The sequence below is a fragment of the Ascaphus truei genome, unplaced genomic scaffold, assembly GCF_040206685.1.
Source record: "Ascaphus truei isolate aAscTru1 unplaced genomic scaffold, aAscTru1.hap1 HAP1_SCAFFOLD_1728, whole genome shotgun sequence".
NCBI lineage: Eukaryota > Metazoa > Chordata > Amphibia > Anura > Ascaphidae > Ascaphus > Ascaphus truei.
The window spans coordinates 1-68,371 of record NW_027454624.1 but is presented as its reverse complement, the minus strand read 5'-3'; the positions used below and the strand labels follow the sequence as shown (position 1 = coordinate 68,371).

At 45.3% G+C, this 68,371-nt stretch overlaps 1 long non-coding RNA gene across 3 annotated transcripts; it reads right to left on the bottom strand.

Moving 5' to 3' along the window:
• Positions 1 to 20,211: 20,211 nt before the first annotated feature.
• On the bottom strand, positions 20,212 to 51,247 carry LOC142476778 (uncharacterized). Of its 3 annotated transcripts, XR_012791976.1 has the most exons (15): positions 51,153 to 51,247; positions 50,660 to 51,055; positions 49,353 to 49,472; positions 47,100 to 47,203; positions 42,876 to 42,995; positions 41,760 to 41,855; positions 40,212 to 40,315; positions 38,986 to 39,105; positions 37,870 to 37,965; positions 36,322 to 36,425; positions 28,688 to 28,807; positions 27,604 to 27,701; positions 25,927 to 26,037; positions 22,505 to 22,614; positions 20,212 to 21,133 (listed from the first exon to the last, which is right to left on the bottom strand). It is a non-coding gene; the product is annotated as an uncharacterized LOC142476778 (long non-coding RNA). The 3 variants fall into 3 exon arrangements; XR_012791977.1 differs by lacking the exon at positions 50,660 to 51,055 and having other exon boundaries at positions 20,214 to 21,133; XR_012791975.1 differs by lacking the exons at positions 36,322 to 36,425; positions 37,870 to 37,965; positions 38,986 to 39,105; ... (5 more) ...; positions 50,660 to 51,055; positions 51,153 to 51,247 and adding an exon at positions 32,428 to 32,538 and having other exon boundaries at positions 20,225 to 21,133.
• Positions 51,248 to 68,371: the final 17,124 nt, after the last annotated feature.

Sequence of the window (68,371 nt, the reverse complement as noted above, 5' to 3'; positions counted from 1 at the left end):
CCCAAATGAGTCACATACCAAACCTTTTCGTATTCCCCTATATACCACCTGGGCCAAACCAAAATAGAAAAATAATCCTAAGTGACAACCCTAACTTTCAACCCTAACTTTCAACCCTAACTTTCAACCCTAACTCTTCTCTGATGTGTTAGTACCCAAATGAGTCACATACCTAAATTTTCGTATTCCCCTATAACCCTGGGCCAAACAAAAATAGAAAAATAATCCTAAGTGTCAACCTAACTTTCAACCCTAACTTTCAACCCTAACTTTCAACCCTAACTTTCAACCCTAACTCTTCTCTGATTGGTTAGTACCCAAATGAGTCACATACCTAAATTTTCGTATTCCCCTATAACCCTAACCCTAACCCTAACCCTAACCCAAAAATAGAAAATAATCCTAAGTGTCAACCCTAACTTTCAACCCTAACTTTCAACCCTAACTTTCAACCCTAACTTTCAACCCTAACTTTCAACCCTAACTCTTCTCTGATTGGTTAGTACCCAAATGAGTCACATACCTAAATTTTCGTATTCCCCTATAACCCTGGGCCAAACAAAAATAGAAAAATAATCCTAAGTGTCAACCCTAACTTTCAACCCTAACTTTCAACCTAACTTCAAACCCTAACTTTCAACCCTAACTCTTCTCTGATTGTTTAGTACCCAAATGAGTCACATACCTAAATTTTCGTATTCCCCTATAACCCTGGGCCAAACAAAAATAGAAAAATAATCCTAACTTTCAACCCTAACTTTCAACCCTAACTTTCAACCCTAACTTTCAACCCTAACTCTTCTCTGATTGGTTAGTACCCAAATGAGTCACATACCTAAATTTTCGTATTCCCCTATTACCCTGGGCCAAACAAAAATAGAAAAATAATCCTAACTTTCACCCTAACTTTCAACCCTAACTTTCAACCCTAACTTTCAACCCTAACTTTCAACCCTAACTCTTCTCTGATTGGTTAGTACCCAAATGAGTCACATACCTAAATTTTCGTATTCCCCTATAACCCTAACCCTAACCCTAACCCTAACCCTAACCCTAACCCTAACCCTAACCCTAACCCTAACCCTAACCCTAACCCTAACCCTAACCCTAACCCTAACCCTAACCCTAACCCTAACCCTAACCCTAACCCTAACCCTAACCCTAACCCTAACCCTAACCCTAACCCTAACCCTAACCCTAACCCTAACCCTAACCCTAACCCTAACCCTAACCCTAACCCTAACCCTAACCCTAACCCTAACCCTAACCCTAACCCTAACCCTTCTTTCTCCATCTCCCTTCTCTCTACATCTACCTTCTCTCTCTCCGTATCCCTTCTCTCTCTCCCTATCCCTTCTCTCTCTCCCTCTTCCTTCTCTCTCCCTATCCCTTGTCGCTCCCTCTCCCTTGTTTCTACCTCTCCCTTGTCTCTCCATTCTCTCTCCCTCTTCCTTCCCTCTCCCTCTTCCTTCTCTCCCCATCTTCCTTCTCCCTCCATCTTCCTTCTCTCTCCATCTTCCTTCTCTCTCCATCTTCCTTCTCTCTCCATCTTCCTTCTCTCTCCCTTTCCATTCCCTCTCCCTTTTCCTTTCCCCTCCCTTTTCCTTCTCTCTCCCTCTCCCTTCTCTCTCCCTCCTCTCTCCCTTGTCACCCCCTTCTATCTCCCTCTCCCTTCTCTCTCCCTATACCTTCTCTCTCCCTCTTACTTCTCTCTCCCTCTTACTTCTCTCTCCCTTTCCATGCTCTCTCCCTTTTCCTTATCTCTCCATTCTCTCCCTTTTCCTTTCCCCTCCCCTTTCCTTCGCTCTCCCTCTCCCTTCTCTCTCTCTCTCCACTCCCTTCTCTCTCTCTCTCCCCCTCCCTTCTCTCTCCCTCTCCCTTATAACTCCCTCGTCATTCCCTCTACCTCTCTCTCTCCCTCTCCCCTCTCTCTCTCTCCCTTTCCCTTCTCTCTCACCCTCTTCCTTCTCTCTGTCTCTCCCTCTCCCTTCTCTCTCTCTCCCTTCTCTCTCTCCTCTCTCCCTCTCCCTTCTCTCTCCCTCTCCATGCTCTCTCCCTTTTCCTTATCTCTCCATTCTCTCCCTTTTCCTTTCCCCTCCCCTTTCCTTCGCTCTCCCTCTCCCTTCTCTCTCTCTCCACTCCCTTCTCTCTCTCTCTCCCCCTCCCTTCTCTCTCCCTCTCCTTTATAACTCCCTCGTCATTCCCTCTACCTCTCTCTCTCCCTCTCCCTTCTCTCTCTCCCTTCTCTCTCTCTCCCTTTCCCTTCTCTCTCACCCTCTTCCTTCTCTCTGTCTCTCCCTCTCCCTTCTCTCTCTCTCCCTTCTCTCTCTCCTCTCTCCCTCTCCCTTCTCTCTCCCTTCTCTCTCCCTTTTCCTTGTCACTCCCTCATCACTCTCTCTCTCTCCCTCTCTCTCTCTCCCTTCTCTCTCTCTCCCCCTCCCTTCTCTCTCCCTCTCCCTTATAACTCCCTCGTCATTCCCTCTACCTCTCTCTCTCCCTCTCCCTTCTCTCTCTCTCCCTTTCCCTTCTCTCTCACCATCTTCCTTCTCTCTGTCTCTCCCTCTCCCTTCTCTCTCTCTCCCTTCTCTCTCTCCTCTCTCCCTCTCCCTTCTCTCTCCCTCTCCCTTCTCTCTCCCTCTCCATGCTCTCTCCCTTTTCCTTATCTCTCCATTCTCTCCCTTTTCCTTTCCCCTCCCCTTTCCTTCGCTCTCCCTCTCCCTTCTCTCTCTCTCCACTCCCTTCTCTCTCTCTCTCTCCCCCTCCCTTCTCTCTCCCTCTCCCTTATAACTCCCTCGTCATTCCCTCTACCTCTCTCTCTCCCTCTCCCTTCTCTCTCTCCCTTCTCTCTCTCTCCCTTTCCCTTCTCTCTCACCCTCTTCCTTCTCTCTGTCTCTCCCTCTCCCTTCTCTCTCTCTCCCTTCTCTCTCTCCTCTCTCCCTTCTCTCTCCCTTCTCTCTCCCTTTTCCTTGTCACTCCCTCATAACTCTCTCTCTCCCTCTCTCTCTCTCTCTCTCCCTTCTCTCTCTCTCCCTTCTCCATCTTCCTTCTTTCTCCATCTCCCTTCTCTCTACATCTACCTTCTCTCTCTCTGTATCCCTTCTCTCTCTCCGTATCCCTTCTCTCTCTCCCTATACCTTCTCTCTCTCCCTATCCCTTTTCTCTCTCCCTCTTCCTTCTCTCTCCCTATCCCTTGTCGCTCCCTCTGCCTTGTTTCTACCTCTCCCTTGTCTCTCCATTCTCTCTCCCTCTTCCTTCTCTCTCCCTCTTCCTTCTCTCTCCATCTTCCTTCTCTCTCCATCTTCCTTCTCTCTCCATCTTCCTTCTCTCTCCATCTTCCTTCTCTCTCCATCTTCCTTCTCTCTCCCTTTCCATTCTCTCTCCCTTTTCCTTTCCGCACCCTTTTCCTTCTCTCTCCCTCTCCCTTCTCTCTCCCTCCTCTCTCCCTTGTCATCCCCTCCTCTCTCCCTCTCCCTTCTCTCTCCCTATCCCTTCTCTCTCCCTTTCCTTGTCTCTCCCTCTCCCTTGTCTCTCCATTCTCTCTCCCTTTTCCTTCCCTCTCCCTTTCCTTCTCTCTCCCTTTTCCTTCTCTCTCCTTTTCCCTTCTCTCTCCCTTTTCTTTCTCTCTCCCTTTTCTCACTCCCTTCTCTATCCCTCTGCCTTTCTCTCCCTTCTTTCTCCCTATCCCTTCTCTCTCCCTCTTCCTTCTCTCCCTCTCTTCCGTCTCTCTCCCTTTCCATGCTATCTCCCTTTTCCTTATCTCTCCATTCTCTCCCTGTTCCTTTCCCCTACCCTTTCCTTCGCTCTCCCTCTCCCTTCTCTCTCTCTCCACTCCCTTCTCTCTCTCCCCCTCCCTTCTCTCTCCCTCTCCCTTATAACTCCCTCGTCATTCCCTCTCCCTCTCCCTACTCTCTCTCAACCATTCCTTTCTCTCTCACCCTCTTCCTTCTCTCTGTCTCTCCCTCTCTCTTCTCTCTCTCCCTTCTCTCTCCTCTCTCCCTCTCCCTTCTCTCTCACTCTCCCTTCTCTCTCCATTTTCCTTGTCACTCCCTCATCTCTCTCTCTCTCTCTCTCTCTCTCTCTCTCTCTCTCTCTCTCTCTCTCTCTCTCTCTCTCCCTTCTCCATCTTCCTTCTTCTCCATCTCCCTTCTCTCTCTCCCTCTTCCTTCTCTCTCTCCCTCTACCTTCTCTCTCTCCATATCCCTTCTCTCTCTCCCTCTTCCTTCTCTCTCTCCCTCTTCCTTCTCTCTTTCCCTCTTCCTTCTCTCTCCCTCTTCCTTCTCTCTCCATCTTCCTTCTCTCTCCATCTTCCTTCTCCCTCCCTCTTCCTTCTCTCTCCCTTTCCATTCTCTCTCCCTTTTAATTTCCCCTCCCTTTTCCTTCTCTCTCCCTCTCCCTTCTCTCTCCCTCCTCTCTCCCTTGTCACCCCCTTCTCTCTCCCTCTCCCTTCTCTCTCCCTATCCCTTCTCTCTCCCTTTCCTTGTCTCTCCCTCTCCCTTGTCTCTCCATTCTCTCTCCCTTTCCTTCTCTCTCCCTTTCCTTCTCTCTCCCTTTTCCTTCTCTCTCCTTTTCCCTTCTCTCTCCCTTTTCTTTCTCTCTCCCTTTTCTCACTCCCTTCTCTATCCCTCTGCCTTCTCTCTGCCTTCTCTCTCCCTATCCCTTCTCTCTCCCTCTTCCTTCTCTCTCCCTCTTACTTCTCTCTCCCTTTCCATGCTCTCTCCCTTTTCCTTATCTCCATTCTCTCCCTTTTCCTTGCCTCCCCTTTCCTTCGCTCTCCCTCTCCCTTCTCTCTTTCTCCACTCCCTTCTCTCTCTCTCTCTCTCTCCCCCTCCCTTCTCTCGCCCTCTCCCTTATAACTCCCTCGTCATTCCCTCTACCTCTCTCTCTCCCTCTCCCTTCTCTCTCTCTCCCTTTCCCTTCTCTCTCACCCTCTTCCTTCTCTCTGTCTCTCCCTCTCCCTTCTCTCTCTCTCCCTTTTCTCTCTCCTCTCTCCCTCTCCCTTCTCTCTCCCTCTCCCTTCTCTCTCCCTTTTCCTTGTCACTCCCTCATCACTCTCTTTCTCTCCCTTCTCTCTCTCTCTCCCTTTTCTCTCTCCCTCTTCCTTCGCTCTCCCTCCTCTCTCCCTTGTCACTCCCATCTCTCTCCCTCTCCCTTCTCTCTCCCTATCCCTTCTCTCTCCCTTTCCTTGTCTCTCCCTCTCCCTTGTCTCTCCATTCTCTCTCCCTCTTCCTTTTCTCTCCCTTTTCCTTCTATCTCCCTTTCCTTTTCTCTCCCTTTTCTCTCCCCTTTCTCTCCCCTTTCTCTCCCCTTTCTCTCCCTTTTCTCTCCCTTTTCTCTCCCTTTTCTCTCCCTTTTCTCTCCCTTTTGCTTTTCTCTCCCTTTTGCTTTTCTCTCCCTTTTCCTTTTCTCTCCCTTTTCCTTTTCTCTCCCTTTTCCTTTTCTCTCCCTTTTCCTTTTCTCTCCCTTTTCCTTTTCTCTCCCTTTTCCTTTTCTCTCCCTTTTCCTTTTCTCTCCCTCTCCCTTCTCTCTCCCTCTCCCTTCTCTGTCCCTCCTCTCACACTTGTCACTCCCTTCTCTCTCCCTCTCCCTTCTCTCTCCCTCTCCCTTCTCTCAAATTTTTTCTCTCTTACTGCCACTCTATCTCTTTCATTTCAACCCGTCTCTTGCTCTCACACACATTTCTTTCTTCCACTTCTCTCTCTCTCTTTCTTTCTCACACCGTCTCTTTCTCTCCCTGCTCTCTATTACTCTCCCTGACTAGCATCCCTGCTCCTTCTAAATCACCTGTATTTTACTCTCACAAATGTCCTTTCTTTCTCTCTCTCTCTCAAGGACTACCACTCTCCCCTCTCTCTCACAAACCCCTCTCTCACTCAGTCTAAGCATCGTTTATTTAGTCCATCAGTGAAAGAGGGTCCTCAACTGCATTGCTCTAAAGGGGATTGCATTATATTTTTTCACTTATCTTGGGTAAAATTTATTTGCAGTATGAAAATAGGTAAGTTCGTCTATCAAGATGCTGTTCACAAAGGACATACAAACAAGGAGGTAAGTAGTAGAGGTAAGTGAGTACACCTACACAATGCATTGCTTTTATCTCTCAGGATATAAAGCTTTGAGTTGATTTCTCTCCCTTTACACGAGTGTGCCCTTTTAGAGTCAGGCAGTGAACTCTTCGCTACTGTCCCATCTGCAGCGCTAGCTCGACTGTAAATTGGGGGAAGAAAGCATACCCCTTTACGGACGATAGACAGTAGTGCTTCTTCACTCCTAGCATACGGCAGAGGAGAAGCTCCGCTCTGTACAAAATGGATCTAGTCCTCAATGTCCAAGTACTTAGTAGTGAGGTAAAAGCTAGCTCTTTACCTCTAAGGGTGCCTCTCGCTAACATGCAACGAATGCAAGAGTTTTCAAATTTTTGAATGACTAACTGCATATAAATGCAACATGTCAATTGGATAGGGAATAGAATATATACAACAAAATAGAAAGGGCAGGCTCACAGACTGATTCCATGCCCTCCCTCACCTGCTCTTACCCTCCTTGACCCATGTTCACTATAACCCACCACCTCATCCACCTTCACCCACCCACCATTGCCCATTCACCAACACCTTCACTCACCCACACCTTCACTCATCCACTTTCAACCTACCTCACCTACATTCACCAACCTTTAACCCCACCTAAACACACCCTCCCTCTTCCACCTTAATCATCACCCTCCCTTACCCACGTTTACTCTACCTTACTGGCCTCAACCTTACCTACAAAGCCTCCTATACCCATATTAACCATCCCTCACCCACCTTCAACATCACCTTCCCAAACCCTCCTTCACCCAACCTCCCTCACCCACCTTCTACCCTCCATCATCCATATTAAAATTCACCTTCACCACCCTTACCTGCACACCCATACCCAGCCTCACCCTTGCCCACTCACCCATACCTTAACTGACCCACACTTTTTTCACCCACCTTCATCCTCACCCTCCCAAACACATTTACTCACCCTCCCTAATCCACCTACAACACCACCTACCCACTCTCTTCATCATCCACCTTCCCTCACAAACCTTCAACCTCCCTTACCCACACCCACCATACATCCCTAAACCTCCCTCACCCACCTACCCACAACCTCCCTCACCTGCTTACCCACTTACACTTTTTCTTACCACACTTTCAACCCCAAACCACACCCTCCCTAAATTATTCAGAACTTAACTCTCATTGGTCAAGTGTGACTAAATGAGTCACATAACTAAAAATGTTCTATTCTTTTTTAACCAAACACAAATACAAAAATAATCATAAGGGTCAACCCTAACTTTGAACACTAACCCTAACTATTCTCTGATTGGTTAGTACCCAAATGAGTCACATACCTAAATTTTCGTATTCCCCTATAACCCTGGGACAAACAAAAATAGAAAAATAATCCTAAGTGTCAACCCTAACTTTCAACCCTAACTTTCAACCCTAACTTTCAACCCTAACTTTCAACCCTAACTCTTCTCTGATTGGTTAGTACCCAAATGAGTCACATACCTAAATTTTCGTATTCCCCTATAACCCTGGGCCAAACAAAAATAGAAAAATAATCCTAAGTGTCAACCCTAACTTTCAACCCTAACTTTCAACCCTAACTTTCAACCCTAACTTTCAACCCTAACTCTTCTCTGATTGGTTAGTACCCAAATGAGTCACATACCTAAATTTTCGTATTCCCCTATAACCCTGGGCCAAACAAAAATAGAAAAATAATCCTAAGTGTCAACCCTAACTTTCAACCCTAACTTTCAACCCTAACTTTCAACCCTAACTTTCAACCCTAACTTTCAACCCTAACTTTCAACCCTAACTTTCAACCCTAACTTTCAACCCTAACTTTCAACCCTAACTCTTCTCTGATTGGTTAGTACCCAAATGAGTCACATACCTAAATTTTCGTATTCCCCTATAACCCTGGGCCAAACAAAAATAGAAAAATAATCCTAACTTTCAACCCTAACTTTCAACCCTAACTTTCAACCCTAACTTTCAACCCTAACTCTTCTCTGATTGGTTAGTACCCAAATGAGTCACATACCTAAATTTTCGTATTCCCCTATAACCCTGGGCCAAACAAAAATAGAAAAATAATCCTAAGTGTCAACCCTAACTTTCAACCCTAACTTTCAACCCTAACTTTCAACCCTAACTTTCAACCCTAACTTTCAACCCTAACTTTCAACCCTAACTTTCAACCCTAACTCTTCTCTGATTGGTTAGTACCCAAATGAGTCACATACCTAAATTTTCGTATTCCCCTATAACCCTAACCCTAACCCTAACCCTAACCCTAACCCTAACCCTAACCCTAACCCTGGGCCAAACAAAAATAGAAAAATAATCCTAAGTGTCAACCCTAACTTTCAACCCTAACTTTCAACCCTAACTTTCAACCCTAACTTTCAACCCTAACTTTCAACCCTAACTTTCAACCCTAACTCTTCTCTGATTGGTTAGTACCCAAATGAGTCACATACCTAAATTTTCGTATTCCCCTATTACCCTGGGCCAAACAAAAATAGAAAAATAATTCTAAGTGTCAACCCTAACTTTCAACCCTAACTTTCAACCCTAACTTTCAACCCTAACTTTCAACCCTAACTTTCAACCCTAACTTTCAACCCTAACTTTCAACCCTAACTCTTCTCTGATTGGTTAGTACCCAAATGAGTCACATACCTAAATTTTCGTATTCCCCTATAACCCTAACCCTAACCCTAACCCTAACCCTAACCCTAACCCTAACCCTAACCCTAACCCTAACCCTAACCCTAACCCTAACCCTAACCCTAATAACCCTAACCCTAATAACCCTAACCCTAACCCTAACCCTAACCCTAATAACCCTAACCCTAACCCTAACCCTAACCCTAACCCTAACCCTAACCCTAACCCTAACCCTAACCCTAACCCTAACCCTAAGTGTCAACCCTAACTTTCAACCCTAACTTTCAACCCTAACTTTCAACCCTAACTCTTCTCTGATTGGTTAGTACCCAAATGAGTCACATACCTAAATTTTCGTATTCCCCTATAACCCTGGGCCAAACAAAAATAGAAAAATAATCCTAAGTGTCAACCCTAACTTTCAACCCTAACTTTCAACCCTAACTTTCAACCCTAACTCTTCTCTGATTGGTTAGTACCCAAATGAGTCACATACCTAAATTTTCGTATTCCCCTATAACCCTGGGCCAAACAAAAATAGAAAAATAATCCTAAGTGTCAACCCTAACTTTCAACCCTAACTTTCAACCCTAACTTTCAACCCTAACTCTTCTCTGATTGGTTAGTACCCAAATGAGTCACATACCTAAATTTTCGTATTCCCCTATAACCCTGGGCCAAACAAAAATAGAAAAATAATCCTAAGTGTCAACCCTAACTTTCAACCCTAACTTTCAACCCTAACTTTCAACCCTAACTTTCAACCCTAACTCTTCTCTGATTGGTTAGTACCCAAATGAGTCACATACCTAAATTTTCGTATTCCCCTATAACCCTGGGCCAAACAAAAATAGAAAAATAATCCTAAGTGTCAACCCTAACTTTCAACCCTAACTTTCAACCCTAACTTTCAACCCTAACTCTTCTCTGATTGGTTAGTACCCAAATGAGTCACATACCTAAATTTTCGTATTCCCCTATAACCCTGGGCCAAACAAAAATAGAAAAATAATCCTAAGTGTCAACCCTAACTTTCAACCCTAACTTTCAACCCTAACTTTCAACCCTAACTTTCAACCCTAACTCTTCTCTGATTGGTTAGTACCCAAATGAGTCACATACCTAAATTTTCGTATTCCCCTATAACCCTAACCCTAACCCTAACCCTAACCCAAAAATAGAAAAATAATCCTAAGTGTCAACCCTAACTTTCAACCCTAACTTTCAACCCTAACTTTCAACCCTAACTTTCAACCCTAACTTTCAACCCTAACTCTTCTCTGATTGGTTAGTACCCAAATGAGTCACATACCTAAATTTTCGTATTCCCCTATAACCCTGGGCCAAACAAAAATAGAAAAATAATCCTAAGTGTCAACCCTAACTTTCAACCCTAACTTTCAACCCTAACTTTCAACCCTAACTTTCAACCCTAACTCTTCTCTGATTGGTTAGTACCCAAATGAGTCACATACCTAAATTTTCGTATTCCCCTATAACCCTAACCCTAACCCTAACCCTAACCCAAAAATAGAAAAATAATCCTAAGTGTCAACCCTAACTTTCAACCCTAACTTTCAACCCTAACTTTCAACCCTAACTTTCAACCCTAACTTTCAACCCTAACTCTTCTCTGATTGGTTAGTACCCAAATGAGTCACATACCTAAATTTTCGTATTCCCCTATAACCCTGGGCCAAACAAAAATAGAAAAATAATCCTAAGTGTCAACCCTAACTTTCAACCCTAACTTTCAACCCTAACTTTCAACCCTAACTTTCAACCCTAACTCTTCTCTGATTGTTTAGTACCCAAATGAGTCACATACCTAAATTTTCGTATTCCCCTATAACCCTGGGCCAAACAAAAATAGAAAAATAATCCTAAGTGTCAACCCTAACTTTCAACCCTAACTTTCAACCCTAACTTTCAACCCTAACTCTTCTCTGATTGGTTAGTACCCAAATGAGTCACATACCTAAATTTTCGTATTCCCCTATAACCCTGGGCCAAACAAAAATAGAAAAATAATCCTAAGTGTCAACCCTAACTTTCAACCCTAACTTTCAACCCTAACTTTCAACCCTAACTTTCAACCCTAACTCTTCTCTGATTGGTTAGTACCCAAATGAGTCACATACCTAAATTTTCGTATTCCCCTATAACCCTAACCCTAACCCTAACCCTAACCCAAAAATAGAAAAATAATCCTAAGTGTCAACCCTAACTTTCAACCCTAACTTTCAACCCTAACTTTCAACCCTAACTTTCAACCCTAACTTTCAACCCTAACTCTTCTCTGATTGGTTAGTACCCAAATGAGTCACATACCTAAATTTTCGTATTCCCCTATAACCCTGGGCCAAACAAAAATAGAAAAATAATCCTAAGTGTCAACCCTAACTTTCAACCCTAACTTTCAACCCTAACTTTCAACCCTAACTTTCAACCCTAACTCTTCTCTGATTGTTTAGTACCCAAATGAGTCACATACCTAAATTTTCGTATTCCCCTATAACCCTGGGCCAAACAAAAATAGAAAAATAATCCTAACTTTCAACCCTAACTTTCAACCCTAACTTTCAACCCTAACTTTCAACCCTAACTCTTCTCTGATTGGTTAGTACCCAAATGAGTCACATACCTAAATTTTCGTATTCCCCTATTACCCTGGGCCAAACAAAAATAGAAAAATAATCCTAACTTTCAACCCTAACTTTCAACCCTAACTTTCAACCCTAACTTTCAACCCTAACTTTCAACCCTAACTCTTCTCTGATTGGTTAGTACCCAAATGAGTCACATACCTAAATTTTCGTATTCCCCTATAACCCTGGGCCAAACAAAAATAGAAAAATAATCCTAAGTGTCAACCCTAACTTTCAACCCTAACTTTCAACCCTAACTTTCAACCCTAACTCTTCTCTGATTGGTTAGTACCCAAATGAGTCACATACCTAAATTTTCGTATTCCCCTATAACCCTGGGCCAAACAAAAATAGAAAAATAATCCTAAGTGTCAACCCTAACTTTCAACCCTAACTTTCAACCCTAACTTTCAACCCTAACTTTCAACCCTAACTCTTCTCTGATTGGTTAGTACCCAAATGAGTCACATACCTAAATTTTCGTATTCCCCTATAACCCTAACCCTAACCCTAACCCTAACCCTAACCCTAACCTAAATTTTCATATTCCCCTATAACCCTGGGCCAAACAAAAATAGACAAATAATCCTAAGTGTCAACCCTAACTTTCAACCCTAACTTTCAACCCTAACTTTCAACCCTAACTTTCAACCCTAACTCTTCTCTGATTGGTTAGTACCCAAATGAGTCACATACCTAAATTTTCGTATTCCCCTATAACCCTGGGCCAAATAAAAATAGAAAAATAATCCTAACTTTCAACCCTAACTTTCAACCCTAACTTTCAACCCTAACTTTCAACCCTAACTTTCAACCCTAACTTTCAACCCTAACGCTTCTCTGATTGGTTAGTACCCAAATGAGTCACATACCTAAATTTTCGTATTCCCCTATAACCCTGGGCCAAACAAAAATAGAAAAATAATCCTAAGTGTCAACCCTAACTTTCAACCCTAACTTTCAACCCTAACTTTCAACCCTAACTCTTCTCTGATTGGTTAGTACCCAAATGAGTCACATACCTAAATTTTCGTATTCCCCTATAACCCTAACCCTAACCCTAACCCTAACTTTCAACCCTAACTTTCAACCCTAACTTTCAACCCTAACTCTTCTCTGATTGGTTAGTACCCAAATGAGTCACATACCTAAATTTTCGTATTCCCCTATAACCCTAACCCTAACCCTAACCCTAACCCTAACTTTCAACCCTAACTTTCAACCCTAACTCTTCTCTGATTGGTTAGTACCCAAATGAGTCACATACCTAAATTTTCGTATTCCCCTATAACCCTAACCCTAACCCTAACCCTAACCCTAACCCTAATTTTCGTATTCCCCTATAACCCTAACCCTAACCCTAACCCTAACCCTAACCCTAACCCTAACCCTAACTTTCAACCCTAACTTTCAACCCTAACTTTCAACCCTAACTTTCAACCCTAACTCTTCTCTGATTGGTTAGTACCCAAATGAGTCACATACCTAAATTTTCGTATTCCCCTATAACCCTAACCCTAACCCTAACCCTAACCCTAACCCTAACTTTCAACCCTAACTTTCAACCGTAACTTTCAACCCTAACTTTTCTCTGATTGGTTAGTACCCAAATGAGTCACATACCTACATTTTCGTATTCCCCTATAACCCTGGGCCAAACAAAAATAGAAAAATAATCCTAAGTGTCAACCCTAACTTTCAACCCTAACTTTCAACCCTAACTTTCAACCCTAACTTTCAACCCTAACTCTTCTCTGATTGGTTAGTACCCAAATGAGTCACATACCTAAATTTTCGTATTCCCCTATAACCCTAACCCTAACCCTAACCCTAACCCTAACTTTCAACCCTAACTTTCAACCCTAAATTTCAACCCTAACTTTCAACCCTAACTTTCAACCCTAACTCTTCTCTGATTGGTTAGTACGCAAATGAGTCACATACCTAAATTTTCGTATTCCCCTATAACCCTAACCCTAACCCTAACCCTAACGTTTATCTCTATGGCAATGAACAGACCCGCTTATTGCCCCCCGGTCCGACCCCCCAGAGATGGACTCCAACTGGACAAGCACAGTCTCACCAAGTATGTGGAGGGCACTGATCGGATTGACATGTTTCTAAGGAACTTTGAAACGCAGTGCCGGCGGTACGGGGTGCTTCCCCAGCATAGGGTTGCACGCCTGGACCCGCTACTCTCCAGCTTGGCTAAACAGACTTTGATGGCGCTTACAGAGGAGTTTGCTGATGACTATGACCACCTGAAAGAACTTTTGCTGTTTCAGCATGGTTTTACCCCTGAAGCTTACCGGGGTAAGTTCCGGCTGGAGGAGAGGCACCCTCAGGAGACCTATGTCACTTATGTGACCCGCATGGCTTTGTATGGGTTACACTGGGTGGAGGGCTCTGAGGCCAAGACTTACCAACGCCTGCTGGACCTCATCTTTCAGGAGCAGCTCATGCAGCAGTGCCCGCCGGCGGTGAGGGCTTTTGTGTATGATAAAAAGCCCAAGACCTACACCGAGGCAGCGAGGATGGCAGATGACTATGTGGTCAGTCGGTCCCAGATGACCGCCAAGGTACCAGCCAAAGCGGTAACCCCACCGGCGCCGGCCAAGAAAGCTGTGAGTACCCCCCAGTGGACCCAAAAGCCGCCTGCGGGCAGCGGGTCACAGAAGGCGGGAGAGCTCCGGCATGAGCGCCGGTGCTACAATTGCAACAGCACTGGTCACATCAGACCAGATTGCCCGGAACCCCTGCGTTCCAACGGACCCTATCGAGGGCAACGCACCCCAGCTGCAAAGCCGGTAGCCCGCGTGCGGGTGGCTTCCACCAAAGAACCAGGACCGGTCATGGAAACAACTCCCAGCGAGACGTCCCATGTCACCCCTACCCCGGTTTCTTCAGTGCCTACAGCCAGGAGCGGAGGACATCACAGCGCAGACCTGCAGCAGACGGACGGCAGGAGCAAGCATCTCACCCCGGTCACAGTCGGTGACCGGCAAGCAGTTGGCTTACTTGATTCAGGAGCTGCAGTGACCCTGGTCCGACCTGATATGGTCCGGCCAGAGGAATTGATCCCAGGCCCTGGGATACAGATCACTGTGGCTGACGGAGAGCCACGTTTCCTGCAGGTGGCCCGCATTTTTTTGGATTGGGGGGTGGGCAAGGGTGTGCGGGAGGTGGGGGTTTTACCAGGTTTGGATGCTGAAATTCTTTTGGGCAATGACCTGGGACCGATGACCTGCACCTACGACCGTGTGCCCCAGCCCGCTGCAGTGGCGGCGGTTACCCGGAGCCAGACCGCGGCAATGTCGGCGGTGGCCACCCCAGTCCCCCAGCCTTTGGGACCAACGTTAGCGGAGGGCACAGAGGAGCCCAGGGAGGTAAGCCAGGATCAGTTGCAACCACAGGCTGACTTACTGTTCCCCCTTACCGTGTCCCCTTCCCCTGACAATGACATGACTGGGGGGGGGGGCAGATTTAGGAGCCCAGTTTAGGGAGGCAGTGAAGGCAGACCCTACCCTGGCCGGCGTGAGACTTCGGGCGTCCGAATCTCAGGCAGGGGAGGGCACTGAGCGCTGCCTATGGCATAAGGGACTCCTATACAGAGAAGAAGGGAACCCGAGAATAGAGAAGGGATTGACCGGTAAGCGACAGCTAGTAGTACCCCAGGGGTACCGACAGCAATTGTTACGGGTAGCTCACTCTATTCCGTTAGCGGGACATCAGGGGGTCACCAGAACGCGAGCCCGGTTATTGCAGCGTTATTTCTGGCCGGGGGCATCCAGGGATGCGGCTGATTTCTGCCGCTCCTGTGATGCCTGCCAGCGAGTAGGTAAGGCGGGCGACCGTGTGAAGGCACCCCTGAGACCCCTACCGATAATAGGGGAACCCTTCCAGAAGGTAGCGATGGACCTGATAGGACCCCTCATGATTCCTAGCAGGTCAGGGAAGTGCTACATCCTCACGGTGGTGGATTTTGCCACCCGGTACCCTGAGGCGGTAGCGCTGGGCACCATAAGTGCCAAGACAGTGGCAGCAGCTTTGCTGAACATTTTTGCTAGGGTAGGTTTCCCTAGTGAGATCCTAACTGATCAGGGGTCGCAGTTCATGAGTGAACTGTTACATTGTCTCTGGGATGCCTGCGGTGTACAGCACCAGCGCACTTCCCCTTACCATCCCCAAACAAACGGATTATGTGAGAGGTTTAATGGTACCCTGAAGCAGATGCTTCGGACCTTTATAGAGGTGGAGGGGAAAGACTGGGAGATTCACCTGCAGCACTTGCTGTTTGCATACCGAGAGGTACCGCAAGAATCTACAGGCTTCTCCCCCTTCGAGCTACTATATGGCCGCAGGGTACGTGGACCTCTGGACCTCTTCCGTGAGGGATGGGAGGGGGAGACTACTGCTACTGATGCTTCAGTGATCCAGTATGTAGTAGATCTCAGAGACCGGTTAGAGATGCTTATGGGGGTGGCCCAGGACCACCTCAGGGCTTCTCAGACCAAGCAGAAGCAATGGTATGACCAGCAGGCCGTAGCAGAGAATTCATCCCAGGACAGCAGGTGCTTGTTCTCAAACCCACTCGGGAGAACAAGCTGATGGCTGCCTGGTCGGGACCGTACCCGGTTATCCGAAAGGTGAATGAGTGCAACTATGTTGTACAGGTAGCGCCTGAGAGGCACAAGACATATCACATTAATATGTTAAAGGAATACAGAGCACCGAGTATGGGAGCAGTAATGGCCATTTGTAGCCCACTGCTGGAGGATCCGGCGAGCAATGCTCTGCCTGATCTCCTAGGGGAGGCAAAGCAAGGAAACACTGTTGAGCAGGTAGAGATCGGGGCACAGTTGAGTGCTAGGCAGAAGGGAGAAGCCAGGGACATGCTAGCTCAGTATAGCGCCCTCTTCACTGACATGCCAGGGACCACACATCTCACCAAACACCCAGTACACACAGGGGACCTGCAGCCTCTGCATAAGCACGCTTATAGAGTGTCAGCAGAGGTCAAGACAAGTATGGAGAGAGAGATTGAGGAGATGCTGACCCTAGGGGTAATTACTCCGTCCCAGAGCCCTTGGGCAAGTCCAGTAGTCCTAGTGCCTAAGAAGGACAAAACCACCCGGTTTTGTGTGGACTACCGGTTGCTCAACGCTGGGACGGTGTCAGATGCTTACCCCATGCCCCGCATGGATGAGTTACTAGATGAACTCGCGGGGGCAAAGTATCTGACCACCATGGATCTGAGCAAAGGCTACTGGCAGATTCCCCTGACCCTGGAGGCTAGGGAGAAGTCAGCATTCTTCACTCCAAGTGGCCTCTATGAGTTTTTGGTGATGCCATTTGGGATGAAGAATGCCCCGGCTACCTTCCAACGCCTGGTCAATAGGTTACTGGAAGGGATGCAGAGCTATGCCAGGGCTTACTTAGATGACATTGCTGTCTTTAGTAATTCCTGGGAATCCCACATAGGACATGTAGCTGCGGTGCTGGATAGAATCAGGGAGGCTGGGCTTACCTTAAAACCCACTAAGTGTATGGTAGGTATGGCAGAAGTCCTGTACTTAGGGCACAGGGTGGGTGGAGGGCATTTCAAGCCAGAGCCAGCCAAGGTAGAAGCCATAGTTCAGTGGCCTGTTCCAAAAACCAAGAAACAGGTCATGGCCTTTTTGGGCACCGCAGGGTACTACAGGAAATTTGTCCCACAGTACAGCGCCGTGGCCAAACCCCTGACTGATCTGACTAAGAAGCAACTGCCTGTGCTTATTACCTGGTCTCCTGCTGTGAAACTGCTTTCCAGGCACTGAAAGCTGCGCTTGCTGAGGCCCCCATCCTGACTGCCCCAGATTATACCAAGCATTTTCTTATTCAGACTGATGCCTCAGACTTTGGTGTGGGGGCTGTGTTGAGCCAGGTGGGGGACGACGGCAAAGAGCACCCTGTGGTGTATCTCAGTCGCAAACTGCTCCCCAGGGAGGTGGCATATGCCACCATTGAAAAGGAGTGCTTGGCCATTGTGTGGGCACTCAAAAAGCTCCAGCCCTATGTCTATGGGAGCGCTTTCATGGTCATTACCGACCACAATCCCCTGAGCTGGCTACAGAGGGTATCAGGGGAAAATGCCAAACTGCTGAGATGGAGCTTGGCTTTGCAAGAATTTGAATTCACCATTCAGCACAAAAAGGGTAGTGAAAACAGCAATGCTGATGGACTTTCACGCCAGGACTATCCCTCTGAGACTGAATTCATTAATGGTGCCAGCAGTGCCCCACTCCCCGTCAGGGCCAGTGGGCCACAGGACACGCATTAAGAAGGGGAGGTGTAGAGGGAGAGAGGGGGTGGCCCGGTATTAAAGGGGTTGCACCCCATTTGGCCACCCCTGACCGCACCAGGGAGACAAGGGGTTAACTGGGCTGAGGTCCAGAAATGTGATGTAACCCTTGTTATGACATGTAAATGTATTTTCCCCTGTTCCATTGTAATGTCTGGTTACTCAGTGTTTGCATCACACACACACTAGAATCCATCCGGGAGCACAAGGGTTAATAATTCTTTAATGATTATAGCTCTTTGTGTAAGTTTCCCGCCTTTTCGGGCACCATTTTGCAGGTCCCCATTGGCCGCCATTAGGGCTCAATGCATTTCAATAGGAATTTGTGCTGTTTTCGTCCTGTTTCCTGTAGTGACCAGCAGGTGGCGTCCGAGAGGGAGAGCGGCGGTTTCCCATTGAAAGTCAATGGGCTCATTGACTTCAATGGAGATGCCTCGAGGTAACCTAGTTGGCTGCCGTCCAGACCGCAAACCGCAAAGCGGATACAATGTCCTTCAAAAGAGCTAAAATCACTGGGTCAAGTTCAACGTCAATTAGCGGGGAAATAAACTGTTTTAGGGCACCTAGGGATAAAATTCTTTTTGCCCCTAGTTCCTAAGCGTCCCCCCACTCGACCACCACCGGGTCCCCGAATCCTGGACCCCCGATAAGGGTCGAACCAGATAGAGCGGGTCGCGCCATAGGCTTTGCCGGCGGCGGCAGAAACGGCTCAGAAAAATGACTAAGTGAGAAATGCTGAATTTTAGGAATCCATATCTCCGGTTCCGGAGGGTTCAGCGGATCAGGGTTTGGGGTATCTGTAGCCACTGCTCCGGCATCGCTGCAGAACCATCCTTGACCCGCTTGGACCAACCCGACGGAGTATGGACCCCCTTGAAGTTCGGGACTTTTCCCATAAACTTCAATGGCAGAAAACCCCCATTGACTTCAATGGCGGCGATTTACCATTGAAAGTCTATGGCGGAGCTGCCCGTTGTTTTCAATGGGGATTTAGTGAAAAGCTGAGATTTCTTTTTCAATGGAGATTTTTGTATTAAAATGATTTAATGTGCATTGGTGTAACTTCGGTTTCTTAGGTCGTAGCAAGTCGCTTTTTGGACCATATGGTGTCCCAGTTCTGGCAATGCGAACTGGGAAGTTTGGACCTGCTAAACCTAACGGAACCGGATATTTTAATACGTTTATGTTTTATGCTTAATAGTGTATCTTAAGGTATGGACAAAGACCCAGAAGAGATTCTTTTGGGCCATAAGGTAGCAGATGGCCCTGGGGACGCCGCTATGTCTAGGATTTAAGTGCTGTTCAAAGAGTTTTATCACCCTCACTGTTTATCCGAAGCCCAAACCAGGGCAGGTCTTAAGTGTTCCAGTTAACACCTTTCAACAAAGGTTTTCCTGCCAGAACTCCAAATGGTAGACTGTCTGGCATTCCTGACGTAAATGTGGGGCTTCAGAAATGAGACCCCCAGAGTTCTACTGCGCATGTGCCAACTAGCAGGGGGGCATGGGTCAGAATGCTTTCCCACGTTAGTGAGTGGCTGGAGGTAATTGTAAACCAATCCCCTGTGCTTAAGGTTAAGAATAGAAGGAGAATGGTTTATAAACTGCTGTCCACCCATATATCCTTTGTCTTCGTTTGCTGATATGGTTACCTGATATCACCTGAATGATTTCCTCACTGCTGAAAGAAATGCTACATCATACTTCTCATTCCCCAACCCTTAAGTAAGTGTACTTCTTGTTCGTTACTGTATTATCTGTTGTGTTCACCTATATTCTAAGGAATAAATACAGGCGTTCAGTTCAAACCCAATTATTTTTGTGTAATATTAATAAGCCTGTGGAAGCTATCGTCACAAGGAGGTATTATAGTGTGTATTGTGGGGAGAATTAGTGTGTGTGTTGTTTGGGAGTGATATTCGGGAGGATTGTGTGTGCAGAAGGAAGAATGAGTGAGGGGAGGAGTAAGGGAGCAGGATTGAATGAGAGGGGGTCATTGAGTGATAGCGGGGAGGGGAGGGAAGAGTGAGGAGAGTGGGTGTAGGAGGGAGCAGTGCAAGAGACCGTCGGGGGCAGAATACATGGTGAGAAGGGAGGCTGCCTAGAAGCATAAAAATCTACTTCACCACTGTTCTGTACTCTCTTCAATACTCTGTGTTACAGATCTCTCTGGCAAGAAATGGGGTCCAATGGCAAAGACTGCTCTAAATAAGATAGTATAAATGAACACAGAGAGAAATTCCAAAGAGTAACCCAAGAAAATACAAGTGAAATCTAATCGTAAGGTAATTAGTCCCATTAAGTGAAATACATAAAGGAATAGTCCATAAAAAAGCACAAAGGAAAAAAATAGGAGTACTTTATTGTGATGTTACATTTCAGAGAATATAAAATTATAGGAAAACAATTCCACTTTGTTCAGAAAACCAGAAAGTCTTGGTCCCAGGTGGACTGAATTTTTATTGCAAATAAGTTCCTTAATACACAAGTAAAGAATATAGTTACTTATTCTATTCTCTACTGTAAGACGTGCCACATTGCCCAATATTTGGGTACAGTGCCCAGATTGTGACCATGCACTACAGAGGTGAGATTCCCCCAACTCCAATTTGCTACACACTCCAAGAGAGATTATTGTGATCAGAGGTGGAATGAGAGGGGTGAGAAGGGTCGCTGCCCAGGGAGTAGCCTGACAGGGGGTACAGAAATCTCTTTTGGTGCATATATTGCGGAGCTGCATTGATTGACTTGTCAATCAGCTCTGCTGCCTATCCCATTGACATCATGATCCGGCACTGTGATCAGCTGCAGCGCTGACCCAGGTGTGTTAGTGCAGCACTTTACAGGGAGGGAACAGAGGTTGTGGATGACAGATGCTGGGGATAGGCCATGAGTACGGGCCAGAGTAAGGTGGAGACTTTCTGTACTCTGCATACAGGACACTGCATGCATGACAGTGTCTGTGTGTGTGTGTGTGTGTGTGTGTATTCCAAGTGTCAGTGTGCATAAGTAAGTGTGCTCTGTAAGTATGCCTGTGTGGCAGGTATAGGGGGGTGGTTCAGCTGGAGGAACTTATCCAGGCACAAAAGCACATAGATGCCCCAGATTATACCACCCCAAATGCTGATAATATCCTGCTGCACTTTACAGAAGATGATGCAGATGTCAGTGGGTGGTGGGTTCATTAAATCCATCCATCATATCATAGCCACACTGTGCATATGATGTACTGAATCAATCACAGGAAGACATCTCCATGGTAGGGGTAGAAGTTAACAGAATATGTCCAGCACTGTGGTGTGTAGCCCATAAATAATAATTGTGCACATTACAGAACATACTTGCAACTGCAAGATCATTTTGCTGCTTGTAGTGTTTGCTCTTGTCCTGTGCAGTGTTGTCGTAGATCCGTCTCTTCAGTGTTCACTGCAATAAAAGTAAGACATTGCATTAATATTACAGAAGTTTGGGAGCTGAAATCCCACTATGCTGCAGACATTTTCCCTTTGCATAAGATTCTTGAGATTATATCTCAATGATGATCAATAACAACTACATCATAACACAGCCGCTCAATACAAAATATGTATTTGCTATCAATGGTCATGGAGGCCAAACGTCACACAATGTACAGATATACTGCTGCGGCCGAGTTTATTCGAGCATTTGCCCGTTCTTGGCCGCAGCAGTAACCTGGCGCGCGCCGGAGGGTGCCGGGCGCACGCCGAAGCAGCGGAGGAGCGCCCTCCGATCGGGGCTTTCTCCCTTCCGCTGCCGGGTCCGTCGGGTCCCCCGGAACCCCCTGCCGCTGTCCCCCACATCGCGGGACACCAGTGCTCCCTCGGGGAGCCCTGGACGCGCGTGCAGGGGGCGCAGGCACCCGATGACGCGTGACCGTGCATCGGTGATGCGCGGCACGCTGAGGGAGTGCGGCTAGCACGCCGGGGCATCCCCCGGCTTGCGGTGCTAGCCGTGCTTCAATAAAACGTGTCGGTAGTGTAGCAAGGATTATTTCTTCCTCTGGTGCATTATGATGGGATGTGTTGTAAGATTCTGCATTATTAGCATCACTGAATCTTTTGGAAACTGAGTAATATTCTATGTTTTAATGCAATATTATGGATGATCAGCCGGTAAAATAAAGCTTACTGTATCTGTAGCCATGCTCTACCCATGATGTGCTGAATCAATGACTGCAGAGTGATTCAGAGTGGTAAACATGACTGGAACTCATCTCTGAATAGAGGACAGAACAGCAGTGCAGAGTAGGAGGTGAATGTATCTCAAATGGAAGACTTAGTAGCTGTGTGGGGAGTAGACAGTACAGACTGATCAAATAAATAGTTAAAGGAGTATCTTCAACATTACTTGGCTTTGTTATCAACATTGAAGTTTCTCTTGTTTTTTCTGTTCTTTAAATCACTACTACTGATGCCATGTGTAACCTGTACTGAGAGATATACTCTACTGGCCTAGATGAAACCATATGATGCAAACAGGATTCATCCCACTCCAGATTCATATGATTGCACCACTTCAACCTTTAATAAAACACATAGAACTACAGCAGTGCGCTACTGCACATGTTCTTGTTATGAATGGTAGTAGATGTGGTCCTTGGGTCAATACTTCATACAGCAGCCACACTCTACTCATGATGTATTGAATCAACAAAAACCTGCATGGTACAGATCACAGGAAGGGTAGAGTAGAGGGGAATATGTCCAATGCGAAACCCTTAGCAGCTGGATTGTGTGGAGTCAACAAAACGACAAATACTAAATGAGAAATATACACATTGCTTATCTGTCTCTGTGTAGTCATTTTTCTCCTCTTCAACTGTCTTTCAAAATTTCTCTTCTGACAGAAAAGAAACACATGGCTTCAATATTCACTGTTCTTCCCTCCTGAAATAAAAGTTAAGCATTGCATGGTTATGATCATACATACAATGAACCTTGCGCCAAACCATGTGATCCAAAGTAAATCCACCTCCCTCCCATAGCTGTGTTCCTTCTAGAGCTTCTACCACACAAGTCATTAATGTTCTTGACACTGTACTGCAGTCACAGTCTGCACACAAAGTACTGAATCAATTACATCACACTGAAAAGGCAGTCTACATGATGCAATAGTTAACCATAATAACTCTGTCATGCAAATGACAGGAAAACCTATATGTATATCATTAGGGGAGAGGGGAAAAATAATTAAAAAATAAGTGCGAAAAATAAAAACAGATTATAGGAAAGTAAATCCTTGCCCTGGGAACTTTACAATCTAATAGAAATGTTAGAAGACTTAAAGAGAGGCAGCAGTTGGGGGAAGAAGTGCAGTAGATGACAATGCTTGTCCTTAATGGTGGGTACAATTAGTAGAAAGCACATCTTGGGAACAATAGTTGTTAGCAGTGACTGTGGGTGTGGGACAGTAGCCACGAGTCAAAGTTTTTTAAATGCTTGATTTAAGTCGTGAATTTTAAGATTGGTCTTACATGTGGGTGGAAGAGGTTATGTTGGCATATACTGAGTGTGAGGAAGTTTCACATGTACGGTGCAGTGATGGAAAATGGTTTCAGGCAAGTGAGAGAACAGTAGAGGTGAAAGAAGTTTACAGGAGACAGTTATGGTTATAGTGCAAGAGACAAGCAAGGGCATAACGAGAGATCAAAGATGATATGCAAGAAGGAGCAGATTAATGGAGAGCCTTAACAAAAAGGTAAGGAGGAGAACTTTGTAGGTGATACAAAAACTTGATGGGATGCCAGGACAGGGATTTAAGGAGATGAGCAGAGACTGTTGTGGGAGAAAGTGAGATAATTCAAGCAGCAGAGTTTTGCATAGGAGAAAGTTGTGAAGCATGGAGGCCTGTTAGTAGTATGTTAAAATAACCTATAGGATAACAGTATACATTGGAGTTTTAGCAGTAGGTTGAGAGGGGAAAGGGAAGATCTTGGCAATATTACAGAGAAAGAGGCAACACATTTTACCCATAGCCGTGCATGTGAATGGAGATGGAATTGAAGAGCCAAATGTTACTCCTATGCAACATGTTTGATGACAAGATAGATGGTAGTACTGTTTACTGTGATGGAGAAAGGGGATAATATGAGCCCAGTGTTAGACATTAAGTTTAAGGCAGTGGAGTGCCATCCATGAGCATATAGCCAGGAGACAACCCAAGAGTAGGGACTGGATTGCAGGAGTGAGAACAGGGGTGGATAGATTTGTGTGTGTATCATCCGCATAGAGATTATATCTAAGGCCAAAAGCATTGATGAAGTCACCAAATGATAGTATGTAGAGAGAAAGAGAGATCTCAGAACAGAGCCCTGATGTATACCCACAGACAGATCAATAGAAGACGAAGACATGTTAGCAACAGAGATGGAGAATGTGTGACAGGAAAGTTATGATGAAAACCAGGATAGAACTTTGTTACTGATACCAAGAGAGAGTTTAGAATATGAAGGAGGAGAGTGATTGAGAGCATCAAACGCAGCCGATAGATCAAGTCGGATTAGTAGGGAAAAACCTTGGGAATTAGCTTTAAGCACAGTCTGTAGAACGTGCTGTACGAAAGGCAGGTTGTAAAGGATCCAGGAGGGCATGTGATTTAAGAATGTTGACACTAGCAATTAGAAGGCAAACAGCATGAGGGATACAGAGCGGTAGTTAGTAAGGCACATAGGGTGTAGTTTGTTTCTGACAAAAGGGTGACCGCTACAGGCTTAAAGTAAGAGGGCAAAAATCCAGAGAATAGGGAGAAATTGAAGATGTGGGTGAGAGTGGGGACTAAGAGATGCAGTAAGGTGTGAGGGGATACGATCTAGAGGGCATGTGGTAGAGGGAGAATAGAAGATGATTAGCTTCCAGCTCTGTAAGAGAAGAAAAGGAGTCAAGTGCAGAAGGAGATTTGGGAAGAAGGAGAGAAGGGGGAAGGGACAGAAGGAATCTCCTTTTGGGTGGCATCCACCTTGCCTCTGAAGTAGTCAAATGCTTGAGGAGAAGTGAAGGAAGGATGGCAAGTGGGAGGAGAAGGTCAGTGGAGGGAGTCAAATACAGAGAAAAAAAACAGCGTAAATTAAATTTGAGTGTTGATGAGTGTGGAAAAAAGTAGTGTATTTAGCCCTAGAGAGCAGCTTTATACAGGACAGGAGACATTTTTACTGTAGAAAAATCAAACAAAGTGTGAGATTTCCTCTGTAGGTATTAAGAACAGCGAGTGGAAGTGTGATGAGTGTGTTTGGGAATTTAGCCAAAGGTGTGGGTTAGAGGGATGAGTGTGTCAGAGCCTATAGGGGGCATATAGATAGGAGGATAGCATTGTAAGAGTTAATAAGATTGTTAGTTTAAGCAGAAAGAAAGAGAGAGAAGAGAGAAGAGAGGTTAGAGTAGATGTCAGAGGAGAGTTTAATTAAGCAGAGGCAAATCAGTGGGACAGGTAAGATGCGGTGAGGGGAATGACTGATTGTGACTGATGAGAGCAGAAGAGGTTATGTACAACTAGAGCCTTGTTAGTAAGAGTGGACATTCCAGAGGGCACAGGAGAAGGGAAGAGAAAAGTAAGGAAAGGAATGTGGATTACATTAGATAGGTTAACACTCTTAGTAGGGAGGCCTGATGTGTATATGAGCCGGTCCAAGATTATAAGAGATATCCCCCAACATCAGCGAGCATAGAAGGAGACACAGAGATAGGTGTAGAGAGAGACAGAGATAGGGATATGTAGAGAGAGAAGGGCGTCAAGAGAATGAGACAGATAGGCGTAGAGAGAGGAGACATAGAGAGAGGGGGCTTTGAGAGGGGGGCGTAGAGAATGAGGGAAGGTGGAAGAGAATAGGATGTGCAGGAGTGCATTTCATTGAGCAGTGCAGAAATAGCTGCAATAGAGGTCTGTACAAATGGTGCTTTGTGTAGACACATGCAAAGGTAGGGGAAGGAAAGTGTATAGAACATGTGGATAAAAGCAGGAGTGTGGAAGTTAGAGAAATTAGAAAAGTTTTACAGAGGAGTGAGGAAACAGTAAACAGAAAGAACAAGAGAGAGGTTACATTGGGATGACGTGCTGTGGTAGAGAGAAATGCTAGGAGAGAGCCTCCAGATATTAGAGGACATGAATTGAGAGAGCAAATGTATAAATCAAAACCGGAGGGGGAGGTATAGCACGAAAGCTTGCACAGCAGTTGATGAAGATTATAGTCTTAAAGTTGCGTGTACCTGTCAGGGCACTCAAGAAGGTCAATGCTCACAAGTGCAGAGTTCATGAAGAAATGCTGAATCCAGTTCCCCTCCAATTTAATTTTAATATAACTTTTTCATTCTTCATTACTGCAAAAAGCAAACAAAACAAAACCACATTGCATTACTATTTTCAAAATGGATTGAATGACATATTCAACAGTAACTGTGTGATGCCAATATTGCCTTCTCACTCGTAGGCCAGTACGGTCAGGTACCCAGTACTGATAAAACAATAAGTGCCCGTACTAAGTACCAATATGAATTATAAGGAAATGTAAAATCTCCAGGTCTCTCTCCATCTCTGCAACAGATATATGGATAAGCCCATATTAAGGCATCACGTGACCGGAGCCGTCACTGACTGGGTATACGCAAAGATGCAGGGAGATGCAAAGAAAGGGAGGGAGAGAGACAGGGAGAAGATGGGAAACGGAGGGAGGCACGGATGGCAGGCCTCTCTCTTTCACTGGTGCATGCAAGGAGCTGGTCCCAACATCCACAAAGTGTGTGTGTATTATTGGTTGTGTTTTATGGCGGTAGGAGGATAGTGTGTATATTGTGTGTGTGTGGGAGTATTATATTGTGTGTAGGGTATTATAGTGTGTATATTATGTTGAGGTGCAGAGGAGAGTGTTAGATTGGGTATCTTGTGTTAGGGGGTATTGTGTATATTGTGTTTAAGACTATAATATTATTGGGGAGATTATTATTGAGGAGGTATTAAAGTGTGTATTGTGGGGAGTATTAGTGTATGTATTATTTGTGGGTGACAGATGCTGTGGGTAGGCCAAGAGTACGGGCCAGACTAAGGTGGAGACTTTCTGTACTCTGCATACAGGACTCTACATGCACTGCAGAGGTGAAATTCCCCCAACTCCAATTTGCTACACTCTCCAAGAGAGAATATTGTGATCAGAGGTGGAAGATGAGCAGGGTCACTGCCCAGGGAGTAGCCTGTCAGGGGGCATGGAAATCTCTTTTGGTGCGTATGTTGCCACGTGGCATTGATTGACCGGTCAATTAGCACTGCTTCCTATCACAGTGACATGATCCGGTGCTGTGATCGGTTGCAGCGCTGACCAAGGTGTGTTAGTGCAGCAATTTACAGGGAGGGAACAGAGGTTGTGGGTGACAGATGCTGGGGGTAGGCCAAGAGTACGGGCCAGAGCAAGGTGGAGATATTCTGTACTCTGCATGCCCATCCTGCATGCCCAGGACTCTGCATGCATGCCAGTGGCTGTGGGGTGTGTGTGTGTAGGTATGCCAAGTGTCAGTGTGCATAAGTAAGTGTGCTGTGTGTGTAAGTAAGTTTGCCTGTGTGGCAGGAGGTGTAGGGGGGTGGGGGGCGGGGGGCGGTTCAGCTGGAGGACTTTACCCAGCACAAAAGCACATAGATGCCTCTGATTATATCACCCCAAATGCTGATAATATCCTGCTGTAGATGCACTTTACAGAAGATGATACAGATGTCATCAGTGTTTGGTGGGTTCATTAAATCAATCCATCATATAATAGCCACACTATGCATATGATGTACTGAATCAGTAACACCAATCACAGGAAGACATCTCCATGGTAGGGGTAGTGTTGAAGTTAACAAAATATGTCCAGCACTGTGGTGTGGAGCCCATACATAATAATTGTGCACATTACCAGAACAACATATTGTCAACTGCATGATCATTTTGCTGCTTGTAGTGTATACTCTTGTCCTGTGCAGTGTTGTAGTAGATCCGTCTCTTCGGTGTTCACTGCAATAAAAGTAAGACATTGCATTAATATTACAGAAGTTTGGGGGCTGAAATCCCACTATGCTAATGACAGTTTCCCTTTGCATAAGATTCTTGTGATTATATCTCAATGATGATCAATAACAACTACATCATAACACAGCTGCTCTATACAGAATATGTATTTGCCATCAATGGTCATGGAGGCAATATGTCACACAATGTACATATATAGCAAGGATTATTTCTTCCTCTGGTGTATTATGATGGGAGGGTGAGATTCTGCATTATCAGCATCAGTAAATCTGTAGGAAACTGAGTGATATTCTATTTTTTAATGCAATATTAGGGTAAAATAAAGCTTGCTGTATCTATAGCCATGCTCTACCCATGATGTGCTGAATCAATGACTGCAGAGCGATTTAGAGTGGTAAACATGACTTGAACTCATCTCTGAATAGAGGGTAGCACAGTAGTGCAGAGTAGAAGGTGAATGTATCTCAAATGGAAACCCTTAGCAGCTGTGTGGGGAGTAGACAGTACAGACTGACCAAGTAAATAGTAAAAAGTAGTAACTTCAACATTACTTGGTTTTGTTCTCCACTCCTGTTTTTCTGTTCTTTAAATCACTAATACTGATGCCATATGTAACCTGTACTGAGAGTTATATACTCTACTGGCCTAGATCAAATTAAATGATGCAAACAGGATCCCTCCCACTCAAGATTCATATGATTGCACCACCTCAACCTTTCATAGCAATAACATAGAACTGCAGCAGTGCGCTACTGCACATGTTCTTGTTATGAATGGTAGTAGATGTGGTCCTTGGGTCAGTACTTCATACTGTAGCCACACTCTATTCATGATGTATTGAATCAACAAAAATCTGCATGGTACAGATCACAGGAAGGGGTGGAGTAGAGGTGAATATGTCCAATGCGAAACCCTTAGCAGCCGGATTTTTTGGAGTCAATAAAACGACAAATACTAAATGAGAAATATACACATTGCTTATCTGTCTCTGTGTAGTCATTTTCCTCCTCTTCAACTGTCCTTCAATTTTCTATTTTGCAAGAAAATTAACACATGGCTTCAATATTCACTTCTGTTCTGCAGTCTTTCCTCTTGAAATAAAAAAGTTAAGCATTGCATTATTATTATTATAATTATTATTGACGATACATACAATGAACCTTGCTCCAAACCATGTGATACAAAGCAAATCCACCTCCCTCCCACAGCTGTGCTCCTTCTAGAGCTTCTACCACACAAGTTATTCATGTCAGTGAAACTGTACTGCAGTCCCGGTCTGCACACAATCTACTGAATCAATGACATCACACTGTGTCACACAATGTCATGCTAACGACAGGAAACAATCTTTGTATATATCTTTGTATATATAATAATAATAATAATAATAAAAAAAATAAGACAGGACAGACACTCCTACATTGCAATCAATAGAAAATAACTGGGACAGGCACTTCAAGGATGCATACGGTCCCGGATAAACTGTAGCTACCTATACACGTGTGCCTTGTCTCTAGACTCTGCATATATCTCTATTTATATACCACCCATTGTGTACTCAGCGCTTTACAAGAGAGACCAAAAAGTACAGGAAATTATTATACAATAAGTTCAACAAACAAAAACAGACAATAGGAAAGTAAATCCCTGTCCTGGGTAGTTTACAATCTAAGAGAAATGTAAGGAGACTTACAGAGAGACAACAGGTGGGGGAACAAGTGCAGTAGATGACAATGCTTGTCCTTAATGGTGGGTACTTGTAGTATAAAGCACTTCTTGGGAACAATAGTTAGTGACTGAATGAGTGACAGTAGCAACGAGTAAAAGCTATTGAAATGCTTCATTTAAGTTGTGAATTTTAAGGTTGATCTTAAATGTGGGTGGAAGAGGGTATGTTGGCATATACTGAGTGTGTGTGAGTTTCACAGGTAAATTGATGGGAAAGGGTTTCAGGCAAGAGAGCGAGTGCGCAGTAGAGGTGTAAGAAGTATAATGGAGACAGCTATTAGTAGAGCTTAGGAGACGAGGAAGGGCATAACGAGACCAAAGATGATATGTAGGAAGGAGCAGATGAATAGAGAATAGTGTTGGACTGGGTCCTCAACTATAAAAAAATGGGTAACGGGTACCCGGCCAAAATGAAAGGTTCTACCCGGTCGGGTACACGGTTTGGCACTTACCTTCCGGGTGGCGGTGACATCTAGGATCAGCAGCAGTCCTGTGACGGTGGCAGCATCTGTGGTGTCTTCAGCCGGCGGGGGAGCTGCAGGCTCACAGACACAGCTTACCTGCTTCGGTGCTGTGGAAGTGATTCCTGCAGCTCCCCCCGCCAGGTGAAGACACCTCTGATGCTGCCAACATCAGAGGACTGCTGCTGCTGATCCTAGATGTCTTAGGAAAGGTAAGTATAAAAGATTATTTCCAGCTGCCCTGACATTACCCGACGCCGGGTATTACCCGGCCAAGTCCACTTCTCAGTGGCCGGTTTCGAGTAATGTCCGGGTAGCTGGAAATGTGTCGGGTAACGCCGGGTACTCGGTACACCACTAATAGAGAACCTTAACAAAAAGGTAAGGAGGAGAACTTTGTAGGTGATCTGAAACTTGATGGGAAGCAAGGAGAGGGATTTAAGGAGGAGGAGGAGATGAGCAGATACTGTTGTGGGAGAAAGGGAAATTATTCAAGCAGCAGAGTTTTGGATAGATTGCAAATGAGAAAGTTGTGAAGCAGGGAGCCCTGTTAGCAGTATGTTAACCCATACGATAAGGGCATGCATTGGCGTTTTAGCAGTAGATTGACAGAGAAAAGGGCAAATCTTGGAAATATTACAGAGAAAGAATCGACAAACTTTAGCCAGTGTCGTGAATGAAGATGGAAAGGGAAGAGTCAAATGTTACTCCTAGGCAATGTGCTTTCATGACAGGATGATGGTAGTACTGTTTACTGCGATGGAGAAAGGTGATATTAGGCCAGATTTAGGGGGAAATATGAGGAGCTCAGTTTTAGACATTAGGTTTAAGGCAGAAGAGTGTCATCCATGGAGGATATAGCCAGGAGGCGACCCGAAACTAGGAACTAAATTGCAGGAGTGACGGTAGGGTGGATAGGTGTGTGTATCATCTGCATAGAGATGATATCAAGGGCCAAAATAGTTGATAAGGTCAACTAGTGATAGTATGTAGTGAGAGAGGTCCCAGAACAGAGTCCTGAGGTATACCAACAGACAAAACAACAGGAGACAAAGACACGTTAGCAACAGAGATGGAGAATGTGTGATGGAGAAGTATGATGAAAACCAGGATATAAGTTTGCTGCGGATACGAAGAAAGAGTTTAGAATATGAATGAGAAGAGTGATTGACAGTATCAAAAGCAGAAGAGAGATCAAGCAGGATTAGTAAGTAAAATGGACCTTGGGAATTTTCTTTATGTACATAATTGGTTACATTGGGAAAGGCAGATTGTGAAGGGCCCAGAGGAGCATGTGATTTAAGAATGTTGATCAAACGGGAGATCACAAGACGTTCTAGCAATTAGGAGGCAAATGGTAGGACGGATACAGGGCGATAGTTAGAAATTCACACAAGGTCAAGGTTATTTTTGAGAATAGGGGTGACCACTGCATGCTTAAAAGGAAGAGTTGAAAGAGCCAAAGGATATGGAGGAATTGAAGATGTGGGTGAGAGTGAGAATATAGGATTGAGAGGGCATGTGGTAGAGGGAGAAGAGAAGATCAGGTTCCAGCTTTGTGACAGGAGAAAAGGAGTCAAGAGTGCAATGAGATCTAGATAGAAAAAGAGAGAGGGGGAAGGGAGAGAACGAATCTACTTGTGGATGGCATCCACCTTGCCTCAAGTGAGCAAAGGCTTGAGGAGAAATAAAGGATGGATGTTAAGTGGGAGGAGAAAGTCAGTGGTGGGACTCAAATACATAGAAGACAGTGTGAATGAAATTGGAGTGTTGATGAGTGAGGAAAAAGTAGTGTTTGACCTTAAAAAAAGGAGCAGAGTTTTACAGAACAGGACAAAGGTTTAGTGTAGAAAATCAGACTGTGAGATTTCCTCCATAGGTGTTAAGAGCAGCAGTGTGATGTGATGAAGTGTGATGAGAGCGTGCTTGTGAATTAAACCAATGCATGGGTTAGGCTGCGTCTATAGTAAGCACGCAACAGATGGCAAAGTTAGCGCATGCCTGTCGCTCCAGCAATCCCTGCACTGAGGTCCAAGGCGACGGGGAGGCCCTGCATCGCTCGCACGCACTGTGGACAACCAAGCGTGTGCCCATGATAATCACGGCCTTAGAGGGATGAGTGTGTCAGAGCCTAGAAGGGGCATATAGATGATGGAGGAGGAGGGAGGAGGAGATGATAGCATTGTAAGAGTTAACAAGATAGCTAGTTTAAGCAGAAAGTGAGGAGAGGTTAGAGATAAGGGTAGATGTCAGAGGAGAGAGTTCAATTAAGCTGAGGTATCGAGTAGGACAGGGGTGAGGGGAATGAGAAGTGGTGGATGATGAGAGCAGAAGAGGTCATGTACAAATAGACCATGTTAGTCGTAGAGCAGACATTCCAGAGGGCACGTGAGAAGGGAAGAGTAAAGTGAGACAAGGAATGTGGATTACATTAGATGGGTTAATACGCTTAGCAGGGAGGTGGAGAGAGAGGCAAGAGGCAGAGGGTGGTGTAGGGGTAGAGGAAGAGATGTTGCATGTACCTTGTCAGAACATTAAAGAACGTCAATTCACACTGGTGCAGAGTTGATGATGAAATGCTGAATCCAGTTCACGTCCAATTCAATTTTAACAGAACTTTTTCATTCTTCATACTGCAAAAAAAAATTAAAAAACAATGCATTACTATGTTCAAAATGGATTGAATTCCCCCACCAATGACTATGTGTTACCAATATATCCCTCTCAGTCCCACTGCAGCACATACTGTACCAGTGTGAAAGTAAGAAGGTACACAGTACCGGTAAAACAATACGTGCCGGTACTATGCACCATATGAATTATAAGGGGATGTAAATCTCCCAGTCTCTCTCCATATCCGCAACAGAGCGGGCTCCGGTCAGTGGCATGGATGCCCATATATGGGTATGCTCATATTTGGGCATCCCATGTCACTGACCGGAGCCGGCTCTGAGTATAGGGATATATGCGGAGACGCACAGGTGCAAGGAAATGGGAGGAGGCACGGTGAGAAACAGGGAGAGACCACAGGAAGATAGAGGGCAACAACTTCCACAAGGTACTTGTATGGGTATAATTGTTTGTATTTTGTGCAGAGGGGGTAATTTCAGATAAAATACAATTCTCCACCCTCTACGAAACAATTCCACTTTGTTCAGTAAGCCAGAAAGTCTTGGTCCCATGTGGACTGAATTTAATGCAAATAAGGTCCTTAATACACAAGTAAAGAATAAAGTTACTTATTCTCTACTGTAAGAAGTGCCACATTGCCCACTATTTGGGTCCTGTGCCCAGATTGTGACCATGCATGGCAGAGGTGAGATTCCCCCAACTCCAATTTGCTACACTCTCCAAGAGAGATAATTGTGATCAGAGGTGGAACTAGGGGAGGGTGTGAGCAGGGTCACTGCCCAGGGAGTAACCTGACTGGGGGCACGGAAATCTCATTTAGTGCATATGTTGCGGCACTGCATTGATTGACCGGTCAATCTGCACTGCTGCCTGTCACAGTGACATCCTGATCGGGCACTGTGATCAGCTATAGCACTGACCCAGGTGAGATAGTTCAGCACTTTACAAGGAGGGAACAGATGTTGTGGGTGACAGATGCTGGAGGTAGGCCAAGACTGTTGGCCAGAGTAACGTGGAGACTTACTGCACTCTGCATGCCCATCCTCTCCCTGACATCAGGGGAAGGAAGTGGCCCTGGGGTGTGTGTAGGTATGCCAGATGTCAGTGTATGCATAAGTAAGTATGCCTGTGTAGTGGGAGGTGTAGGGGCGTTAAGCTGGAGGACTTAAAACAGGCACAAAAGCACATAGATACCTCTGATTATACCGCACCAAATGCTGATAATATCATGCTGTAGCTGCACTTTACAGAAGATGATGCAGATGTCATCATTGGTTGGTGGGTTCATTAAATCAATCCATCATATCATAACCACACTGTGCATATGATGTACTGAATCAGTAACACCAGGAAGACATCTCCATGTTAGGAGTAGAGTTGAAGTTAACAGAATATGTCCAGCACTGTGGTGTGTAGCCCATAAATAATAATTGTGCACATTACCAGAACAACATACTGTCAACTGCAAGATCATTTTGCTGCTTGTAGCGTATGCTCATCCTGTACAGTGTTGTAGTAGATCCGTCTCTTCAGTGTTCACTGCAACAAAAGTAAGACATTGCATTAATATTACAGACGTTTGGGGGCTGAAATCTCACTTCGCTGCGGACAATTTCCCTTTGCATAAGATTCTTGTGATTATGTCAATGATGATCAATAACTGCATCATAACACAGCCGCTCTATACAGAAGATGTACTTGCTCTCATTGGTCATTGAGGTAATACGTCACACAATGTACAGATATAGCAAGGATTATTTCTCCCACTTGTGCATTATGGCATTATGATGGGAAATGTTGTGAGATTCTGCATTATCAGCATCACTGAATCTTTTGGAAATTAAGTGATATTCTATGTTTTAATGCAATATTATGGGTGATCAGCCGGTAAAATAATAATAGCTTGCTGTATCTGTAGCCATGCTCTACCCATGATGTGCTGAACCAATGACTGCAGAGAGATTCAGAGTGCTAAACATGACTGGAACGCATCTCTGAATAATGGGCAGCAAAGCAGTGCAGAATAGGAGGTGAAAGTATTTAAAATGGAAGATCCTTAGCAGCTGTGTGGAGAGTAGACAGTACAGACTGACCAAGTAAATGGTAAAAGGAGTAACTTCAACATTACTTGGCTTTGTTCTCCACATTGAAGCTTTCCTCCTCTTTAAATCACTAATACTGATGCCATGTGTAACCTGTACTGAGAGTTATATAATCTACTGGCCTAGATGAAACCATATGATGCAAACAGGATCCATCCCACTCCAGATTCATAGAATTGAACCACCTCAACCTTTCATAACAATCACATAGAACTGCAGCTGTGCGCTACTGCACATGTTCTTGTTATGAATGGTAGTAGATGTGGTCCTTGGGTCTTTACTTCATACTGTAGCCACACTCTACTCATGATGTATTGAATCAACGAAAACTTGCATGGTTCAGATCACAGGAAGGGGTAGAGTAGAGATGAAAATATTCAATGTGAAACCCGTAGCAGCCGGATTGTGTGGAGTCAATAAAACGACAAATACTAAATGGTAAATGAGAAATATACACATTGCTTATCTGTCTCTGTGTAGTAATTTTCCTTCTCTTCAACTGTCCTTCAAATTTTCTCTTTTGCAAGAAAAGGAACACATGGCTTCAATATTCACTTCTGTTCTGCAGTCATCCCTCCTGAAATAAAAGTTAAGCATTGCATTGTTATTATGATAATACATACAATAAACCTTGCTCCAAACCATTTGATGCAAAGCAAATCCACCTCCCACCCACAGCTGTGCTCCTTCTAGAGCATGCATGTCAAACTCCAGTCCTCGAGGGTCCCAAACAGGCCAGGTTTTCAGTAGGGATATCCTGAAAACCTGGCCTGTTTGCGGCCCTCGAGGACTGGAGTTTGACATCCTTGTTCTTGAGCTTCTACCACGCAAGTCATCCATGTGAGTGACACTGTACTGCAGTCCTGGTCTGCACACAATCTACTGAATCAATGACATCACACTGTAAAGGCAATCTACAAGATGTATTAGTTGTCCACACTTCCGAAATGTTACTTTTATGTCCAAATCACTTATTCCCATGACCTGATATTTGTATTTGTTATTTATAGGATTGTCACAAAGAGTTGATGAGGTCACCAAATGATAGTATGTAGAGAGAAAGAGAGATCTCAGAACAGAGCCCTGATGTATACCCACAGACAGATCAATAGAAGACGAAGACATGTTAGCAACAGAGATGGAGAATGTGTGACAGGAAAGTTATGATGAAAACCAGGATAGAACTGTGTTACGGATACCAAGAGAGAGTTTAGAATATGAAGGAGGAGAGTGATTGAGAGCATCAAACGCAGCAGATAGATCAAGTAGGATTAGTAGGGAAAAGTGACCTTGGGAATTTGCTTTAAGCACAGTCTGTAGAACGAGCTGTACGAAAGGCAGGTTGTAAAGGATCCAGGAGGGAATGTGATTTAAGAATGTTGACATTCTAGCAATTAGGAGACAAACAGCAGGAGGGATACAGGGCGGTAGTTAGTAAGGCACATAGGGTGTAGGTTGTTTCTGAGAAAAGGGTGACCACTACAGGCTTAAAGTAAGAGGGTAAAGAGCCAGAGAATAGGGAGGAATTGAAGATGTGGGTGAGAGTGGGGACTAAGAGATGCAGTAAGGTGTGAGGGGATACGATCTAGAGGGCATGGGTTAATACGCTTAGCAGGGAGGTGGAGAGAGAGAGGCAAGAGGCAGAGAGTGGTGCAGGGGTTGAGGAAGAGATGTTGCATGTACCTTATCAGAACATTAAAGAACATCAATTCACACTGGTGCAGAGTTGATGATGAATCCAGTTCACCTCCAATTCAATTTTAACAGAAATGTTTCATTCTTCATTACTGAAAAAAAAGAAAAGTAAAAAACATTTCATTACTATTTTCAAAATGGATTGAATTCCCCCAACAATGACTATGTGTTACCAATATATCCCTCTCAGTCCCACTGCAGCATATACTGTACCAGTGTGAAAGTAGGAAGGTACACAGTACCGGTAAAACAATACGTGCCGGTACTATGCACCATATGAATTATAAGGGGATGTAAATCTCCCAGTCTCTCTCCATATCCGCAACAGAGCGGGCTCCGGTCAGTGGCATGGATGCCCATATATGGGTATGCTCATATTTGGGCATCCCATGTCACTGACCGGAGCCGGCTCTGAGTATAGGGATATATGCGGAGACGCAGAGGTGCAAGGAAATGGGAGGAGGGACGGTGAGAAACAGGGAGAGACCACAGGAAGATAGAGGGCAACAACTTCCACAAGGTACTTGTATGGGTATAATTGTTTGTATTTTGTGCAGAGGGGGTAATTTCAGATAAAATACAATTCTCCACCCTCTACGAAACAATTCCACTTTGTTCAGTAAGCCAGAAAGTCTTGGTCCCATGTGGACTGAATTTAATGCAAATAAGGTCCTTAATACACAAGTAAAGAATAAAGTTACTTATTCTCTACTGTAAGAAGTGCCACATTGCCCACTATTTGGGTCCTGTGCCCAGATTGTGACCATGCATGGCAGAGGTGAGATTCCCCCAACTCCAATTTGCTACACTCTCCAAGAGAGATAATTGTGATCAGAGGTGGAACTAGGGGAGGGTGTGAGCAGGGTCACTGCCCAGGGAGTAACCTGACTGGGGGCACGGAAATCTCATTTAGTGCATATGTTGCGGCACTGCATTGATTGACCGGTCAATCTGCACTGCTGCCTGTCACAGTGACATCCTGATCGGGCACTGTGACCAGCTATAGCACTGACCCAGGTGAGATAGTTCAGCACTTTACAAGGAGGGAACAGATGTTGTGGGTGACAGATGCTGGAGGTAGGCCAAGACTGTTGGCCAGAGTAACGTGGAGACTTACTGCACTCTGCATGCCCATCCTCTCCCTGACATCAGGGGAAGGAAGTGGCCCTGGGGTGTGTGTAGGTATGCCAGATGTCAGTGTATGCATAAGTAAGTATGCCTGTGTAGTGGGAGGTGTAGGGGCGTTAAGCTGGAGGACTTAAAACAGGCACAAAAGCACATAGATACCTCTGATTATACCGCACCAAATGCTGATAATATCATGCTGTAGCTGCACTTTACAGAAGATGATGCAGATGTCATCATTGGTTGGTGGGTTCATTAAATCAATCCATCATATCATAACCACACTGTGCATATGATGTACTGAATCAGTAACACCAGGAAGACATCTCCATGTTAGGAGTAGAGTTGAAGTTAACAGAATATGTCCAGCACTGTGGTGTGTAGCCCATAAATAATAATTGTGCACATTACCAGAACAACATACTGTCAACTGCAAGATCATTTTGCTGCTTGTAGCGTATGCTCATCCTGTACAGTGTTGTAGTAGATCCGTCTCTTCAGTGTTCACTGCAACAAAAGTAAGACATTGCATTAATATTACAGACGTTTGGGGGCTGAAATCTCACTTCGCTGCGGACAATTTCCCTTTGCATAAGATTCTTGTGATTATGTCAATGATGATCAATAACTGCATCATAACACAGCCGCTCTATACAGAAGATGTACTTGCTCTCATTGGTCATTGAGGTAATACGTCACACAATGTACAGATATAGCAAGGATTATTTCTCCCACTTGTGCATTATGGCATTATGATGGGAAATGTTGTGAGATTCTGCATTATCAGCATCACTGAATCTTTTGGAAATTAAGTGATATTCTATGTTTTAATGCAATATTATGGGTGATCAGCCGGTAAAATAATAATAGCTTGCTGTATCTGTAGCCATGCTCTACCCATGATGTGCTGAACCAATGACTGCAGAGAGATTCAGAGTGCTAAACATGACTGGAACGCATCTCTGAATAATGGGCAGCAAAGCAGTGCAGAATAGGAGGTGAAAGTATTTAAAATGGAAGATCCTTAGCAGCTGTGTGGAGAGTAGACAGTACAGACTGACCAAGTAAATGGTAAAAGGAGTAACTTCAACATTACTTGGCTTTGTTCTCCACATTGAAGCTTTCCTCCTCTTTAAATCACTAATACTGATGCCATGTGTAACCTGTACTGAGAGTTATATAATCTACTGGCCTAGATGAAACCATATGATGCAAACAGGATCCATCCCACTCCAGATTCATAGAATTGAACCACCTCAACCTTTCATAACAATCACATAGAACTGCAGCTGTGCGCTACTGCACATGTTCTTGTTATGAATGGTAGTAGATGTGGTCCTTGGGTCTTTACTTCATACTGTAGCCACACTCTACTCATGATGTATTGAATCAACGAAAACTTGCATGGTTCAGATCACAGGAAGGGGTAGAGTAGAGATGAAAATATTCAATGTGAAACCCGTAGCAGCCGGATTGTGTGGAGTCAATAAAACGACAAATACTAAATGGTAAATGAGAAATATACACATTGCTTATCTGTCTCTGTGTAGTAATTTTCCTTCTCTTCAACTGTCCTTCAAATTTTCTCTTTTGCAAGAAAAGGAACACATGGCTTCAATATTCACTTCTGTTCTGCAGTCATCCCTCCTGAAATAAAAGTTAAGCATTGCATTGTTATTATGATAATACATACAATAAACCTTGCTCCAAACCATTTGATGCAAAGCAAATCCACCTCCCACCCACAGCTGTGCTCCTTCTAGAGCATGCATGTCAAACTCCAGTCCTCGAGGGTCCCAAACAGGCCAGGTTTTCAGTAGGGATATCCTGAAAACCTGGCCTGTTTGCTGCCCTCGAGGACTGGAGTTTGACATCCTTGTTCTTGAGCTTCTACCACGCAAGTCATCCATGTGAGTGACACTGTACTGCAGTCCTGGTCTGCACACAATCTACTGAATCAATGACATCACACTGTAAAGGCAATCTACAAGATGTATTAGTTGTCCACACTTCCGAAATGTTACTTTTATGTCCAAATCACTTATTCCCATGACCTGATATTTGTATTTGTTATTTATAGGATTGTCACAAAGAGTTGATGAGGTCACCAAATGATAGTATGTAGAGAGAAAGAGAGATCTCAGAACAGAGCCCTGATGTATACCCACAGACAGATCAATAGAAGACGAAGACATGTTAGCAACAGAGATGGAGAATGTGTGACAGGAAAGTTATGATGAAAACCAGGATAGAACTGTGTTACGGATACCAAGAGAGAGTTTAGAATATGAAGGAGGAGAGTGATTGAGAGCATCAAACGCAGCAGATAGATCAAGTAGGATTAGTAGGGAAAAGTGACCTTGGGAATTTGCTTTAAGCACAGTCTGTAGAACGAGCTGTACGAAAGGCAGGTTGTAAAGGATCCAGGAGGGAATGTGATTTAAGAATGTTGACATTCTAGCAATTAGGAGACAAACAGCAGGAGGGATACAGGGCGGTAGTTAGTAAGGCACATAGGGTGTAGGTTGTTTCTGAGAAAAGGGTGACCACTACAGGCTTAAAGTAAGAGGGTAAAGAGCCAGAGAATAGGGAGGAATTGAAGATGTGGGTGAGAGTGGGGACTAAGAGATGCAGTAAGGTGTGAGGGGATACGATCTAGAGGGCATGGGTTAATACGCTTAGCAGGGAGGTGGAGAGAGAGAGGCAAGAGGCAGAGAGTGGTGCAGGGGTTGAGGAAGAGATGTTGCATGTACCTTATCAGAACATTAAAGAACATCAATTCACACTGGTGCAGAGTTGATGATGAATCCAGTTCACCTCCAATTCAATTTTAACAGAAATGTTTCATTCTTCATTACTGAAAAAAAAGAAAAGTAAAAAACATTTCATTACTATTTTCAAAATGGATTGAATTCCCCCAACAATGACTATGTGTTACCAATATATCCCTCTCAGTCCCACTGCAGCATATACTGTACCAGTGTGAAAGTAGGAAGGTACACAGTACCGGTAAAACAATACGTGCCGGTACTATGCACCATATGAATTATAAGGGGATGTAAATCTCCCAGTCTCTCTCCATATCCGCAACAGAGCGGGCTCCGGTCAGTGGCATGGATGCCCATATATGGGTATGCTCATATTTGGGCATCCCATGTCACTGACCGGAGCCGGCTCTGAGTATAGGGATATATGCGGAGACGCAGAGGTGCAAGGAAATGGGAGGAGGGACGGTGAGAAACAGGGAGAGACCACAGGAAGATAGAGGGCAACAACTTCCACAAGGTACTTGTATGGGTATAATTGTTTGTATTTTGTGCAGAGGGGGTAATTTCAGATAAAATACAATTCTCCACCCTCTACGAAACAATTCCACTTTGTTCAGTAAGCCAGAAAGTCTTGGTCCCATGTGGACTGAATTTAATGCAAATAAGGTCCTTAATACACAAGTAAAGAATAAAGTTACTTATTCTCTACTGTAAGAAGTGCCACATTGCCCACTATTTGGGTCCTGTGCCCAGATTGTGACCATGCATGGCAGAGGTGAGATTCCCCCAACTCCAATTTGCTACACTCTCCAAGAGAGATAATTGTGATCAGAGGTGGAACTAGGGGAGGGTGTGAGCAGGGTCACTGCCCAGGGAGTAACCTGACTGGGGGCACGGAAATCTCATTTAGTGCATATGTTGCGGCACTGCATTGATTGACCGGTCAATCTGCACTGCTGCCTGTCACAGTGACATCCTGATCGGGCACTGTGACCAGCTATAGCACTGACCCAGGTGAGATAGTTCAGCACTTTACAAGGAGGGAACAGATGTTGTGGGTGACAGATGCTGGAGGTAGGCCAAGACTGTTGGCCAGAGTAACGTGGAGACTTACTGCACTCTGCATGCCCATCCTCTCCCTGACATCAGGGGAAGGAAGTGGCCCTGGGGTGTGTGTAGGTATGCCAGATGTCAGTGTATGCATAAGTAAGTATGCCTGTGTAGTGGGAGGTGTAGGGGCGTTAAGCTGGAGGACTTAAAACAGGCACAAAAGCACATAGATACCTCTGATTATACCGCACCAAATGCTGATAATATCATGCTGTAGCTGCACTTTACAGAAGATGATGCAGATGTCATCATTGGTTGGTGGGTTCATTAAATCAATCCATCATATCATAACCACACTGTGCATATGATGTACTGAATCAGTAACACCAGGAAGACATCTCCATGTTAGGAGTAGAGTTGAAGTTAACAGAATATGTCCAGCACTGTGGTGTGTAGCCCATAAATAATAATTGTGCACATTACCAGAACAACATACTGTCAACTGCAAGATCATTTTGCTGCTTGTAGCGTATGCTCATCCTGTACAGTGTTGTAGTAGATCCGTCTCTTCAGTGTTCACTGCAACAAAAGTAAGACATTGCATTAATATTACAGACGTTTGGGGGCTGAAATCTCACTTCGCTGCGGACAATTTCCCTTTGCATAAGATTCTTGTGATTATGTCAATGATGATCAATAACTGCATCATAACACAGCCGCTCTATACAGAAGATGTACTTGCTCTCATTGGTCATTGAGGTAATACGTCACACAATGTACAGATATAGCAAGGATTATTTCTCCCACTTGTGCATTATGGCATTATGATGGGAAATGTTGTGAGATTCTGCATTATCAGCATCACTGAATCTTTTGGAAATTAAGTGATATTCTATGTTTTAATGCAATATTATGGGTGATCAGCCGGTAAAATAATAATAGCTTGCTGTATCTGTAGCCATGCTCTACCCATGATGTGCTGAACCAATGACTGCAGAGAGATTCAGAGTGCTAAACATGACTGGAACGCATCTCTGAATAATGGGCAGCAAAGCAGTGCAGAATAGGAGGTGAAAGTATTTAAAATGGAAGATCCTTAGCAGCTGTGTGGAGAGTAGACAGTACAGACTGACCAAGTAAATGGTAAAAGGAGTAACTTCAACATTACTTGGCTTTGTTCTCCACATTGAAGCTTTCCTCCTCTTTAAATCACTAATACTGATGCCATGTGTAACCTGTACTGAGAGTTATATAATCTACTGGCCTAGATGAAACCATATGATGCAAACAGGATCCATCCCACTCCAGATTCATAGAATTGAACCACCTCAACCTTTCATAACAATCACATAGAACTGCAGCTGTGCGCTACTGCACATGTTCTTGTTATGAATGGTAGTAGATGTGGTCCTTGGGTCTTTACTTCATACTGTAGCCACCCTCTACTCATGATGTATTGAATCAACGAAAACTTGCATGGTTCAGATCACAGGAAGGGGTAGAGTAGAGATGAAAATATTCAATGTGAAACCCGTAGCAGCCGGATTGTGTGGAGTCAATAAAACGACAAATACTAAATGGTAAATGAGAAATATACACATTGCTTATCTGTCTCTGTGTAGTAATTTTCCTTCTCTTCAACTGTCCTTCAAATTTTCTCTTTTGCAAGAAAAGGAACACATGGCTTCAATATTCACTTCTGTTCTGCAGTCATCCCTCCTGAAATAAAAGTTAAGCATTGCATTGTTATTATGATAATACATACAATAAACCTTGCTCCAAACCATTTGATGCAAAGCAAATCCACCTCCCACCCACAGCTGTGCTCCTTCTAGAGCATGCATGTCAAACTCCAGTCCTCGAGGGTCCCAAACAGGCCAGGTTTTCAGTAGGGATATCCTGAAAACCTGGCCTGTTTGCTGCCCTCGAGGACTGGAGTTTGACATCCTTGTTCTTGAGCTTCTACCACGCAAGTCATCCATGTGAGTGACACTGTACTGCAGTCCTGGTCTGCACACAATCTACTGAATCAATGACATCACACTGTAAAGGCAATCTACAAGATGTATTAGTTGTCCACACTTCCGAAATGTTACTTTTATGTCCAAATCACTTATTCCCATGACCTGATATTTGTATTTGTTATTTATAGGATTGTCACAAAGAGTTGATGAGGTCACCAAATGATAGTATGTAGAGAGAAAGAGAGATCTCAGAACAGAGCCCTGATGTATACCCACAGACAGATCAATAGAAGACGAAGACATGTTAGCAACAGAGATGGAGAATGTGTGACAGGAAAGTTATGATGAAAACCAGGATAGAACTGTGTTACGGTTACCAAGAGAGAGTTTAGAATATGAAGGAGGAGAGTGATTGAGAGCATCAAACGCAGCAGATAGATCAAGTAGGATTAGTAGGGAAAAGTGACCTTGGGAATTTGCTTTAAGCACAGTCTGTAGAACGAGCTGTACGAAAGGCAGGTTGTAAAGGATCCAGGAGGGAATGTGATTTAAGAATGTTGACATTCTAGCAATTAGGAGACAAACAGCAGGAGGGATACAGGGCGGTAGTTAGTAAGGCACATAGGGTGTAGGTTGTTTCTGAGAAAAGGGTGACCACTACAGGCTTAAAGTAAGAGGGTAAAGAGCCAGAGAATAGGGAGGAATTGAAGATGTGGGTGAGAGTGGGGACTAAGAGATGCAGTAAGGTGTGAGGGGATACGATCTAGAGGGCATGTGGTAGAGGGAGAAGAGAAGATGATTAGCTTCCAGCTCTGTAAGAGAAGAAAAGGAGTCAAATGCAGAAGGAGAATTAGGTAGAAGGAGAGAAGGGGGAAGGGACAGAAGGAATCTCCTTGTGGGTGGCATCCACCTTGCCTCTGAAGTAGTCAAATGCTTGAGGAGAAGTGAAGGAAGGATGGCAAGTGTGAGAAGAAGGTTAGTGGAGGGAGTCAAATACAGGGGAAAAAAGACAGCGTAAATTAAATTTGTGTGTTGATGAATATGGAAAAAAAGTAGTGTGGTTTGGCCCCAGAGAGCAGCTTTATACAGGACTGGAGACATTTTTACTGTAGAAAAATCAAACATCAAGTGTGAGATTTCCTTCATAGGCATTAAGAACAGCGAGTGGAAGTGTGATGAACATGTTTGGGAATTTAGCCAAGGGTGTGGTTTAGAGGGACGAGTGTGTCAGAGCTTGAAGGGGCATATAGAGGATAGCATTGTAAGAGTTAATAAGATTGTCAGTTTAAGCAGAAAGAGAGAGAGAGAGCAGAGAGGTTAGAGTAGATGTCAGAGGAGAGTTTAATTAAGCAGAGGAAAATCAGTGGGACAGGTAAGATGGGGTGAGGGGAATGACTGATTGTGAATGATGAGAGCAGAAGAGGTCATGTACAACTAGACCCTTGTTAGTAAGAGTGGACATTCCAGAGGGCACAGGAGAAGGGAAGAGAAAAGTAAGGAAAGGAATGTGGATTACATTAGATAGGTTAACACTCTTAGCAGGGAGGCAGAGGCAGGGAGGCCCGATGTGTATATGAGCAGGTTCAAGATTATAAGAGATATCCCACACATCAGCAAACATAGAAGGAGACACAGAGATAGGTGTAGAGAGAGACAGAGATAGCTCTATGTAGAGAGAGAGGGACGTAGAGAGAATGAGACAGATAGGCGCAGAGAGAGGGGGCGCAGAGAGAGGAGGCGCCAAAAGAGGGGGCGCAGAGAGAGGGGGCACAGAGAATAGGATATTAAAGAGTGCTTTTCATTGAGCAGTGCAGAAATAGCTGCAATAGAGGTCTGTACAAATGGTGCAGTGTGTAGACACATGCAAAGGTAGGGGAAGGAAAGAGAACATGTGGATAAAAGCAGGAGTGTGGAAGTTAGAGAAATTAGAAAAGTTTAACAGAGGAGTGAGGAAACAGCAAGCAGAGAGAACAAGAGAGAGGTTACACTGGCGACACACTTTATCGCAGTGCGGCCAGATCCGCAAGCCGGGAGATTTCCCGGCTTGCTAGTGGCCGCCCCTCGGTGTGCCGCGCGTCATAGACGCGCGGTCACGCGTCTTCGGGAGCCTGCGCCCCCTGCACGCGCGTCCAGGGCTCCCCGAGGGAGCCCTGGTGTCCCGCGATCTGCGGGACGGCGGCAGGGGGTTCCGGGGGACCCGGCGGACCCGGCAGCGGGAGGGAGAGCGCCCCGATCGGAGGGCGCTCTTCCGCTGCTTCGGCGCGCGCCCGTCACACTCGGGCGCGCGCCAGGCTACTGCTGCGGCACAGAACGGGCAAATGCTCTAATAAACTGTGCCGCAGCAGTACATTGGGATGACGTTCTGTGGTAGAGAGAAAATGCTAGGAGAGAGCTTTCAAATATTAGAGGACATGACTTGAGGGAGCAAATGTATAAATCAAAACCTGAGGGGGAGGTATAGCACGAAAGCTTGCACAGCAGATTATAGTCTTAAAGTTGCGTGTACCTGTCAGGGCATTCAAGAAGGTAAATTCTCACAAGTGCAGAGTTCATGATGAAATGCTGAATCCAGTTCCCCTCCAATTTAATTTTAATATAACTTATCCATTCTTCATTACTGCAAAAAGCAAACAAAACAAAACCACATTGCATTACTATTTTCAAAATGGATTGAATGGCATATTCAACAGTGACTGTGTGATGCCAATATTCCCCACTCACTCGTAGTGAAGCACTTATTGTACTAGTGTTGAAAGTAGGCCGGTAGAGTCAGGTACGCAGTACTGATAAAACAATAAGTGCGCGTCGTAAGTACCAGCTCCGCAACAGTGCGGGCATCACATTAGTGACGTGGATGAACATATATGGATAAGCCCATATTAAGGCATCACGTGACCAGAGCCGTCACTGACTGGGTATACGTAAAGACGCAGGGAGATGCAAGGAAAGGGAGGGAGAGAGACAGGGAGAAGATGGGAAACGGAGGGAGGCACGGATGGAGAGAGGGAGTTCTTCCGAGCTTCTGCTGGCCTCTCTCTTTCACTGGTGCATGCCGGGAGCTGGTCCCAACATCCACAAAGTGTGTGTGTATTATTGGTTGTATTTTATGGGGGTAGGAGGGTAGTGTGTATATTGTGTGTGTGGGAGTATTATATTGTGTGTAGAGGTGCAGAGGAGAGTACTAGATTGTGTATCTTGTGTAAGGGTGTTGTGTATATTGTGTTTGGAGCTATAATATTATTGGAGAGATTAGTATTGAGGAGGTATTATAGTGTGTATTGTGGGGAGTATTAGTGTGTGTATTGTTTGTGGGTGACAGATGCTGGGGTATGCAGCAATCCCTGCACTGAGGTCCGAGGCGGCTCTGCATCGCTCGCACGCACTGTGGATGACCAAGCATGTGCCCATGATAATCATGGCCTTAGAGGGATGAGTGTGTCAGAGCCTAGAAGGGGCATATAAATATATAATGGAGGAGGGAGGAGGGAGGAGGAGGGAGGAGGAGGAGATGATAGCATTGTAAAAGTTAACAAGATAGTTAGTTTAAGCAGAAAGTGAGGAGAGGTTAGAGATAAGGGTAGATGTCAGAGGAGAGAGTTCAATTAAGCTGAGGTATCTAGTAGGACAGGGGTGAGGGGAATGAGAAGTGGTGGATGATGAGAGCAGAAGAGGTCATGTACAAATAGACCTTGTTAGTCAGAGAGCAGACATTCCAGAGGGCACGTGAGAAGTGAAGAGTAAAGTGAGACATGGAATGTGGATTACATTAGATGGGTTAATACGCTTAGCAGGGAGGTGGAGAGAGAGAGGCAAGAGGCAGAGAGTGGTGTAGGGGTTGAGGAAGAGATGTTGCATGTACCTTATCAGAACATTAAAGAACATCAATTCACACTGGTGCAGAGTTGATGATGATTCCAGTTCACCTCCAATTCAATTTTAACAGAACTTTTTCATTCTTCATTACTGCAAAAAAAAAAAGTATAAAACATTGCATTACTATTTTCAAAATGGATTGAATTCCCCCAACAATAACTATGTGTTACCAATATATCCCTCTCAGTCCCACTGCAGCACATACTGTACCAGTGTGAAAGTAGGAAGGTACACAGTAACGGTAAAACAATACGTGCCGGTACTATGCACCATATGAATTATAAGGGGATGTAAATCTCCCAGTCTCTCTCCATATCCGCAACAGAGTGGGCTCTGGTCAGTGGCATGGATGCCCATGTATGGATATGCTCATATTTGGGCATCCCATGTCACTGACCGGAGCCGGCTCTGAGTATAGGGATATATGCGGAGACGCAGAGGTGCAAGGAAATGGGAGGAGGCACGGTGAGAAACAGGGAGAGACCACAGGAAGATAGAGGGCAACAACTTCCACAAGGTACATGTATGTGTATAATTGTTTGTATTTTGTGCAGAGGGGGTAATTTCAGATAAAATACAATTCTCCACCCTCTACGAAATAATTCCACTTTGTTCAGTAAGCCAGAAAGTCTTGGTCCCATGGGGACTGAATTTTAATGCAAATAAGGTCCTTAATACACAAGTAAAGAATATAGTTACTTATTCTCTACTGTAAAAAGTGCCACATTGCCCACTATTTGGGTCCTGTGCCCAGATTGTGACCATGCATGGCAGAGGTGAGATTCCACCAACACCAATTTGCTACACTCTCCAAGAGAGATAATTGTGGTCAGAGGTGGAACTAGGGGAGGGGGTGAGCAGGGTCACTGCCCAGGGAGTAACCTGACAGGGGGCACGGAAATCTCATTTAGTGCATATGGTGCGGCACTGCATTGATTGACCGGTCAATCTGCACTGCTGCCTGTCACAGTGACATCATGATCGGGCACTGTGATCAGCTATAGCACTGACCCAGGTGAGATAGTTCAGCACTTTACAAGGAGGGAACAGATGTTGTGGGTGACAGATGCTGGGGGTAGGCCAAGACTGTTGGCCAGAGTAACGTGGAGACTTACTGCACTCTGCATGCCCATCCTCTCCCTGACATCAGGGGAAGGAAGTGGCCCTGGGGTGTGTGTAGGTATGCCAGATGTCAGTGTATGCATAAGTAAGTATGTCTGTGTAGTGGGAGGTGTAGGGGCGTTAAGCTGGAGGACTTAAAACAGGCACACATCTCACTTCGCTGCGGACAATTTCCCTTTGCATAAGATTCTTGTGATTATGTCAATGATGATCAATAACTGCATCATAACACAGCCGCTCTATACAGAAGATGTACTTGCTATCAATGGTCATGGAGGTAATACGTCACACAATGTACAGATATAGCAAGGATTATTTCTTCCTCTGGTGCATTATGGCATTATGATGGGAAATGTTGTGAGATTCTGCATTATCAGCATCACTGAATCTTTTGGAAATTAAGTGATATTCTATGTTTTAATGCAATATTATGGGTGATCAGCCGGTAAAATAATAATAGCTTGCTGTATCTGTAGCCATGCTCTACCCATGATGTGCTGAATCAATGACTGCAGAGAGATTCAGAGTGGTAAACATGACTGGAACGCATTTCTAAATAATGGGCAGCAAAGCAGTGCAGAATAGGAGGTGAAAGTATTTAAAATGGAAGACCCTTAGCAGCTGTGTGGGGAGTAGACAGTACAGACTGACCAAGTAAATGGTAAAAGGAGTAACTTCAACATTACTTGGCTTTGTACTCCACATTGAAGCTTTCCTCCTCTTTACATCACTAATACTGATGCCATGTGTAACCTGTACTGAGAGTTATATAATCTACTGGCCTAGATGAAACCATGTGATGCAAACAGGATCCATCCCACTCCAGATTCATAGAATTGAACCACCTCAACCTTTCATAACAATCACATAGAACTGCAGCTGTGCGCTACTGCACATGTTCTTGTTATGAATGGTAGTAGATGTGGTCCTTGGGTCTTTACTTCATACTGTAGCCACACTCTACTCATGATGTATTGAATCAATGAAAACTTGCATGGTTCAGATCACAGGAAGGGGTAGAGTAGAGATGAAAATGTTCAATGTGAAACCCGTAGCAGCTGGATTGTGTGGAGTCAATAAAACGACAAATACTAAATGGTAAATGAGAAATATACACATTGCTTATCTGTCTCTGTGTAGTAATTTTCATTCTGTTCAACTGTCCTTCAAATTTTCTCTTTTGCAAGAAAAGGAACACATGGCTTCAATATTCACTTCTGTTCTGCAGTCATCCCTCCTGAAATAAAAGTTAAGCATTGCATTGTTATTATGATAATACATACAATAAACCTTGCTCCAAACCATTTGATGCAAAGCAAATCCACCTCCCACCCACAGCTGTGCTCCGTCTAGAGCATGCATGTCAAACTCCAGTCCTCGAGGGTCCCAAACAGGCCAGGTTTTCAGTAGGGATATCCTGAAAACCTGGCCTGTTTGCTGCCCTCGAGGACTGGAGTTTGACATCCTTGTTCTTGAGCTTCTACCACGCAAGTCATCCATGTGAGTGACACTGTACTGCAGTCCTGGTCTGCACACAATCTACTGAATCAATGACATCACACTGTAAAGGCAATCTACAAGATGTATTAGTTGTCCACACTTCCGAAATGTTACTTTTATGTCCAAATCACTTATTCCCATGACCTGATATTTGTATTTGTTATTTATAGGATTTTCACATGTATTACTACTGTGAAATGCTATATACATTAATAGTGCTATATAAATAAATACATACACATTTATATATAATAATAATAACAGCATGTTCTTTTAAAGCGCTGCTAGTTTTACGTAGCGCTATACAGAGACATTTTGCAGACACAAGTCCCTGCCCCATAGAGCTTACAATCTATGACATTGGTGCCTGAGGCACAGAGGATATGAAGTGACTTGCCCAAGGTCACACACACACAAATATATATACATAAATATATACATATATACACACACACACACACACACACACACACACACATATATATGAAAACTAACACAGAAAAAAAGAATCCCCTGAATAGCACTCTAACATACACAAATTGTATCAATAAAGGTTTATTAATCACATACACATAAATGGTTAAAATGAGGAGCAGTGGTGACCTACAAAGCTGTTATAAACTGAACCTTAAGGTGTGGGGAAAAATGCTACACTGCAGTAATAAGTCAAAGTGTGTAAATAAAGTGTAGAGGCAAGAAATATATGGAAATGAGAACACTCAGACCGGCCGGTCAAGTACTACCTAAGTTGAAGCCCCCTGTGTGAAGTGCTTGTATGAAACTAGTGTATAACTAACAAGCAAGGAAATGAATAAGTTAATTATATAAGTTAGTAATATGATCCAAGCCTATAGATATGAAACACACAGATGAGCAAAAAATTGGCAGATATAACTAACAAGCCAAAATAGGTAGCAAAAGTACTTAGACCAGTCCTGAGTGTACAGCAAAGTGTCCAGCAGAGTGATAGCATATATCCACAGCTTAACTGCTCGTAGGTACAGGGAGAGTGAGTCTCAGCACATGCTCCCAGGGTTGCTTGGAGCACAGACTGCAATATTCAGCGGAGAGAAGGAGAAACAGCTGAGATCACCACCACATCCTAGATGAGACAGACAAGTCCTGACATGCATGTTTCACCACTTGCTTGTCCGGGGGCTTAACATATAGACAGTTGATAGATGTATTTGAAGTTGCATATTCTGTGCCGTGGATTAATCAGTATACTGAAAGCAACTGAAGATGGTACAGTAGCTGTGATAGGTTGGCCTCATAGCTCCTCCTTCAATGGAGGAATCGTCTCACAGAGCACTTAAATCTCTAAATGCCCAAAGAAAAAAATAAGCATGCAGTACTTAAAGTGAAAGTAAAATGAGAAATGAAATAAAATAAACACACACATTGAAAAATCACTCACCCGACTGAGAGCGCCTTCTACAGAGCGCTGTACCACTGCTCAGCTAGCAGCTAAAACTGTCTCATTTTCCCACCATTGAAGTTTACACATGTCCACGCCCCACTCTAACAAGACGCTGTGTACGGAAGCTCGCAGGAGACAAACTAGTGAGAGAAGGTGTAGCTGCTAGCCACACTCCACGAGGTGCATTGTGGGAAATGTAGTTCTTTGCCTGCTAGCTTCTCTGACTGGTTACTGATCAGGTGATGTCACTAGGGGCGGGATTAGTGTGTTGCAATGTAACGGCCCGGCTGTATGATTGTCACAGAAGGGGGGAGCCTGAGAATGTCACGGATTTAATTACACATGTAATGATGTAATAACACAGCCATGAACTAAGTCAGTATACATATGGTCATGTGATATTTATAATGCATTTATTAACATTATTGTGTGGATTTGGGCTGAATTAAATTTGTATGGGATTGTCACTTTAATATCACAGTACCACTACTGTTTTAACACTTATAATGACCTCCTGATTACAGATTATTAGGGACAGACTTAAAAAGGCCTGTGTAAATATTTATTATAGAGTGGCCTCTTTACTTTATAATATCAGGGAGTATCAGACAGGCCTGTGTTTATTTTTAATATACATTAGGGTGACCTGACTCCAGATTATTGGCCTTTCCCTCTGACAAATGCATATTTTCCTATACTGTGTTAATTTTGTTAGAACAAAATAAATATTCATGCGCTAAATGACAGTACCAGTGTGAGTCCCAATAAGAAGTAGTGAGGTAAAAAACCATGGTACCAGCAACATATGTAACTGATGGGGAGGGTGCTAAAATATATGGAGTGTGGCGTCCTGATTGCTAAATGAGGTGTATTATATCATAAGTGCATATAACAATATCCCTCATAGCAATCTATTAAGAACCAACAAGAACTAGGTAGCACAATAATCAGTGCTGCAGTTATAGCCTAATAATAAGTATATATATATATATATATATATATATATACTGCTGCGGCCAAGTTTATTCGAGCATTTGCCCGTTCTTGGCCGCAGCAGTAGCCTGGCGCGCGCCCGAGAGTGACGGGCGCGCGCCGAAGCAGCGGAAGAGCGCCCTCCGATCGGGGCGCTCTCCCTACCGCTGCCGGGTCCGCCGGGTCCCCCGGAACCCCCTGCCGCTGTCCCGCGATCGCGGGACACCAGGGCTCCCTCAGGGAGCCCCTGGACGTGCGTGCAGGGGGCGCACGCTCCCGAAGACGCGTGACCGCGCGTCTATGACACGCGGCACGCCGAGGGGCGGCCACTAGCAAGCCGGGAAATCTCCCGGCTTGCGGTACCGGCCACACTCGAATAAAGTGTGTCGGTACTATATATATATAATATATATATGTAACCCATATTCCCCCACCCAATCGCAGATAGGGTGCATGTGAGGGGAGCTATATGTATTACCAGTGTGGTGCTTTACCTGTGAGGCTCACAGGAGGCCTGAGCCTCCGCCAATGAGAGCCTGGGGTGTATCCTCCTGAACAATACTATATGGTGCAGCGCCTCCACCTGTGATGGCTCCAAGCAGAGCGGGAGTTGTTCCTCACAGGACAATAATATAATATCACGCACACAGCATATAAAAGAACAGTGACTTTTCTAACAGTAACATAACTATGCATGTCATACATTAAGTGTCTCTCTTCTAGGAGACACAGTAACTCACGTGTCTCGCAGGATGCAACCCCTCACCGTGTACCCACACCATGTCCAACTCCCCACACCACAACCCCACCCCCAAAATAAGGTATGTGTGTGTGTGACTGCACAGCCACTATGTACTGATTTATAGTTGGTGCACTTATGGATGTTACCTGCCGAGCGCTCCAGCGCTAGGACCTGCAAACAGACTTCGCAAAGGATCCGACGGTGAAGATACGTCAGGGTTACCTTCCAGGGCGATCCCACCCGGTTGGTTGCTGCTGTGCTTGAAGAGGTCTGATCCTAAACCTCTGTAATGGTGCTGCGACAGTCTCTGCTTCCTTCACTTCTCTCTCTCTCTAAAGTGACAGGTTCCTGTACTAGGGCCTGTCCCTGTGACCACCCACCCTCACTAGTGGGAAGTCAGGGCCTCAACTCTAGCCTGGGGATTTCTGGCCTAGGGCAGAATCTCGCAGCTCTCTGCCCACCTTCTTTCCCCCTTTGTCCCCTAAGTCTCACTCACTCACGTGCTTCCCAGTCTGCTTCCTGACTGCACAAAACAATGTATCAAATTCCCTGCTGCAGAGAATCTGCAAGTCTCAGTGGCTGGTTGGTTGCAGGTGACAGGGAACATAGGGCATTCACCAGAGGCTGCTGGGGGATGTAGTCCACTCAGAACCTCTTTCCTATGGGGACTGTGTGCGCGGTCTCTACTGCACCTGTGCAAAGCTGTAGTGGCCACCGCTACACATAACTGCACCTGCGCAACCTACCAGATCTCCTGTACACTTGTAATGGCCACCACTACCCTTGCCAACCTCTGCGTATTGCGCGAACCTCGCACCAAACACAACATGGCCGCTGTGGCTATCTGCGCATGCTCGAGCATCAGGGCCCCCGACGGCGCCGGCACAGATAGCAGCGCCAACTGGGAAAAGTCGCCATCCCCTTCCCCCACTGCCACAGGGGTAAGGCAAGGGGCAAAGGAACATCAGGGAAGCCGGGAGTGGCCCCCTTACATATATATATATATATATTGTGGTTGACAAATCACCCAAAAATCTACTCGCTGAACAAAAAAATCTACTCATCACCTAGCCCCGCCCCAGGCCCGCTTTAAAAAAAATTGAATAAATTCCTAGTAAGAACAACATTCGTTTTTGACATGTTTATTTATTGTATTACATTATACTACAATTAGTCCTTGTTAAGAGTGTGTGTGTGACACAGAGAGAGTGTGCGTGTGTGTGTGACACAGAGAGTGTGTGAGACACAGAGAGTGTGTGAGACACAGAGAGTGTGTGAGACACAGAGAGTGTGTGAGATAGGGTGAGGCAGAGGGTGACAGGGTGAGGCAGAGGGTGACAGGGTGAGACAGAGAATGACAGGGTGATACCGAGAGATACAGAGGTTGACAGGGAGAAAATGGGTGACATGGTGTGACACAGGGTGACAGGGTGAGACAGAGGGTGACAGGGTGAGACAGAGGGTGACAGGGGGAAACAGAGGGTGACAGAAAGTGAGACAGAGGGTGACAGAAAGTGAGACAGAGGGCGACAGAAAGTGAGACAGAGGGAAACAGGGTGGGTGACACACACACACACACACACACACACACACACACACACTCTCCATCTTACACACACACTCTCTCTCTCCCTCTCACACACACACACACACAGACAGACAGACATCAAACCCCTCCCCTCTGCGAGAGCGAGGGTCCGCCCTCACAAATTCCTCTATGCCTCTTATCAGCGGTGCAGACAGGAGATGAAATACAGCAGTGACCGCACGACCCTTCTTTTGGCGATGTTACATATATATACTGATAATAGTAAAAAGCAGAACAAATAATATAAAAAGGCAATTGCTTGCTTGGGAAGTAGCTTCTGCTGGGCCCAATTTGAGGAATCCCTTGTCAGTAGGGCCGCCAGCAGAAATCTTGGGGCCCAGGACAAATGCAAGGATCAGGCCCCCCTCCCTACCCCATAGCACACCTACCATGACATTTTTTTTAGGGCACAACTTTTACTCAAATGGTAGTGTTGCAAGGCCTATTTCACACCTCGCAAACCCCCCCATTTTACACTTTTTTATATTTTTATATATATATAAAAAGAGAGAGAGAGAGAGAGAGACAATCAAGTGGTTTCTTCTTCTCTTAGCCAAAGACGTACTACTCTATGTTCCTTTTCTCATTCTCCTATTTTTGTACCTTGGTATAATTGTATATACATACTTCACAGCATATGTTCCACCAAAGTAACTACGTCAGCGATGACAGCGACCAACAGTGGCACTACTGTGTTTAGGGTTCTACAGTGCACAGCCACCCTACACTACCCATCTGGTATTTCCACAGCCCAGATAGTTGAACAAACTGGCTGCGGTCCATATTACCTCTGACTCCAGCAATGCTTGGACAGTTTCCCCTATCTCTTTCTGCTCAATTTATTGGATACATAGCTTTGGATATATTTCAGCATTCTATGACACTCAGGATAGCGCTCATGATGTCATCAACAACCAGGGGACTCCCAATAGTTGCTATTATGTGATCAATTTTTACTGCACGCAGTCCTGAGTATACTATCAGCTTTGCCACAGTTGAGAGTCTGGCACATTTCTCTGCTGTACAAATGTGTCAGAGAACACATCCAGGCATTCAGTATACATCCCAGTTAGGCAGCGCTTATAGTAAGTGCGACGCGACGGGAGTAACGCTGGCGACTCAAAATTTGGAGCTGGGGAAATCAGATTTTTCAGAGGCTGTCGCCACATGTGACAGCCTCTGAACCAATCAATGCCCATGTCGCCAGCGACATCCCCGAAAGTTAAATTATAACTTTCGCAGGTGACGTCACCCGTCACTTCGCCAGTCGCGTTGCTGGCACTATAAGCATGACCTAGGGGAGGGCCCAGGAGACTCCCATACAACTCTGGAGAGTTTCTCTTAATTAAGGTAACTTTCCACTATGTGTCCTGTTCACAGCAATGCAGTACTAACTACATTTAAGCATGTCTGTAAGATACAAAAGTTAACCCATCATGCACCTTGGCCTAGGGAGGATTTGTTCCTATAAAGTACACCCAGTTTGGCAATGATTTTGGATGTCAGATTATCAATATGCAACTCAAATTTTAAATGGGAGTGAAACCAAATGCCAAGATATTTAAAATTAGTGACACTTTAGTTGGCTTCAATTAATTACTGCATTTATAAAATTCTGCAGAGCATCTAGTAACCTTGTAATATTAAAAGATGGCAGCCTTGGTATGTTATGCCTCTTTTTTCCTGTACACCGCAAAGGATTTTGTGGCCTATTCTAGTAACTCTGAAGTGAGGCAAACCACTTCTAAATAGCTCTCTTTATGTGAATTGGCCTACTTTGCTATGCTGTAAGCCAGGCCTGCACAGTTCCAGTCCTCGAGAGCCGCAAACAGGCCAGGTTTTCAGGATACCCTAACCCTAACTTCTTTCACTGCAGCCATTGTAATCAGACACTGCTAATGGAGGGTATGATACATTCTCTACCACTGAAAGAATATACATCTCAGTGGTAGACGGCTGATAAGAAGCTGTTTCAGTCTGGTTCTGCCAATTCGATCGGTTTAAAAAATCCTCCATTTTCAGGTCTATGTATGTTGATCTGATTTCTTAGGCTTTCAAGACGTTATAGCAGTCCTGTTTTTAGTGCTCATTCTCTCCCCCTTTATCTCTCAACTTTTCTCTCTCCCTTTATCACTCACTCCCCCTTTATCTCCTTCTATATGACCCTTGCCTCACTTCCCCTGACTCAAACTAATCAATCTTTAATCACCTCTCTCTACCTCTTCTCCCTCTCCCACTCCCTTCTCGCTCCCTTCTCTCTCACTCTCCCTTCTCTCCATTTTTTCACTCGGACTCCCACTGGTATTAGTATCTCAGATTTATTTTGATTTTTGGTGTGCAACATTTTTCCACATTACATAGCACTTGTGAGCAAGACATCCAGTCCAGCCACGGCTGATGGGACACTGTTCTTTCACTGATCGCTATATCTGAGCTATTGGGAAACAATTTTAAACACTATTACATTCTCTGCTCTTTCTCTCAGCTGCTATCTCGGTCATTGTGCCCAGCATATGGCGTCATCAGGCATATTAATGCTTCCAACATCCCAGGAGAAAATGGTTATATTGTTTTGAACAAGGGGCCTATTTCTGATGACTTATTCCTGCATTAGTAATATGTGTCATATATCTTGGCTCAATCAGAGGCTTGGTTGAAAACTGAGCCCCTGATGGAACCACATGTGCTTAAGGTGGGATATCCTGAAAACCTGACCTGTTGGACAGGCTTGAGTACTGGAGTTGAGAACCCCTGTTCAAACATTTATCTTCCTACCAGTACATAGGTAATTTCAAGAAATTAAACAAAAAAAGGTAGAAAAACTTTAAACAGCAAAATAACCATACAGTAACTTGTAAACCTTGAGAAATGCATCTTAATAGGGTCATGTCACACTGAAAATATAGTATTCCCAGGTTTAACCCTTGCATTCATCAGCCAGATATGTTGAGTCTTTAAGTTGCATTCATTGTTTTGAAATAGACTTGGTATTTTATGTCTCTTTTTTCCTGTACACCGTAAAGGATTTTGCGGCCTAGTCTAGAAACTCTGAAGTGAGACAAATCACTTCGAAAGAGCACTCTACAGTAGATGCGAATTGGCATGGTTTGCTATGCTGCAAGCCCTTCTCGCATGTCCAATCTGTATCTAAAAAGGCTTTGTACGAAGCTGTTTCAGTCTGGTTCTGCCAATTCGATCGGTTTTAAAAAATCCTTCATTTTCAGTGTATGTTGATCTGATTTCTTAGGCTTTAAAAACATTAAAGCAGTCCTGTTTTAAGAGCTCATTCTCTCCCCCTTTCTCTCTCCCTTTATCACTCACTCCCCCTTTATCTCTCTCGATATGACCCTTGCCTTACTTCCCCGACTAAAACTGCCCCCGCTTTAAACACCACTCTTTACCTCTGCTCTCTCTCCCTCTCCCTTCTCTCTCCCTCTCCCTTCTCTCTCATTTTCCCTTCTATCTCACATTCCCTTCTCTCTCACTTTCCCTTCTCTCCATTTTTTCACCCTGACTCCCACTCTATTTCTTTCACTCAACCCGTCTCTTGCTCTCACACATACTCCCAAAGAGTAACCCTAGAAAATACAAGAGATATCTAGAAATCTAATTGCAAGGTAATAAGTCACATTAAGTGAAATGCACAATGGAATAGTCCCCCCCTTTTTTAAAAAAAACGGTAGATTCCTTACATTTTAGCTATTTGCACTTCTATATTTGTAACACTGGTAATTGCTATAATAACACTGTTACTTTTTTTTAGTTTGTACATGCACACACACACAATTAAATGACCTACTGTATCTCAGTACCTCAGATAGACACAGACACACACACACGCCTATGCAGTAAGCGTTCATAAGCCACTTATCAAGCACTTAATGCCTACTGCTATTCAGTAAGCAGTGATAGTGGGTGATAAGGCGGGAAGGTTGGAAGAGATCACGTGCCACTACATGGGTATTCTGAAGTATACACAGCGTGAAGTGTTCGAATAAAGGCCGCTGCTGCTGCAGCTGTACATTCATATGTGCAATAATGAAAGAAAAATCAATGGCGTCTATCCTCATACAATGAGTTTTGGATTCAAATAAGGCATTTCATAGCACAAGGAGAAAAACATATTAGTTAGTAATTTTGCATTTAAAATGGGAAATGCTCAATAATATAATAATATAATTTATAATAATATAATATAGGTCCCTGCCCCATGGAGCTTACAATCTATGTTTTTGGTGCCTGAGGCACAGGGAGATAAAGTGACTTGCCCAAGGTCACAAGGATCTGACACCAGGAATTGAACCAGGCCCCAGGCTTCAAACTCTCAGTGTCACTCAGTGTCTTTTACTCACTGAGCCACTCCCTCTCCGCAAGAGTGCAAGAGTGCAAGAGTGCAAGAGTGCAAGAGAGCAAGAAAGCAAGAAAGAAAGAAAGCAACTGTCTATACTTCCTAATGTGTGGATTCAGAACCACAAACATGAAAAAATATATAATTAAGCAATAATTAAGAGCGGAGAGAAAAATACTAAAATAATTCAGTCAATTCATAGTGAATTAAAAGAAATTAGAGAATTAGTACATGTAAAATATTTTTATTTGTTAAGAATAGATTGATTTAAGATGACACACACACATACACACACACACACACACACACAATTAAATGACATATCCCTGGACCTCAGACACACACACTGACATTACAATAAGCAGAATAGATACATTTAGTTTTTGTTACAATTTGTCTCACTCCCAGTTGTAAGACATCAATCATTGTAAACTCTTGAACTCCAGGATGAGTTTGCAGCAAAGCTTCATGGGCACTGTAGTTTTTTTGTCTGCTACAAATTCTCTAATTGGTCACTGATCATGTGATGTCAGATGGGCCTGGGCTTTAATTCAAAGTGTTTAACCGAGTGGTGTGTGTCTCAAATACAGTAAGTTGCTTTATTTTTTTATCTCTGGGAATCTTCTGTGATTAAAGAGGGTCTGTTACTGAAAAAGCACAAAGCTGCTGATTACTTTCTGTTTAATAGAGAAATATTCATAAGGTATCAGTGTTTATTTGAGATGTGTCTGTACCTGAAAGGCTCAACCACCCCTGTTTGTGGGGCTCTTGTGTATGAAATAGCCCAGAGCAACTACCCCTAGAGATAATATACACACATACACACCCACATACTGTAATGTGTGTGTGTGTGTGTGTGTGTGTGTGTGTGTGTGTGTGTGTGTGTGTGTGTGTGTGTGTGTGTGTGTGTGTGTGTGTGTGTGTGTATATATATCCACTTTTTATTGTCTCTATAAGAGTTCTGATAAAGATTGTAAATACTGTAAATGTTTATCAGTTGATCAAAAAAGATTTGATCAGAAGAGTTGCCCTGTAAATTATCTATTCAGAGCAGCAATACCAGTATATATGTTAGACAGTGATTGTGGTTTGAATGGTGAATTTTGCAAGTATCTATCTGCGAGTTAATAACATACAAAACATTTACAGACCTGCTGTTATTACTCTGTGAGTTATGATATGATCTCAAACTGTGATTTTTGCCAACATTTGTTTGCTAGCTAGCCACATACAAATCAATTACAGACCTGCTGTTATTACTCTGAGAGTCATGATATGATGATATATGGCAAGAGATCCAAATAATCCTCATCCTATTTACATATCAGCCACAAAAAGGGATTTTTAATAATGTATATGTGTTTTTAATTATCTATGTAGAATTAATAAAATGTTATTATTTTCTGATATCCGCAGTGATTCTGGCCAACCTGACAGATCTGCAGTAATATACTGCAAGACCAATTTGTTTGCTAGCTAGCCACATGCAAATCAATTACAGACCTGCTGTTATTACTCTGAGAGTCATGATATGATGATATATGGCAATAGATTCAAATAATCCTCATCCTATTTACATATCAGCCACAAAAAGGGATTTTTAATAATGTATATGTGTTTTTAATTATCTATGTAGAATTAATAAAATTTTATTATTTTCTGATATCCGCAGTGATTCTGGCCAACCTGACAGATCTGCAGTAATATACTGCAAGACCAATTTGTTTGCTAGCTAGCCACATACAAATCAATTACAGACCTGCTGTTATTACTCTGAGAGTCATGATATGATGATATATGGCAATAGATCCAAATAATCCTCATCCTATTTACATATCAGCCACAAAAAGGGATTTTTAATCATGTATATGTGTTTTTAATTATCTATGTAGAATTAATAACATTTTATTATTTTCTGATATCCGCAGTGATTCTGGCCAACCTGACAGATCTGCAGTAATATACTGCAAGACCAATTTGTTTGCTAGCTAGCCACATACAAATCAATTACAGACCTGCTGTTATTACTCTGAGAGTCATGATATGATGATATATGGCAATAGATCCAAATAATCCTCATCCTATTTACATATCAACCACAAAAAGGGATTTTTAATCATGTATATGTGTTTTTAATTATCTATGTAGAATTAATAAAATGTTATTATTTTCTGATATCCGCAGTGATTCTGGCCAACCTGACAGATCTGCAGTAATATACTGCAAGACCAATTTGTTTGCTAGCTAGCCACATACAAATCAATTACAGACCTGCTGTTATTACTCTGAGAGTCATGATATGATGATATATGGCAATAGATCCAAATAATCCTCATCCTATTTACATATCAGCCACAAAAAGGGATTTTTAATCATGTATATGTGTTTTTAATTATCTATGTAGAATTAATAAAAATTTATTATTTTCTGATATCCGCAGTGATTCTGGCCAACCTGACAGATCTGCAGTAATATACTGCAAGACCAATTTGTTTGCTAGCTAGCCACATACAGTAGCGACATTGCTTATTGAAGCAAAAGCCGCCGGCTCCATGCGGCTGGGAAGCGGGTAGCCGCGGCGCGTGGCGGCGCACTGTGACGTCACAGTAACATGCGCGCCCGGCTTCCCCGTCTTCCCCGGCTTCCCCAGGCTTCCCCGACACCCCTGGAGATCAAATGAAGGTAAGCGGGGGTGCGGGGAAGCAGAGGGGCAGAGCAGGAGCCGGGTACGGTGTCGGGAAGGGAGGTAAATTGCGCGCGAAGTGGAGGGGGGGTGCGTGGGGGAAACGCGGCGGCGCGCGGTTGTTACTGGCGGCAGCTGGGGTAGATCTCGGCGTGCCGTCGTGATTTAGTGCAATAAACAATGTCGGTGCTGTACAAATCAATTACAGACCTGCTGTTATTACTCTGAGAGTCATGATATGATGATATATGGCAATAGATCCAAATAATCCTCATCCTATTTACATATCAGCCACAAAAAGGGATTTTTAATCATGTATATGTGTTTTTAATTATCTATGTAGAATTAATAAAATTTTATTATTTTCTGATATCCGCAGTGATTCTGGCCAACCTGACAGATCTGCAGTAATATACTGCAAGACCAATTGTTGTCTACCTTTACCATACGAATGACAATAGAGTGCTGTATATAAGGGGAACTCTTCTGATCAAATCTTTTTTGATCAACACTGATAAACATTATATCTATACCCCTTGAGCACCTGTCGTTTGATCCTATATACCTATTCATAACGGTGATTGCGGTCACATTCACGTACTTTAAATACTGTACATGTTAATTTTTCTTTGGTTTGAAATATGGTATTCATTGGTTTATCATCATCCAGCCCTGTTTGTGGGTGGCTCTTTGCATAGTTCTGTGTATTCTCTGTGTTTTTCTGTTAAGTTTGCGGAGTAACCTTGTGATATAAAGAGATGGCAGCCTTAGTTTGTTATGCCTCTTTTTTTCCCTGTAAATCTCAATGGCTTTTGTGGCCTATCCTAGCCACTCTGAAGTGAGACAAACCGCTTCTAAAGAGTACTCTAGATGCAAATGTAAATAAAAAGTATAATAGAATTTGAACACATGGCTGCTCAACTCAAGTCCTTAAGCCACGAAACATGTCTGAATTTCAGGATTTTCCAGCTTCAGCACAAGTGGCTCAAACAGAGGCTTGTTTGAAGACAGAGACCCTGATTGAGCCACCTGTGCTGAAGCAGGGACTGATTAAAGCATCTGTGTTGAAGCTTGGATATCCTGAACACCTGACCTCCCTTCTCTCTCTCCCTTTCCCTTCTCTCTCTTTCCATTCTCAACCTCTCCCTTCTCTCTCCTCTCTCCCTCTCCCTTCTCTCTCCTCTCTCCCTCTCCCTTCTCTCTCCTCTCGCCCTTCTCTCTCCTCTCTCTCTCTCTCGCCCTTCTCTCTCCTCTCTCTCTCTCGCCCTTCTCTCTCCTCTCTCTCTCTCGCCCTTCTCTCTCCTCTCTCTCTCTCGCGCTTCTCTCTCCTCTCTCTCTCTCGCCCTTCTCTCTCCTCTCTCTCTCTCGCCCTTCTCTCTCCTCTCTCTCTCTCGCCTTCTCTCTCCTCTCTCTCTCTCGCCCTTCTCTCTCCTCTCTCTCTCTCGCCCTTCTCTCTCCTCTCTCTCTCTCGCCCTTCTCTCTCCTCTCTCTCTCTCGCCCTTCTCTCTCCTCTCTCTCTCTCGCCCTTCTCTCTCCTCTCTCTCTCTCTCTCTCTCTCGCCCTTCTCTCTCCTCTCTCTCTCGCCCTTCTCTCTCCTCTCTCTCTCTCTCTCGCCCTTCTCTCTCCTCTCTCTCTCTCTCTCTCTCTCTCTCGCCCTTCTCTCTCCTCTCTCTCTCTCTCTCGCCCTTCTCTCTCCTCTCTCTCTCTCTCTCGCCCTTCTCTCTCCTCTCTCTCTCTCGCCCTTCTCTCTCCTCTCTCTCTCTCGCCCTTCTCTCTCCTCTCTCTCTCTCGCCCTTCTCTCTCCTCTCTCTCTCTCGCCCTTCTCTCTCCTCTCTCTCTCTCGCCCTTCTCTCTCCTCTCTCTCTCTCGCCCTTCTCTCTCCTCTCTCTCTCTCGCCCTTCTCTCTCCTCTCTCTCTCTCGCCTTCTCTCTCCTCTCTCTCTCTCGCCCTTCTCTCTCCTCTCTCTCTCTCGCCCTTCTCTCTCCTCTCTCTCTCTCGCCCTTCTCTCTCCTCTCTCTCTCTCGCCCTTCTCTCTCCTCTCTCTCTCTCGCCCTTCTCTCTCCTCTCTCTCTCTCGCCCTTCTCTCTCCTCTCTCTCTCTCTCGCCCTTCTCTCTCCTCTCTCTCTCTCTCTCGCCCTTCTCTCTCCTCTCTCTCTCTCTCTCGCCCTTCTCTCTCCTCTCTCTCTCTCTCTCGCCCTTCTCTCTCCTCTCTCTCTCTCTCGCCCTTCTCTCTCCTCTCTCTCTCTCTCTCGCCCTTCTCTCTCCTCTCTCTCTCTCTCTCGCCCTTCTCTCTCCTCTCTCTCTCTCTCTCGCCCTTCTCTCTCCTCTCTCTCTCTCTCTCTCGCCCTTCTCTCTCCTCTCTCTCTCTCTCTCTCGCCCTTCTCTCTCCTCTCTCTCTCTCTCTCTCGCCCTTCTCTCTCCTCTCTCTCTCTCTCGCCCTTCTCTCTCCTCTCTCTCTCTCTCGCCCTTCTCTCTCCTCTCTCTCTCTCTCGCCCTTCTCTCTCCTCTCTCTCTCTCTCGCCTTCTCTCTCCTCTCTCTCTCTCGCCCTTCTCTCTCCTCTCTCTCTCTCGCCCTTCTCTCTCCTCTCTCTCTCTCGCCCTTCTCTCTCCTCTCTCTCTCTCGCCCTTCTCTCTCCTCTCTCTCTCTCGCCCTTCTCTCTCCTCTCTCTCTCTCGCCCTTCTCTCTCCTCTCTCTCTCTCGCCCTTCTCTCTCTCCTCTCTCTCTCGCCCTTCTCTCTCTCCTCTCTCTCTCGCCCTTCTCTCTCTCCTCTCTCTCTCGCCCTTCTCTCTCCTCTCTCTCTCTCGCCCTTCTCTCTCCTCTCTCTCTCTCGCCCTTCTCTCTCCTCTCTCTCTCTCGCCCTTCTCTCTCCTCTCTCTCTCTCGCCCTTCTCTCTCCTCTCTCTCTCTCGCCCTTCTCTCTCCTCTCTCTCTCTCGCCCTTCTCTCTCCTCTCTCTCTCTCGCCCTTCTCTCTCCTCTCTCTCTCTCGCCCTTCTCTCTCCTCTCTCTCTCTCGCCCTTCTCTCTCCTCTCTCTCTCTCGCCCTTCTCTCTCCTCTCTCTCTCTCGCCCTTCTCTCTCCTCTCTCTCTCTCGCCCTTCTCTCTCCTCTCTCTCTCTCGCCCTTCTCTCTCCTCTCTCTCTCTCGCCCTTCTCTCTCCTCTCTCTCTCTCGCCCTTCTCTCCTCTCTCTCTCTCGCCCTTCTCTCTCCTCTCTCTCTCTCGCCCTTCTGTCTCCTCTCTCTCTCTCGCCCTTCTCTCTCCTCTCTCTCTCTCGCCCTTCTCTCTCCTCTCTCTCTCTCGCCCTTCTCTCTCCTCTCTCTCTCTCGCCCTTCTCTCTCCTCTCTCTCTCGCCCTTCTCTCTCCTCTCTCTCTCTCGCCCTTCTCTCTCCTCTCTCTCTCTCGCCCTTCTCTCTCCTCTCTCTCTCTCGCCCTTCTCTCTCCTCTCTCTCTCTCGCCCTTCTCTCTCCTCTCTCTCTCTCGCCCTTCTCTCTCCTCTCTCTCTCTCGCCCTTCTCTCTCCTCTCTCTCTCTCGCCCTTCTCTCTCCTCTCTCTCTCTCGCCCTTCTCTCTCCTCTCTCTCTCTCGCCCTTCTCTCTCCTCTCTCTCTCTCGCCCTTCTCTCTCCTCTCTCTCTCTCGCCCTTCTCTCTCCTCTCTCTCTCTCGCCCTTCTCTCTCCCCTCTCTTTCTTGCCCTTCTCTCTCTCCTCTCTCTCTCTCGCCCTTCTCTCTCTCCTCTCTCTCTCTCGCCCTTCTCTCTCTCCTCTCTCTCTCTCGCCCTTCTCTCTCTCCTCTCTCTCTCTCGCCCTTCTCTCTCTCCTCTCTCTCTCGCCCTTCTCTCTCTCTCGCCCTTCTCTCGCCCTTCTCTCTCTCTCGCCCTTCTCTCTCTCTCGCCCTTCTCTCTCTCTCGCCCTTCTCTCTCTCTCGCCCTTCTCTCTCTCTCGCCCTTCTCTCTCTCTCGCCCTTCTCTCTCTCTCGCCCTTCTCTCTCTCTCGCCCTTCTCTCGCCCTTCTCTCGCCCTTCTCTCTCCCTTCTCTCTCCCTTCTCTCTCCCTTCTCTCTCCCTTCTCTCTCCCCTCTCTCCCCTCTCTCCCTCTCTCCCTCTCTCCCCTCTCCCCCTCTCCCCCTCTCCCCCTCTCCCCCCCTCCCCCTCTCCCCCTCTCCCCCTTCCCCCTGTCCCCCTCTCCCCCTCTCTCCCTCTCTCCCTCTCTCCCTCTCTCCCTCTCTCCCTCTCTCCCTCTCTCTCTCTCTCTCTCTCTCTCTCTCTCTCTCTCCTCCTCCTTCTTATCCATCTCCCTTCTCTCTACATCTACCTTCTCTCTCTCCGTATCCCTTGTCGCTCCCTCTCCCTTGTTTCTACCTCTCCCTTGTCTCTCCATTCTCTCTCCCTCTTCCTTCTCTCTCCCTCTTCCTTCTCTCTCCCTCTTCCTTCTCTCTCCCTCTTCCTTCTCTCTCCCTCTTCCTTCTCTCTCCCTCTTCCTTCTCTCTCCCTCTTCCTTCTCTCTCCCTCTTCCTTCTCTCTCCCTCTTCCTTATCTCTCCCTCTACCTTATCTCTCCCTCTTCCTTCTCTCTCCATCTTCCTTCTCTCTCCCTCTTCCTTCTCTCTCCCTTTTCCTTTCCCCTCCCTTTTCCTTCTCTCTCCCTCTCCCTTCTCTCTCCCTCCTCTCTCCCTTGTCACCCCCTTCTCTCTCCCTCTTCCTTCTCTCTCCCTCTTCCTTCTCTCTCCCTCTTCCTTCTCTCTCCCTCTTCCTTCTCTCTCCCTCTTCCTTCTCTCTCCCTCTTCCTTATCTCTCCCTCTACCTTATCTCTCCCTCTTCCTTCTCTCTCCATCTTCCTTCTCTCTCCATCTTCCTTCTCTCTCCATCTTCCTTCTCTCTCTCTCTCGCCCTTCTCTCTCCTCTCTCTCTCTCTCTCGCCCTTCTCTCTCCTCTCTCTCTCTCTCTCGCCCTTCTCTCTCCTCTCTCTCTCTCTCTCGCCCTTCTCTCTCCTCTCTCTCTCTCTCTCGCCCTTCTCTCTCCTCTCTCTCTCTCTCTCTCCGCCCTTCTCTCTCCTCTCTCTCTCTCTCTCGCCCTTCTCTCTCCTCTCTCTCTCTCTCTCGCCCTTCTCTCTCCTCTCTCTCTCTCTCGCCCTTCTCTCTCCTCTCTCTCTCTCGCCCTTCTCTCTCCTCTCTCTCTCTCTCTCTCGCCCTTCTCTCTCCTCTCTCTCTCTCGCCCTTCTCTCTCCTCTCTCTCTCTCTCGCCCTTCTCTCTCCTCTCTCTCTCTCGCCCTTCTCTCTCCTCTCTCTCTCTCGCCCTTCTCTCTCCTCTCTCTCTCTCGCCCTTCTCTCTCCTCTCTCTCTCTCGCCCTTCTCTCTCCTCTCTCTCTCTCGCCCTTCTCTCTCCTCTCTCTCTCTCGCCCTTCTCTCTCCTCTCTCTCTCTCGCCCTTCTCTCTCCTCTCTCTCTCTCGCCCTTCTCTCTCCTCTCTCTCTCTCGCCCTTCTCTCTCTCCTCTCTCTCTCGCCCTTCTCTCTCTCCTCTCTCTCTCGCCCTTCTCTCTCTCCTCTCTCTCTCGCCCTTCTCTCTCTCCTCTCTCTCTCGCCCTTCTCTCTCTCTCTCTCTCTCGCCCTTCTCTCTCCTCTCTCTCTCTCGCCCTTCTCTCTCCTCTCTCTCTCTCGCCCTTCTCTCTCCTCTCTCTCTCTCGCCCTTCTCTCTCCTCTCTCTCTCTCGCCCTTCTCTCTCCTCTCTCTCTCTCGCCCTTCTCTCTCCTCTCTCTCTCTCGCCCTTCTCTCTCCTCTCTCTCTCTCGCCCTTCTCTCTCCTCTCTCTCTCTCGCCCTTCTCTCTCCTCTCTCTCTCTCGCCCTTCTCTCTCCTCTCTCTCTCTCGCCCTTCTCTCTCCTCTCTCTCTCTCGCCCTTCTCTCTCCTCTCTCTCTCTCGCCCTTCTCTCTCCTCTCTCTCTCTCGCCCTTCTCTCTCCTCTCTCTCTCTCGCCCTTCTCTCTCCTCTCTCTCTCTCGCCCTTCTCTCTCCTCTCTCTCTCTCGCCCTTCTCTCTCCTCTCTCTCTCTCTCGCCCTTCTCTCTCCTCTCTCTCTCTCGCCCTTCTCTCTCCTCTCTCTCTCTCGCCCTTCTCTCTCCTCTCTCTCTCTCGCCCTTCTCTCTCCTCTCTCTCTCTCGCCCTTCTCTCTCCTCTCTCTCTCTCGCCCTTCTCTCTCCTCTCTCTCTCTCGCCCTTCTCTCTCCTCTCTCTCTCTCGCCCTTCTCTCTCCTCTCTCTCTCTCGCCCTTCTCTCTCCTCTCTCTCTCTCGCCCTTCTCTCTCCTCTCTCTCTCTCGCCCTTCTCTCTCCTCTCTCTCTCTCGCCCTTCTCTCTCCTCTCTCTCTCTCGCCCTTCTCTCTCCTCTCTCTCTCTCGCCCTTCTCTCTCCTCTCTCTCTCTCGCCCTTCTCTCTCCTCTCTCTCTCTCGCCCTTCTCTCTCCTCTCTCTCTCTCGCCCTTCTCTCTCCCTCTCTCTCTCGCCCTTCTCTCTCTCCTCTCTTTCTTGCCCTTCTCTCTCTCCTCTCTTTCTGCCCTTCTCTCTCTCCTCTCTCTCTCTCGCCCTTCTCTCTCTCCTCTCTCTCTCTCTCGCCCTTCTCTCTCTCCTCTCTCTCTCTCGCCCTTCTCTCTCTCCTCTCTCTCTCTCGCCCTTCTCTCTCTCCTCTCTCTCTCTCGCCCTTCTCTCTCTCCTCTCTCTCTCGCCCTTCTCTCTCCCCTCTCTCTCTCGCCCTTCTCTCGCCCTTCTCTCTCTCTCGCCCTTCTCTCGCCCTTCTCTCTCTCTCGCCCTTCTCTCTCTCTCGCCCTTCTCTCTCTCTCGCCCTTCTCTCTCTCTCGCCCTTCTCTCTCTCTCGCCCTTCTCTCTCTCTCGCCCTTCTCTCTCTCTCGCC